This window comes from Watersipora subatra, chromosome 5 (genome assembly GCF_963576615.1).
Source record: "Watersipora subatra chromosome 5, tzWatSuba1.1, whole genome shotgun sequence".
Lineage (NCBI taxonomy): Eukaryota > Metazoa > Bryozoa > Gymnolaemata > Cheilostomatida > Watersiporidae > Watersipora > Watersipora subatra.
Window position 1 is genome coordinate 52,454,993 of NC_088712.1, and position 72,089 is coordinate 52,527,081.

Below are 72,089 nucleotides of genomic sequence, written 5' to 3' on the forward strand. Positions count from 1 at the left end.
TATCCATCTAGAAACATAAGAGCTATAGTTGTGTAACACTGCCTTAGTCTCTCCAATATCATACTGTGCATATATTTTATGCTCATAAAGCAAATCATGTTTTGAAATCTGCATTCCAGCAACAATGGATGCCATGCATAATGTACTTGTTGGTGAAATGCAAGTTCAATTGTTGCATGGTGTACACATGTGTGGACATCCACTGAAGTGGCCTAACTGATTTAGCCACATAATTTACTTCAATTTCTGCTTTTCCATTGCATGCTTGTCACTTTTATACACAAGAAAACAAAATTCAGAAGGCTCTACAGATGCACAGCAACCCAATAGCACAACAAAACATGTCAGTATATTTCAGTACTAACCTTTGATGAGCAATCCAAACTAAGTTTCCCTCCAAAACATTGACCTTGACCTCATGACAAAATTCCACTCACATGGTGAGAAGCCAACTCCAGAGTCTAACTAATGCTTCAATTGAAGTTGCTGTATATGCTCAAAACAACATTTTGTAGCTGCTATAAAATGGTGTACACATGTGTGGACGTTGCGCATGAAAGGGTTAATGAAGTTTGTCAAAGCATGCAAAAAAACAGTCTACAAGCATCTTCAGAATGTTTTGTAAAGATACTTTGATTGGTCAAGTAAATAATACCAATATTAATTTTTACCAATGTTATTTTACAAATTTCAATTTTTATGGAACATAATTAATTGGCAACAGCAAACTTAGCAATAAAATTATTGACAAAGATCTCGGTGAGAAATTCGTATTGAATGTTTATAGGCACCCATCGTATAGGTACCACACATATGTTCAGACATTAAAATTGTGCCTGCAGTCTAAGTGTATTTCTAAGTTCATTCACACTACTGATCGCCATTATACGTAAGATTATTGCTTTGCTACAGACCTGTTTATCCAGTGCATCAACTATTTACCTCTCTTAAAACTTGTTATTTTTTAAGAACAATATATTTTGTTTTCGGTTTTGGCTCTAGTTACCTGGATGAACAGTTGTAAGTCAACTACATGCTTAGAAATATCTGTAAATAGTGTAGAAAACTGCAAATTTTGGTTGGTTTATTCCGGTATTGACACAGAATAGAATAAAAATGATGACTTTGATGACTCTAGTTTCTTTTTTTACAACTTTACTATTACATTCATTTCATTGAAAATACATGTTTGTACTCTTTGCTTTAGATACTTAAAGAAATAACCATTAGTCACCTTTGCGATTAGCAATCCGAGCAAGGGTAGTAAGAAAGTTTATTTTTAAATGGATTCTGTGTAGAGTACACAAGACAAACTTAATGATTCTAGATCCTTAGTAATTTCTTTATCCACAACTTTGCAATTAAGACTTTTCAGATTACAAACGTTGCTACCTATGGTAAATAATTAAAAAAAGTTAATTAGCAAAGATGTGCTTTCCACAAATATCTTCTCATGTTTAACTCGAAGTTAAATTGATGCCCTATGTTTAAACGTGTATAGTAGCAGTTACAGTATTAGTGTGTCTTTCACGGCACACTAGCTAATGCATCTTTTCAGGCTCAAAGATATTAGCATAAGAGAGTAGACTTTTTAGTGTATCTATATATGTATTTTGCCAAGATATGTCGATGAATTTGTTTTACGTCTGTTTGCATTTCGGCTATAGGCTATTAAAATTCTATGTTTTGACAGATTTGAGCTCACTATGAGTGCATCAACAAGTTTTTTATCCAGACGTTCTACCACTGAGCTAGGACGTCATATTGATCATATATGTTTTCATATAGCAGATACTCATGCTAGTTATTTTAGCATTGTGCCCACGTGTCACGACGCCTTTGTTACACGGCTCTGTTGAAAGTATTTTGGGACCTAAGTTTATTTGACATGACGCTTCTTCATTTCATTCGTTGTTTTTTCTCATTTATTCCACCTCATGATATCAAACATAATTCACCTAAAACTTAAAATTTGGAGATTTGTGCGCTGATTATGTAGTTGCTCACCATGGCGAGTTTAGCATTCTCTGCTATCATATATGGTGAATTGTATGTGCACGCTAAATGACATGTTATTCAAAGCCTTATGAATCTATTAGCTATATGAAACACAATGTTGTTTTTTTTTTAACTTCCAATTTTAGGTTTTCGTAAGGTTCAATTACTATAATTGTGGTTCAAGCCAATTATTTTCATGCAGACAATTATATTATCTCCTTGGGAAGAGCTTTGCCATTTTCTCTCCATTTGGTCAGACAAAAACTGTACGATATCTCATTTTCACATTTCTACAAGTATCAAAAGGTACCAGTATCGTTGTATTCAGAGTTTTGCTGAATAGATTCTGCTGTAACAGTTAAACTTTTTATACACACGTTTCTATGCAAGCATTGTTACTATAAATTTAACATATTCAATACTTTTATTATGTTTTCTTGCGACTAGTTTTCTTTCTTTTATTAATAGTATCGGCACCGAATCATCTTTTCACTGTAATCGTAGCAAAAACGACTCAAGTTAGCCATTGCTTGCTAATTATTTCACATTCACATCTAAACCCTTGAATAGTGGCTTTATTTTTGTTAATTTATTTGACCCGCACCAAAGATTTCTCTCATGATATGAAGTTGGAAAATTACAATAGTTTGACAAAGTTGGCAAACCTTTACAGTGGTTTTTATTTTATCTTAAATTGTTTCAACTACATAAAACACTGATTTTTTTCATGCTTTGTAGTTTAAAAATTAGAATGGCAAATTATTTTGAATATGTTGTTGCATTTGTTAAATACAAGTCAATTTTTGGTCCAAATAATTTGTTATTATCCGGGCAACGCAGGATAGTACAGCTAGTTTATACATATATAAATCTCTGTGTTTGTCAATCTCTGTCTGTCATTTGTCTGATCATACTGAGTTTCAACTCTGGCATTTAAATCGCAAGTCAGCACACCAGATCACGTACTTACAAAGCTAATTGGTTCTTATCACACCTATCACTCTTATCATCTACTGTATATCTTTTCACAATTACACACAATAAATGTGCACTTTTTACTATTAATTAATACAGTGCTAGGTTATGGTTATAGTGCCCTCAGATTACGATGCCCTGTTATATGATTTTTGGCCATACAAGGTAAAACACAATGTTCTCTCGCTCCTCACCATACCAGGATGAGAGTTTTTAGTGTTTTTTTCTGATTTACAATTGTAACATAAATTTTTCTGGAAATAAAATTTGGCAGCCGGTGTGCTGCATAAGGCAAAATAACAAAGATGTGGATACGATATTTGCCAAAGTCACTCTCACAACGCCTGAAAGAGATATGAGGCTCTCTCTCTTTATCATTTTGTAGTAAAAATGAAACCAAAAACAGCTCGGTAGTAAAATTTTAGCCTATGACCAATGGAAGTTTAGTTTGGTGAAATAGATAGTGAAACTTAGCTGTAAATATATGTTTAGTAAACTACCATAAATTCATTTAAGTTAAGTTTAATGTTTATGTTATACATGCACGTCTGTCTTAAAGGTAAAAACTCCCTACAGTGCGTATTGCACATAATACATCAAATGCTACATTTGATTGCATATCATCACCACTAAATAGACTAGAGTTATTAAAAGTAATTACAGTTACTAATTTTAATATATTATTTTGTTACTAATTTTTAGCCTGTAGGCTAGAGTAAGTATATAAAAAATTGAGGATTTTAACCAAGGGGTGTTTGCTTTAGATAATTATTACGGATTTTTTCCGATAACAATCTATACCACATTCGCATTAAGATGCAAACACTGAAACAAATTAAAACTGTATGGTAAGAGTCTATTGTACTACCTTTTTTGTATACTATTTAACTCTTTGGGGACGAATCACGTGAAAGCCCGTCAAACGGGCAATGTCTCAGAGGCCGAATCACGTGAAAGCCCGTTAGAAATCAGTCTACGATAGACCTTTTTTAAAATATTTTATTTTTTAAGAAAATAGCGTTTAAAAATAAAATTAATTATTTCATCAATTTTAGTAGGTTTTGTAGTAATGTTTTGAGACTGAAAAGTAATCCCTAATACGCATGTGCAAGAAGAACACGTTGCAAAAAATTGCTCTTCCTTTTTGGAAAGCTAGTCAAAATGGACGGACGTGATTGCTCCAGCTCAGCGAAAAAAGTACGTTTAGATGAAGACATCAACTGGTTCGACAGTGAGGAAGAGGATATCAGGTCAGAAGAAAGTGGGGAAGACGATGCATGTGAAATAGAAAATCAACAGAGTGAATCTGATAGCGAAAATGAGAGTGAAACGGACGGCGATGAAACAGGGAGTATTTACGGCTTTCAAAGAGGAGCCGACTTAAAACCCAAAGATTTGCATTTTGATGAAAGCTTGGCAGGAGTAAAATGTCGAATTCCTGGACAGATAAGTATTCTTGATTATTTAAAACTTTTTATCACATCGGCCATCATGAATGTAATAGTGAACGAAACAAATAGATATGGCCTTCAAAAACATCGCGATGCCTGGGAGCCTGTCGATGACAAAGATATTTGGCGAGTTTTTGGTTTAGTTGTGCTCATGGGTATTGTCAAAAAGCCTACTCTAAAATCTTACTGGTCTACCCGTCCCCATTTATCTACGTCAATATTTGGGAAAATAATTTCAAGAGACAGGTTTTTAACGATTTTAAACTGTTTACATTTCACTGACAACTCGGAAAACCCTGCTGGCAATAAATTGTTCAAGCTAGGCAATGTGTTATCCATGATATGTGAGCGGTTATCTTCTGTTTTACTGCCAGGTAAATTTATATCTTTAGATGAAAGCTTGCTGGCTTGGAAAGGACGGCTTAGCTTCAAACAGTATATTCCATCTAAAAGATCCAGATTTGGAATTAAGATATTTGCTCTCTGCGATGCTGTCTCTGGCTACGTGCACAAGCTGTCTGTGTACATAGGTAATGAGCGAGAGCAAGCTGAAGGTACCGGCAGAGGAGTCACCCACAATATAGTAATGAAATTAATGAATGGTTTGCTGAATACAGGTCGTTGCTTATATATGGACAATTATTATAATTCGCCAGAGTTAGCTGCTGAACTTATAAAAAATAACACTCATGTTTGCGGAACTTTGCGTCCAAACAGAAAAAGTGTTCCTAAAGATTTAAAATTATGTAATGGAAAAACTATTAAAAAAGGTGAAACAACGAGTTTTTCTAATGGTGATTGTATGGTTGGCTGTTGGAGAGATAAAAAATGTATTTGTCTAATTTCAACTATGCATAAAAACATGGAAGTCGTAGATACAGGCAAAGTAAATTATAAAGGGGGTAAAATTTGCAAACCAGCTGCTATTTTGGATTACAACAAATACATGGGGGGAGTTGACAAATCAGATCAAAACTTGCATTATTATAACGCTGCGCGTAAAACCATGAAATGGTACAAAAAATTATTTTTTCACTTATTAGATATTTGTGTGTATAATGCAGTCATAGTTTATAGAGTACATAGCGGCTGTAAAATAACTGACCTAGAGTTTCGAAATAAATTAATTGAACAGATATTTGAATACACTGGATCTTGCCGCAAATACACTAGTTCCTGCGCTTCAACTTCTTCCCCTCATCGACTAGTGCTAAATAGTCCAGGAAAAAATAGAAAACCAAAATATAGAGTTTGTAAGTGCTGCTCAAGGCGAAATGATGACGGCACCCGTAAACGAAGCGAAACTAAATTTAGATGCCTAGCATGTGGAGTATCTTTGTGCGAGTCATGTTTTATTCCTTACCATGCTAGATAAATTTCTTTACAAATTGTAATTTATTTAGTTTTGGCAACTGTTTCATTGCTTTGTATTTTTAACTTTTGTACATACATTTGCTGAAATGTCATCTAGTCTATTGTATTTGTTCTGCATTGCATTGATATGTTGTATTTGTTCTGCATTGCATTGATATGTTGTATTTGTTGTCCATTGCCCTTTTCAGGGCAGCCAACTAATCAAAAGAGTTCAGTTCACATATTCTGCAATGTAGCAGATTGATTTCTCCATGATTTGCTGTGTCTGTTCATAATAAATGTTGCTTCTTGTCTGTTGCTGCTTCACCAAATGTGTGAATACATGCCCATCACTCCATTCTTCTTGTACACAAACAGTTAATCTTTGCTGCAGCGCATATGAGTCTGTGCAATGAGTTGATATGCAAAATTGATACATATATAGCTTCAAGAAATAAATAATAATAATTTGAATGCAAAAAAATCATAACTGCAAACATATAGATCTGAAGATGCTAAGTTTTCACAAGCTGTCTGGAGGAAACAATCTCAGTCTGTAGAAAAATATCTCAGCTTTCAGATGCATATTCATTTGCAGCTTTATGCCAAATTGCACAAGAGTTATAGCAAGGTTGGAGCTGCCTTGTCGGGCGACTGTTGCAGGGTTATCGACATGGCGTCATGAGCATTTTGAAGGTCTTCACCCGCAATGCACCGAAGCTCCTAATTCTACTTTTAATGCACTTAAACAATTTTTTTTTTTTGCAAACTCTTGCAAGCATATGACACTGTGCAGATGCTTATTATAAATAATTTTCACAGAGTTATTGCTTTTAAAAATGTATTTGTTATCGATATTTTATGGAAAAAGAAGTGAAAACTTGGACAAATTAATAATTTTTCAAAAATAATCACAGACTATTTCCAGGAAATTATTGGCTGCCTGTTGAGTAATTTCTAAGCTGTCCAATGCATATTAATTTATAGCTCCATGTCAATTTGCATGCAAGTTATTGCGATTTTTAGGGGGCCATGTCAGGCCTTCAATTTTTGCTTGTCTTATAGGTCGCGCACTGAGAATTTCGAGGGGCGCTCCCGTAATGTATCGGAGCTCATAACTTTACTTTCAAAGCCCTTAGACGACCAATTTTTTTTGCAAACTGTTGTGAACCTATGAATCCTTGCAAGTAGTATTTGTACAACATTCTCGATTATTCGTATCAATTTGGAAAATGCAATGGAAGTTGGCACATGAAAATAAAAAAATCATCTCTTCAACAAATTGACACGTTTGCTGGAAAGCATTTGCAAGCTAATTGCATGCAAAAACAATGAGCTTGTAGAACAATTTCTCAGCTTTCTCATGCATGTTGATTTATGCCACTACCGCAGTTGTGATGTAAGTTACTGCAGTTTTTATGCAGTCATGTCGAAGGGTCAAATCGCCCTAGTAATTGCCCCCGTCCGCTGGTACTTTCCAAGCCGTAAGCCGACCGTCGCTAAAGGGTTAAAAAAAAATAAAGAAGTTTATTTTGTGAACATAACCTACTTTTATTTACTTCATAATTTTCCACTGTGCCGTTACCCTCCTATTTGAGTTTTTCTTCCAGAGTTCGATTGCTAAATCTCTGCAGGTTGAACAACTTTTTATATGAACAATTGTATTTTCTCTAGTATAACTGCCTCTAGATTCTCTCTTCATTCTGTCCAACAAAGTAACAGACAAGGACAGTCCGATATTTTAATGTCACACTTGCACCAGTATCTCCCATCACAACTCTAATCACAACGAGCTTCTCCTGCAACATTAATGTTTTTTATACACACACTTTTATGAACTCAATGTTTTATCATCTCAAAGACACTTTTCTCATGTTATGAAGTTTAAAGGTTGGAATTATAAATGTTGCGTATGTTAAAAAAATGATTTTCTGTCCAAAGACTATTGTATTACTCCGAGGTAATGCCGGGCATTCATTTACATGTCATGTAGTATTTTCTAAATTTTAATTTAATAGTTTCTATATTAGATGTGTTTTTATTCAGTCCTGTTGCCAAATGATCGGCCTGTAAGTTGTTGTGTTATCAAGTCTTACCAATTATACCACTACACTAATAAAAACTATGCATAACTCTGTTAATATAACATAATATTTTAGTTGGTTTTGCTAAATGTGTAAATGTAATACATTTGTTCAGGATGGATGTGATTCTTTTTCATAGTCTCAATTATGCTCACACGATATTCAATCTGCAAATATATTAATTCCAAAGGGTTTAAGACAGTAAGAACTGCCGTTTGAGAGCAGATTTTTTAAAGATCTGCGGCGAGAAAGTTTTAACGCTTTTAATAAACTTAGGCTGAAACAGAGGTACTTACATTTTCATAATTAGGTTAACTTTCAGGCTATAAACTATTATGATAAGTTACAAAAGTCAATTAATTAACCCTGGAGAACTAAGAATAAGCTTCATCAAGAATTGCTACTGATGAAAACAATATTCTAACGGTGATAAAAGAGATAATGTTTCTTCTATTAAAAACCGAGTGAATAAAAGCCTTAGTAAAATCCAACAGTTGCAAAAAGAATGACTATTTACTAGTAACTACTAACTAATATATAGATCTTCCTCGTAAGCGCTCATCTATCAATTACCATGTACCATGTGGGTGGAGTTGTCAGTGTATACAAAACCAACAGGTTATATATCTGTACAATAATTTGTGTCTTTTTGACCAATTACACATGAAAAAAGGATTATTTTTAAACCTTTTTAGAATGGGTAAAATATAAACCTTATTTACTAATTTTAAAAGCTTTGAAAAAAGGCTTTTCTACAGACCCTGTAAAATCGTTCTAAAAACTGGTGGGTTTTTCATCACAACCTTTTAAACAATAGTGGTGAAAAAGGCGTTTATTTTACATAATAGAGTTATTTTTAAATTATATGCCATATACAGTAGCTGCTTAGTCATGTTTTAGGTAACAATACAACATTTGTAACAATTGATAAATTAAATTTACAACTTTGTATAAATTTGCTAAGCCAATATAATATCAAACCAACTGACTCCACTTTTAAGGAATATATCAAATGACTCCGCCTTTAAAGGAATCAATATTTCTAATAGACTTCGGACAATGTACAGATTTAACAGCTACAGACCTTCCTTCTTCCTATCCCACAATCCTCTGCCTCCTACCCATGCACCATATTAGTTTCTTTTCAATGAAGCATACAAAACAGAGGAAAGTTAGTAAATATGATTTTTGTAAAATGTTTGTAATTGCAATCTTAGCGTGACATAAAGGGAAAATTCTGTCTTTCGTTAACTATTTTGTAGTTAGCAAATAGGTTTTAAAATTATAAAAAGCAAGTTACATGTTGTGTATGTTGTTTTCTCTCTATCAAAACACAATAACTTGTTAAAATGGTTTTTACAATTTAATTTCTTACAATTATTTTTTAATAAAAATAGGTTATGACAAACTTTAGCTACCCATAGTAAAAGTAATTGGATGGAAGTGAATGCTCTTGTCTGTCTGTTCATCTAATTTCTCTATTCAGTTTCCTATTAGCTTTGATAGTCTTTACTCTAAGTTTTATGATAATAAAAACTAAACCTGTTTGTTTCAAAGCCACAGTTAAGGGCCAAAAATGTATCACCCTTTAGGATTCGAATTCACAACATTAGGCTTTGTAGCCCACTACTTTATCACCTTCATTGATGAATCATGCGCTGGCATATTCACATAGTTATGTACACGGTTACACTCTGTGCTTTATTGGGATTTCTGAGGGTGACTCACAGCGAACTGAACTGACAGGAAATTCATAGTTAGTAAAATGAATAGTGGAATAAATAGAATAGACATAAAGTTTTCCCATTTTATCAGTTTAATGTATTTATCGGTTCAAGTTTGAAGTGAATAGTTTACATTGACTTGTGACGTAGGAATATGCTACTGGAGATGAGAGGACTACTACGCATGTTTTAATACTTCAGTCAAACGCTCTTCTAATGATGCAAAACTAAAGCTAGATTTTCGTTTTATACTCAAATAGACTTTCTATTAATTGCTCTACACTTATATTAAAACATCAGAGTTTCGGTAATATTAACATTTGTATTCAGTTCCTCACAGTTGGGTTTGAGAGCCAGGCAATGCTTTTAACATTAAATAAGCTGCAGTTAAAACACGGAACTCTTTCAGACCAATCTAGCAACTCTTTCTACATGTGAGACTATTTTAACCCCATTACACTGTCATTTTACAGTAGTAAAGATTACTCAGTACATCCAGAGATTGAACTAGTACACAGAGTAAAGTACTAGACGACCAAGTTAAGTGCCATGAGATTGAGTCTCCCACACATCATTCCTTTATAAAATCCTTCAACTACAACTGATATCATCTTATCTGTGCAATAATTTTAAGCAGAATTACAAAATGAACAGTGTTTTATTATTAGATAAATTTAAAAATCAATATTTTGAAAGACCAAGTTTATTTGCTTCATTTCTGTATAAAATAAAAGCTCAAAACGCCTGAACACAGTTAATTCATTTGGCAAAACACAGGAAGACTATTTTTCAAAGTTCAGTGTGGTTATGCACAATTTTCTGCACTAAAAATAAGCAATATTTATGGAGATTTTAATTCGCTAGACATTTGACATGCATCACGAATAGCAAATTAAGCATGAGCAATGAATTCAATGAAATGCAGAGGTGATGGTGATTTATAGCTGATCAATCTTACTGAAATGACAAGTACTTGGTCTAGATTCAGTCTCACATGTCTGTTGCCCTGCTGTCGTAAAGTTTTATTCATAAAAAATGAGCTAAGATATTAAATATGGACTATTGTTATTCCAGGCTTAGAGTTGTGACACTTGGTATGTTTTGCAAGTACATATAGTGCAGAATAACACAACTCGTATGTGTTTTTATCTATTCAAGAACTTTGCTGTGTCATTCAATGTTATCAGATAGACTGCCAATCAAAAAGAAGTTGCATGAATTGCCACTGTCAATGAAATTGCATGAATATATAAGAGGGACTGCGTGTACATAAAAGTATTTGAATTATAAAATATCGAGAGGTTTTAACTCGCTATGTTAGGTTAGGCTCCTAGATTGTTATTAATCAGCTAAAAGATTTTCATGGATTGAGAGAATAGTTGATCACTTTATTGAATAAAGAAAACAAAAAGAAAAACAAGTTTTGCTTAGATCCCTGTTGGTTGAGATGACAAACAAACGAGAAGAAATATCACTTCAATTCAAAGTAACTTCTTGAGTTTTTATTACCGCTTCCTTAAATAATCGCTTCATCATTTTTAGTCTAAAAATAACAAGGAGAAAGTAGAAAATTTTTGGTAAACAAAGCTAAATAATTAATAGTTTCGTGAAATTATGGTCTTTATATCTGTTACCAGATTTCTCCAACATGACAAAAAGTTTTTAAACCTATTTCAACACCTAATAATTTTTATTTGAGAATCTACCACATATTTGCAGTATGCGGTACACAGCTTCACTACACTACTATATCTACTACTACTATTATACTACAACTACTATAGAAGTAGAAGATATTAAATAAAAACAACAACTAAACCTCTCAAAAATTCATCAAAAACTATGCTTCATCAAACATTTTATAGTCAGCAGTGCTTGAGGTAAAGAAGCAAAAGGGTATCCAGCGGTAAATAACGGCTCATGTATAAACAGTCTGTGCCTGTGTTTGAGTTATGAAACAAATTTGACAAACTGTTAACTTTAAGGCCATTAGGTGTTACACAAAGTAAGTCTTCAAAAAGTGTACTCTCAAATTTCTTTTTCATGAAGTGAAAGATACCTTAAAAAGAGTTGGCAAGTTTAGTAAAAATTGAATGAACTTACTTTTTATCCAAATAATCTGTTTTACAATGAAACTAATTAGCTGTTGGCGTTGTATGAGGTTCTGAAGCTCTGCAACAAACAACACAGACCTTACAGAATCTACCGTGATAGTATAAAACACAAAGAAATATATCGCCTTGACAGTGCAAATTTTGTTTTAAATAATTACGTGCTAAAAAATTAAAGTATTTACAAGATTTATTAAAAATGATAACTTTTCTTAAAGTGGGACAAAAAGCTGAGTCATGCTGTGCATATTGTTGCTGACCTGAACAGTTCGATACAACAGAGAGACCTATTATCAAGCTTAAATAAAGGCAAAATGACTACAATACTGATAATATTAACCTCTGAACCCAAACCATGCGAGACTTTTCTTCTTAAAACTACCTAATGTAAACCAGAGCCTGAACCTAGAAGTTGCTGATTCCTATAAAATGTCTTTTTATAAACCAACTGTGGATTGTTGAATCATGTAGTCAAATTTGAGCTTTAGAACAGAGAGTCTTTGTGTTACCACAGTCTAACCTTTCAATATTTTAAGGTTACAAACCCGCCCCATGAAAATAACTAAAATAATATTTAACATAGTTTCTAATGAACACCACAGATCATCACAAACTAGTTTCATCTAGCGAATTGAATAATATTTGATGTGTTTGCTCGGAGAGGAAAACAACATTAGCGAGTCATTCAGTTTTGGTGATACAACATTTTCATTACTTATTGTGCTCTTTCTCTCACCTTTTTGATAATTAGTTTTTATTTACTGTGGGTAAAACTATGATAACTTTATGGTAAACGATGCATAAAACAGATTATTTTAATGTTACGGCTTCACAGAAGGCCAACTTGGTAGGGGCGAAAATAAATTTGGTCAAGTGAACTAAAACGGTGAAACAGAATATATTTGCCGGAGACTTAGTCTTATTTGTTCAACCATGGCTACCATTCTTGAAAATAAAATGCTTACAGTAATCTTTATTACAGTACATGCAGAGTAATTTGCTCAGGATGTTTCGACTTAAACTGAAACAGAGTTACCCAGCATCTTATGAAGGGATCAGAGTCACAAATTGACAACATCCTGTAATTTTAATCAATGATATCACTTAAGAAGGCTCAACAATGTTATTACAAATCTATATGATTAAATATCAATGTAGGTCCAGCTGTCGTTGTCTGTTTGGATGCCTGCCTGCTTGGCCATAGCTATTAAAATCTTGATATTGCAACAACAGGTTGGCAACCCAAATGTCTAACCAGGATTCTATGAACACTCCTACGATTCAAAGCGCTTAATATGTACTTTATACGCACATTTCCTAATTTCCCATGCTAAATGATGTATTAATCGAAACTCTATGAACACTGTTAACTCTATTTCTGTCCCTCCCATATTAGGGCTAGATCATTTTTCACAAAATGATATCAACAATAATTTGGGCAATTGTGTCTCACTTCAGCGTCATATGTAAAATGAGTTTGGAAACAGACAAGTCATAAGTTTGGTAAAAGTCTCAAAACTAGGGACTAAGCAACAAATTCATAATAATGAAGAACTAAAATGATTGTGTGAAACATTCAATAAATTGTTACTGTTGACTTATTATTAACCTTAGTAACCTGGCATTTTTGGTGGGCTAGAAATCATTAGGCATGCTGGTTAAGGGGGAATAATAACTATTTGCACAATTATATCGCATCACCAGAGAGCAGTTGACTGGTGAAGCTGTTGGGAAGTTAATTTAGCAAACATAATATTGGGAGTTTGAATCCCATAAAATGCAACATTTTGCATAACCTTTAACTAGTGTATCAGACAGGCGGACATGACAATCTTATAATAGTAAAGTTCGTTTATGATACTTTCAAAACATAGTTGCCCCTTTTTCAGTGTTGGACTCGAAAACCGTGCCGATAAGGGTGTTAAATATCTGAATCAGCATTTTCCAACCATTTTTAAAAAAAATCTGAAACTTCAGATACTTTCACAGATCAGCCAATTAGTAGAAAACCGTATTTCAGCCTGCTAGACTAATAAAAATTATCAGCTGCAAGTTCCTCACTCTTATCCAATGAGTTTGGGCCTGTCACACTATTTATTTCATGTCTATAATAGATTGACCAACATGAACGCAGCTGAGAAACCTCTATGCTTTAGTCAGAAAATGATCGTGTAGTATTTCTCAATTACAGTGATAATATTTTTGCAGCCAATCACGAACAACAAACAAAATAGAAACAAGAATGCAGTGTAATACTTTTAATTACTAGCATTATTAAAGTAATTTGAGCAGACACTGCATAAAGGTATCCATCGTTTGCCCAAATTTGATCCTGGCGTTCACAGTTTGTTTGGCATTAGAAGAAAGACTTCATTATTACAGAAAGTATGGTAAATGAGAAACGTGTGTATAAATTATATATTAAAGGCTTTGAATCGTAAGAGTGTTCATATATATTTTTGTTCTATTAATGAATACAAACAGAAATATGCATTATTATTTATATTTTCTACAATAAAATTAACAATTTTCTATTTAACACAAAATATCGCATCGGAATATTTTTCTATAAAAATCGGTATATCGGATCGGCATCAGAGTCGGCTAATGAACTTATAATCAGGGCATCTCTACTTTCTAGTGACATAATTTATGATCCACATATGCTGATCAAGGTCTATCAATTTATTAGCTGGTGAGTTAGCATTTTGCAATTAGTACTTCCCACCTTGTATATAAGGCAAACAAGAGAAGTAACAGTCACTGATATTAAAAAGATGGATTGAATACAAACCACTGTGCATTTCTTCCAGCAACTCTAGCTCCAGCAATATGACTCTCCATTGTTCCTATCATGAACATAATTCAATATCATCAACATGAATAGACTGTAAAGCAGCTAAAGAAAATACTAGTTTCTAAGGAAATTAAAAAAAAAACATTTAAAAGAAATATCACTTTTTTAAAAGTATTTTTCGTGGATGTTTTCATATCTTTTTTCATAACTCCGTTGTTAATGTTCTTGGTGTATACCCAACTGTAAAAAGCTTTTAAAACTAAAAGCTAAAATAAAATGTCAGTTTACCTGTCACACCCAGAGGATAAAGTGCAACTCCTTGAGACCAAATAATGCTTTATATCTTCATAAATCTCTTTTAGTTTTTTCGTGAAAAATGAAATATTTCGCACTGTTGCATTTGTAGTGAGTTTCTATGGTTGATTAGTTATAACTACAGTCAGTCAGCAATAAAACAAGTTCTATTATTTTTTCATAAAAAGGTCAGTTTAGTAACAACGTATTAAAAGGAAACCAGCTCTACCAACTCATTACTTACTATTTCCTTACTATACATGTTTCTGTGTAAGAACATGAGTAATACATATATTACTGTACGTAAATACTAATGCTAAATAATTTATCTTCACTGAATAGCTGTACTTAAAATGTACTGTTGAAACATTGTCAAGCAAAACAGTATATTAACACCTTGTGGTTGAGCAATGTAAGTTGTTGAGCAATGTAACATTATATAAAAACAAACAATTTCTGGTTCTTTGAGGCATTAATGTGAATGTAACTGGTAAATATGAGCACACAATGGATACATAAAATCAAGCCTGTTTTAGGAGAACTGAAGTTTAGATGACCAATTCTTTCATTTCTAGTAAAAGGCTTATTTTTGAATAAATTCTTAATTTGATATATTTTAACATATAATATGTTATAATATATTATAGCAAAATAACAAATTATTTCTCAGAAACATGACTCAGCCAATCCTGTAAAGTTGTAGTAGTTGAATAGAAGTCAAACTTTGGTCCTGAAAGGAAAAAAAATTGTACTATTTCTGTCATAGAAAAACCTTAAATATACTTTAATTTAATTGAAATAAAATAATAAAACTGGTAGTGTAAGCTACATTAATTTACTATGGTAAACAAATTACACATTTCCTACCAGTTTAGAAATGTGCGCTGTTATAAAACTCACATTTTTTCTAGATTGTCTGGCTTTCTGAATAAATTCATCTCACCCCAATAGTATGTGCCCAGCAAATACAAAATGAATAGTATATAAAACTATTAATAAATCTTTTGCTCCTACCTGTTCGTTTTTCTATTGCAAATCCTGCTAGAGCAACCATTCCGATAACCAATACACCCGCACCGAATGAACCTCCGATGGTAGCTCCGAGACTTGAATCTTTTTTATCCGCTCCTGATGGATTGGTAGGGGTAGCACTATTTGTTCGCCAGTTGATAATGAAATTGTATTTCTTAGGTTTCTATCCTGTTATAAACACAAGCATAGGTAAAAACTCCCTGAAGGTAGAGATCATAAAAGAAGAAGGGGTAAAATTGGAACTTGTAAATGCAAACTTACATGTAATCATTGAATAGACTTAATGAGTTAATCTGTATGCAAAAAATCAAAGTTAGTTAAAATTTGAACGTATGTATTTCTACTTTGTGTAGTTTAATAATTGTCTAGCGAGAGGTGAGAGGGTCTGAAACTGCGCAGCTCATTCTACTTTTAGCAAAAGAATTTTAATGTGAAATTTGCGAAGTGTGTTGCGCAATGCTTGGCTATTTTGTGAAATGCTGTATCAATTCGCATAACTATGAAACAAAAGTTAAAAAGCTGATTAGATTGATGTGAAAATCTCCATTCGTGCATGATTTGAATCCTAACCATCAAATTTCTCAAATTAGACTACATTGCAATGCTCCATTTTAATGTATTTCATTGTAAAAAATTGTTAAGCAGACATCATACTGTATAATTGATACTTCTGTCTCACTCTCTCTCTCTCTCTCTCTCTCTCTCTCTCTCTCTCTCTCTCACCCTCTCTCTCTCTCCCACTTTCACTGTCACATTCTCCCATTCCATCACTCCATCACTCTCTTACTCTCTCACTCTCTCACTCTTTCCCTCTCTCTCTCTTCTTTCACTCCTCTCTCTCACACTCTATCTCTCTCCCTCTCTCACTCTCTCACTCTTTCACTCTCACACTCTCTCCTTCTCTCCCTTTATCCCTCTCTCCCTCTCTCCCTCTCTCACTCTCTCTCACTCTCTCTCTCACTCTCTCTCTCACTCTCACACTTTTTCCCTCTCTCACTCTTTAACTCTCTTTCTCACTATCTCCTCTTTCAATCTCTCTCTCACTCTCTCAATTTCTCGCTCTCTCATTCTCTCTCACTCTCTTTCTCACTTTCTAACTCTCTCTCTAACTCTCCTCTCTCACTCTTTCTCTCTCATTCTCTCTCACTCTCTCTCACTCACTCTCACACTCGCTCCCTTTGTCACTCAATCTCTCACTCGCTCACTCTCACTCGCTCACTCTCACTCGCTCATTCTCTCTCTCTCACTCACTCACTCCCTCACTCCCTCACTCACTCACTCTCTCACTCTCTCACTCTCTCACGCTCTCACGCTCTCACGCTCTCACGCTCTCACTCTCTCACTCTCTCACTCTCTCACTTTCTCACTCTCTCACTCTCTCACTCTCTCACTCTCTCACTCTCTCACTCTCTCACTCTCTCACTCTCTCACTCTCTCACTCTCTCACTCTCTCACTCTCTCACTCTCTCACTCTCTCACTCTCTCACTCTCTCACTCTCTCACACTCTCTCACTCTCTCACTCACTCTCTCACACTCTCACTCACTCTCACTCACTCTCACACTCTCACTCACTCTCACTCACTCTCACTCACTCTCACTCACTCTCACACTCTCAATCACTCTCACTCACTCTCACTCACTCTCACTCACTCTCACTCACTCTCACTCACTCTCACTCACTCACTCTCACTCACTCTCACTCACTTTCACTCACTCTCACTCACTCTCACTCACTCTCACTCACTCTCACTCACTCTCACGTTTTTAAAACAAAAATCTTTTTCATTGTTTGCTTGGAGAGCTGTGTTTTGGTTGTTGCTTTCGATGAAACAAACATATTCTAGTTGTCCAATACCTTCTACAATGTTCTCTAACGCCAAATATTATTTTGCATTGCATAACTATTTGATATTAACATACAAACAATTTTTTGCAAATCAAAACTTGAGCGTTGCATGTAGCATAAATTCAACACATAAAAGTTTTGCTTGCTAAACGTAAAAGTTTGTCTACAACCAATATAATAGTTTACATGTACTACTCATAGGTGTAAATGTAAGCCGCTCTTTATTTTTCCAAAGTATCAAGACCACATAATATAAAGAACTAATATTAGCTTGTGATTGCTATCAACTATTTCTATGATGTTGCTTTCAGTTCGAACGAACAAAATCAAAAAGATTTGGAGTTGGACAGTGAGAGAATCAATTGCTTTTGATGCAAATGATTCATTGTTAATTTGATTTGATGGACATTTTTCTATTGATTGCTGGATAATATAAAGTCATAAAAATAAAATAATGTCAAAATGGTGGTCAAATTGAGGTGGCGTTCAAACAAAGGGTGGTGCTCTATTGTTTAACACTTCTCTCATAATGTAGGCCAAATTAAGGTGGCGTTCAATTAGAAGTTTTACATTATTTTACTTCAGCACTTGATTATCAAACCAAGAATACTAATCCTTATGTAAAGAACTGGTTAAAGTCCCTGCTGATTTCACACTTTTAAACAAACTGTTATGGTAACTCTATGGTATATGGATATCTACCTGTTGAATACATCATGTAATAAGAGATAATATACCTGTTCCTTCAACAGTTCCAGCGCAAGACATTTCTTCTTGATCTTCATCACTTGCTGAATCAGCAGGAATAACAGTTTCTTTGCCACTCCTTGATGTATAGACCTCATTACACTCCCACCTAATAGTAACACCAGTTCCAGTGATACTGCATTCAAGTGGCTGATCAAAGTCGGGGTTGAGGGTCAGAGATTGTTCTCCAGAATGTCCTTCTTCAAAGTCAATATCTTTAAAATAAACCCTGATCGTGTTATGTTAATACACTAATTACCAATAATATTAAACAACTGTCGCTTTTGCTGAGTCTTTGACCATAAATTAAGAGTATTTTTTTCCAATTTATTATTGTACTAAAAATCCCCGTCATACCGCCCATGACCTGATAATGGAATAAGTGAAAATGAAAAAAATGGAAAGGGTAGTGCTGGTTGTTGAAAAAGTAGTTGTCACAAGAATTGACAGAAACTACTATCTCAAACGTACGTTTTTCAACAATAAAATATATATTAGTTAAAAGTGTAGACCTAACCTACAGTAATGCATGTAATTTAACAACTGTAAAAAGGAAATATGTTTATTATATCTCTGAAATGCAATAATAGAAGTAAAATGGCAAGCTGTTGTGTGTAATATACACAGTTTGAAAGTTGGTTGCGTTGAAGGTAGAATGGTTTTGATAGCGATCTTTAACAGAAAGCAAGTGTGAGCGTTCATGCTTGTAGAAGTTTTCTGCAAACTAGAGCAAAATACAAAAAATAAAGTTCTCATCATAAAGGGGCATTGTAGTTTGGCACTAGCCTGTACAAAAGATGAAAAGAATTTTGGCTAACATTTTAAACTTTAGGTAATTGGACAAAAAAAACATAGGCTGATAAACTGTGTACCACAATTTCATACCTGTATATTGGTCTACGCCTCAAACAGTCTACGTTTATTACAGAAACCTTTGGATAAATAATTTTGAAATATTATTCTCATAATTAAATCTTATAATAATTTTATAAAATCAAATAATTATTCTTATAATTAAATATTTTTGCAGAATGTTAAAAACGGAAAATATTAGAAACTTTCGGCAATTAAACGATCTCATTGACTGGTAAAATGAGCACGGTTTTCTCGTGAAATGCGCACTGCTAAATAGTTCTACTATCTGTCACATGGCTTTATTGGCGTATCGTTGGTCGGTCTTAATTATGATTAAAAAAGCTTTTCAAGAGTTTTATTGCGATTTTAGGTCAAATTAATCTGTCTATTTGTGTATGATCCGATCAGATGGGTAAGGTTTAGGATATTGTCTACAAATAATAAAGACTTGGTAATATATTTAAATAGGTTTAAATGTGTTCTGTATTGTTATTATACTTAAATGACTCCATTGAAAAATGGTTAAAGTTGTTGATGAGATATTGGTACAAGCGTTTGCGACGGTGTTGATGAATAATTTTGTGAGTTGTGTGCACATATGCATTCATCATAAATCTCCCAAACAATCGCTTTGCTCGTGTTTGGCCTTGGGACAAACAAACTAACTTAATGATGTAGCTAACTACAAAGCAACCTAATAGTCTGATCATTTAATTATACAATTTTTTCGGTGTGCCTCGAACCTATCATGTTTATTGAAACTATGGCCGTACGTTAGTTTTGATTTACTAAACAGAACAGTTAAACTACATAATACATCATATGACAATTCAAACATGATATGCAGTTTATGTAAAGCTAAAAACCACCAGGTCTAAATTTGTTATCCTCTCATTTTATAAACACGTAGTATTCTTGTTATGCACTAAAACACTTGTAGACCTACAGCGTGGATCCGGTGTAATTTCTTGTTTGACAATATCAGGGTAGACTTTCTCAAAGTTTGAATGAGATGTATTCCTGCATATCAAAGTAAGGCCTTCTCTATCATCTCTTGTTAGGGTGTAAATGTTGGTATTCGCTAACACCGTGTTTCCTCGGAGTACCACTGTAAACCAGAAAACACCAACTGATTAATGCAGACCAATATGCAAGGTACATGTGGAAGATTGTGTGTATCCTATAGTGTGCTCTATTTCACTGGAGTCTCATGAAAAAAAGAATAAGGTGAAAATTTACATATGTAAATATGTAAGCTTTTTATTACAGTGCTTGTTGACTCCATACAACTGTGAGGCATAGCCAAATTATGAAAGTTGCAATTAACCATTTTAGAGAGGTTTGAAAAATTTTCATAAAGACCATGAAACAAATTTTTATAACTGCAGAAAAATGACCTACAAAAATATAGCAGTCACAAGTTACTCTGTAGTTATAGATTAACTTATATATTTAGTATATATTTATTGCATTTAAATGCAGAATCAGAGTGCGGTGATATTAAATGGTATCATTTCTGTTTAGTTGCATAATTGATTTGAAAATGAAACTTTATCACTTTGCCTTTCAAGCACTATACAATGTACATGTGATGATAGTAAACCAAATATAACAAATGACAGTTACAAAATGTATGACATGCTTGTATACATGAAAGGTTTCTATATCACATACATGAAATGTTCCAATATCAAGTAAATGAGACTTTCCAATATTAGGTAATGTATATAAGATGATTATGTACTAAGTATATGATACGCTCCTACCCTAAGTATATAAGATGCTTCAGTATTAAGTATATGAAATGCTCATACAGTATTCCAAGTGTATGATATGCTCTGGCATTGAGTATATAAGATGCTCCAATACTAAGGATATGATATGATGATATAAATAGCATATGAAATGCTCCTATACCAAGTAAAGTCAAACTCGACTTACGAGCTTAATGCATTCCGGAACTAAGCTTGTATGTCAATTTTCTGGCATGCTGATGCAACTTATTTATATATAGAACAAGTAATTATATATTTATTGGTTGTCATACTTCGAAAAACAAACAAAAACCCTTAAGATAAAATATTGCAACAGAAAAAACATGTTGGTAATCTTCCTAACTTGCCACCTGCTTCCAAAAAGCAACAAAAACAAATAATCTAAATAAACATGAGTAATTAAAAAGTAAAACTGAATACACACAATAAATATACCTGAGTTATCCTATATATATATATATATACATAGGTTATCCTATTTATATATATACTTATATATATATATATATATACTTATATATATATATATAGATAAATATATATATATATATATATTGTATATTGATATACATTGTATATACCTAAGTTATCCTACGACCGAACGAGCGGATGCGAAGTTAGGGAGTTTTTATGATAAATTCATGTGCACACAACTTACGGAAATTATTCATCAACAATGAGACAAACCCTTGTATGAAAATTTCATCAACAAATTTCACCATCGTTTTGCAGATTAGTTAAAGTATAATAACGATACAAAACACATATAGGCCTATTTAAATATGTTCCCAAGTATTTGTAAATTCTCGAAATCATCTTAAAGCTTACCCATCTGATCGGATTATACACAAATAGACAGACTTATTAGGTCGGAAATCGTCACAAAACGCTTGAAAAGCTAGGTTTAATAAAAGTTAAGACCGGAAATTGAAACGGCGGTCGACGGAGAATAGAACGATGAAGTCGTGCGCATTTCGCAAAAAAATAACGTGCATATTTTACTAGTCTATGGCGTTGTCGAATTGCCGAAGGTTTTGTCAACTAACATAGGAGTACAGAAATCGTTTCATTTTTGCCGATTTCAATTTTTTCGTTTTCTCATGAGGTTATTACAATAATTAATTATAGGTTTGGATGACTACAGAACAATGAATATGTAGTACAGATTTTTTAAAAATCCATATAACCATCACAACTTCATGATATTGATAGGTGTTACGTTTTGAAAAGTAAACAAAACTGTGCATTGGTTTTATATTATTATTATAATAATATTATTGGTTATTCTAATAATATCAGTGCATTTTACTTCTAATATTGGCCAACTTTGCAGTTCTCCTATTGCAGGGGGAGATATACAAACATATAATCTTTTCCTTTCATTATTGCTGTTTGTTGTATATAATAACACCCTCACCCAGTACATTACAGCTACCATTGCAGTTATCCTATTGCACTGCAGTGCCATTTGACTGCTAATATTGCATTTCTCAACCATCAGTACCCTTTCTTTTTTCCAATATCACTTTGGTCGTGGGCTGTATGACAGTGGAATTTCTAGTCCTATATATATATATATATATATATATATAGGACTAGCATATTATATATATAATATATATATATTATATATATATATATAATATATATAATATATATATATACTCCTATACACTCCTATACATATATATATATATATCTATATATATCTATATATATATATATATATATATATATATATATATATATATATATATATGTCTATATATATATATATATATATATCTATATAGTCAAATTAGATTGAATAGGAGGCCACTTTGAAAAATATATCCACGATATAGGGCTTTCGGATAATAGGAGGCTTCTGATAGGAGGCTTCGCTAGAAACATGCTTAAACAACTCTACTCGTCATGCTGATCGCATACGTATCTATTTTGCATTTTGCATAAATTTTGCCGGAGAGTTCAACATTTTGGAAAATTTTGCAGGTTAGGAGGCTCTGTAGTTTGAAATGGAGGACCTCCCATTAGCGTAAAATTTGAAAATTTTTATACAAAATTCTGAGTTGTCTTCTCTTTTGCAAGAGAAGTTATCTTCTCATTAAATTCAGGGCCTCCTATTATGTTTTTATATCTTGAATTAGATAGTCCTAGTTCCTAGCTCTACTTCTTCTTTTTATATAAATTTAGCTAACTATGATATTTAGTTTGGTTCTTTTTACTTGTAATGAACCTTTATTGCATCATTTAATTTTCTATCAATTGGTTAAAAAGGCAAACTAATCCCTGAAACCCCATTTCAGGGATTTTGCCAACAGAACCTAAGAAAACCGATTTGCAGGCACATCTGTGTGTGCTTTGATCTAAAGTTTATCATACGTATTATTCATAAAATTGAAAACTTATGCTTTCACTTAATACCTTGTTAGTGGGCATGCATGGCAAAAACAAGCACTTTGTCCATTTAAAAAAAGTTGTAATAAGTTGCAATAAACGCTAGGATGGTATTGACATCAAGTAATTGGTATTGAAACCATCCTAGTTGTCAAATAGAAAACTTTTAAAACGTATATTAATTAAAACAGTGCATATATTCATGCTGCCAAATATGCCTGGTAGAGTCAGAGACACCCAATTTTTAAAACATAAATGTCAAACATGGGAGATTTGCATACCTGTGGCCACATTTATTACTTATAAAATTTGATTTAGTCAATTCATTGCTACTGAGGCAAAACTGGGAAATATAGCATATGTGGGGCCCTTTGGATTATAAAAGGTTTCAGATAAGAGCTTTCGATGAAACCATGCAGTAACATTGAACACACTGTGCAGATTGCATGCATGTATATCTAACTCGCATTTATCAACATTGGTCAGCATATTTCTTTAAAAAAGCCCAAACTTACTCAAAAGGAAAAAAATTGACTCTTTAAGCAACCCCGTCAAGGAGTTGAGTTTACAGAAAAGGAAAGCTCAATATAAGTACGTCAAACAAATTGCTCAAGTGAGTGCAACGGTGACAAATAAAATATTCTTAAAACACAATGAGTTTGTATAAATCTAAAAGTCTTTAGTGCAAATGGAGCAACCTATCAAAAGCAGGCCAAACAGCTGTTACATTACCAAAAGATTAAAAATCAAAGCATTCACAAGAATACCATAAAACATTTATCAACAAAAGTGGACTATTTTATTTCTGTCAAATAAAGCTGTAGAGCTTCAAAACACTGAGCTCTATAATTGTCTTGCAAATTGTGCGACCATCTCCTGGCACCTCGAGTATAATGTGTGAAGTTGTGGTAGCTGTAACTAATGGCTCTGCACAACGTTTAAAATATGATTTTAGCTAGAGATCTTAGAAGCGATTCGCAAGAGAACTTTGTTGATTGTAGACACGCCCAGCTACAGAAAGAACTTTAAGGTTGGATGTCATTCCAGTCATTTGATGCCTTTTTGGAAATTGAACATCAACTTGTTGTTTGAAGGTTAGGTAATCTAGACCACTTTGCCTCCACTGGTAAATATGCTGCTCTACCTGCAAAGAAACCAGTTATTAACCTGTTAGTATAGTTAAAAATTAGGAGAATGTTGAACACTACTCATTTTACAGACTTTCCCAAGATATCAAACCAGCTTTAAAACAATACTGACTAAAAAGTGTGCTCCATCATGTTGTTTTAGAACGCTTAGGAGATTGGCCAGAAACTTGAAGAGTAGGCTTTTGCAGCTAGCTATATTGGTGGCTGTACTAAATGTAGGTCACACAGAAGATGCTTTCCTACTGAAACTCTGCATAATTATGTTTGCCCTAAAGAGATTGCAGTTCTCACTATGTTGATGTTATGCCTAAAACAAAAAAAAACCTAGTAAGCCTTAAAAAATTCTTGTTTCGATGTTGTTAACACAAGTTAACTCAATAAAAGTAAAAAACAACAAACATTATCATTAATGCTTTCTTTTAAGCTAAAACTTTTTTGTCAAACTATTAGGTAAGAATGGTATCTTTTAAATATAAAATGTAATGAATAGTTGGGTTAAGAAAAGCTTTATTTTACAAACTAATAATTACAGCGTTACCATTCCTCTTATTTTTAAGCAAAATGCACCAAAATCTACAAAATTTTACACATTCAGCCTGTACTGTGATGAGAACCGTGTCTGTCCATATAAAGCCACCGTTGGATAATGGAAAAATATTGCATCCCGCTGGATTTGAACTTGCAACATTTACCTTGCTAGACTGACACTACAAAAACTATGCTAATTAACCTTGTAATAATTTGCAATATTTGAATGCATAATTATTGCAACTGATAATCTTTTACAGCACTCTACACTGCCAGGGTATTTGTTGGTACAAGCCAAGTTGATTCAAAATCTTGAGCTGAGTAAAATTCCTAACTGTCTACACGGTCAATTTTTTCCATGCACAGATTGACTATGAATTGTATAAAAGTCCCTTTTCATTCAGTTGGCCTTTAACACTGTAAGGTTGGTGTGTATGAATATGCCTTTCACTGCAATGCATACATGTACAAATTAAGCATAGGGTTACTGCCAGGTTACTCTGCAAAGCAGAGTTGTCCTCTCGTGCACTCCAAACAAATCCTAAATATTTAGGATTATACATTAATCATTAATTATATAGACATTATTGAAATTCTTTAAATAGTTTAGAAGTTTCTATTAAAACAGATTTTCAGCTTTTGTTTACACCATTTAGTCTCTGCTTATATGATAAAGCTACTCTTTGCCATTAGCATGTCTGTGCAAATGCACTCGTTTATAACAGTTCATCTTCGTAGACTATTTGAGATGACCAAAATAAATTCTAAGTCAGCAAAAAATTTAACTCTGATGCTCATATCAACTGATTTGACAATTAAAAAACATTCAGTTTTGAAGGTAGTAAACATGAATTTGGAGATCAAACAGAAGGTGAGGTGAATAAAAGCCACAAAAGACAGGCTGATACTTGTTGCGGCTAGCTAACAAAGTAAAATCTGTGTCTGTATGACTTATCATTTATCCATCGTCGGGAAGAGCTTAGGAGCAAGATAGATTTTGATGAGACTAGATATCATGACATTCAGCTTGGTATACAGACGGTCTCCAACCTACGAACGAGTTACGTTCCAAACAATTGTTTGTACAGTGAATTTGGTCGTAAGTTGCTTCAGTGCTATATTTTGTATTATACCTTATGCTTAAGGCCTACATGTATATAAGTATATTGAAGGTTTATATTAGTATGTTTAAGGCTTGTATAAGTAACCTGTAAATTGGTTTGTACTGAAAAAACTTTTTAATAAAATGGAGAGAATACTGTGGTGGACGCCGGGCCATGACACAGCATTTCTTATTGATCGTATGTGTTGTCCTTTTTTATTATATCGTTGTTTTAATCGTTATGCTAGAACTTATCTTTGTTGTCCTTTTTTATGTGTCGTTCTTTTATTATACCGTTGTTTCACTCGTTATGCTATTGTTATATCTGATATCATGTTATAACACTATCATTTATCGTCACTTTTATTGTTGTCATACCAACTCGCTAGCGATCCTATTTATTCACCTTGTTAGCCGGTGTTCTCACCATTTGCCGTTAGGACGGAACAGTTGATATTACTGAATATAACGGAGCGCTCTCATTTATTTGAGCAGAGCAGATAGATGTACGCTCCTCGAATAGTGAAATTTCCTTCGCTAATAAAAAAGCTGAATGAAACTACACACACTCTCTTCTTTTTATTTATTAGTCTAGATCGTGCCAAGTAAAGGTCGGCAAACTCCTTTACAATACATACAGGAAAAATAAAAAAGTTCTTTACGCACTGGAGATACGTTCACACACTAATGCCCTGCAACGAACTGGGCAGAGGAAGGTGGATGCTAGGTGATGCTTCTATGTAGCGCCTCTTTCTGCCGCTAATAAGTCGGTAATACCGTCGGTATTATCGATGAATATACGCGCAGACCTGTTCGTATGTACCGTTGTGTGTAACTCGAATGTTCGTAAGTAGGAAACCGTCTGTAATAACACTCCAAAGCTTTCACTGATAGATCCCCTTCAAATATTTCTGATTTCTTGCGAGGCGAATCATTTTACATATTTTTGACAAAAATGACAATCTCTAATGACAAACTAGTTTAACAATGTATTGGTATCTATAATAGCGAACCCTATGCATCTCATCATTGCTCAAGTTTGGCAAGAATGTAAGCGATATTTTTAAGGACAACTATGAAAATTTTGTTAATAATTTTGGGAACTTTCACCAACTTGACACTTTACCCTATATGGCATTACTTATGTTGGTCAAACAAAAGCTTTACATAAATTATTTACATTGAGAGGAATTTGCGTTATAATAGGTATACATGTACATTATAGCAAAATTTGCTGTACAGCTATTCCAACCAGATAAAAATCTGACCTATGCCCATACTACAAAAAATTCATAATTTGAGTTAAAATACTTGGATTTAAGTTAGAATATGACCTAAAAGTCAATGAAAGGAACTTAAGTTTACTTTTCACATAGGAAACAAATACATTATGCTTATGAAACAATGCAAGTGTTTTGGCCTTAAAGTTTGGCTTATTAATGTATATACTTAAAAACATTACTTTTTATTTTGTGGGTTTTCACTGTCCACAAAAGACCCTGGTCCCCGTTAATCCCGAAAATTGAATGGTGACTGCAAAAAACAGCTATGACAGACCGAACAGGATTTGGAACAAAAGGTACATTTCTCACAAACAGAGATTGTAAATGGTACAAAAATGCAAGTTAAGCAATACGAGTGTCATTCAGAGTTAAAAAAAGCTATAGCTTGTTGCATACTATTAGATACATCGTCCAAATACATATTATTGAAATTTTCGGACTAGCACAAAATTTTTCATTTCAATATTTGTAAAATACATCTAAAAAAATATTGTTTTTCACCAAGGTTCATTCTATGTCACTCAATATTTTGGTGTTTTGACACTCTAATTTACCTTCACTAAGTTCCTTTGTCCGCTCTCCTCTGACCAGAAACCTCCCCAAATATGTAAGCTTTTGTAACCTTGAATCGCCAATTCTTTAGATAACTTGTCTAGCACCAGAGTGGGTGCAGAACATGTTATAGCAACACCCTGCAATTAGTAATAACAAAATAGAAATATCACATTTTTTGAATGAATGATTTTCCGATTTAAATTAAACTCTTTTCATAGCTAATCAATTGAAAGCTCATTGCTTGCTGCAAAAAAAGGAAAAAACTGAGCAAGCAGAAGTGCATCTGATATTTTAGCTTATGACTCTCAATCCCAGCTTTGATATTTGTCACCATTGTGATTTGTAGGCAATAGAAGAACGCGAGTTAAGCAATGTAAAAACTTATTCATATTCTATTAAAAAAAAGGACTTCAAATATTGAAGTGGTATTTCAAAAGCAATTACTCATTCGTAAAATTGATAGTCAGTAGTCTGACCCTGATCTGGACTTGGCTTTTAGATATTATTGCAAAGTAAAGTTTAGAGCTGGTCACCATAGGTTTTAACTGTGAGTTTCAGTTCCTATCCCAGACACTATGCTTACATATAGTCTGTACAAGTGCTATCATCAGTGGACAGGCAACCAGAATGCAAGAACATGACAACTATAAACATGCAATAATACTTAGTCAATACTAAGAATGATTATGAAGTTTAAGAATATTAATCAAAATTACGTACAGTGGCACTCGCATACCGTTGTTGCTTGAAAGGTATGTTTCCAAAAGAAAATCTTGTCATTTTTCTAAAAGATTACTAATGCTTAAAGGTTGACTTGCAACAAAATTCACGCTACAGTTATTTGGTATCAAAAGATTCACCATGTCTTACTCTGTTGTGTTGCATGTGCAATATATGTAGAAATGTGATAACATGCTCTTAAAAGCTCAAAAGCGAAAAGTTAATCGCCGCCATCACGAAATTGCCGAAGATTAGAATCCCGTTCCAAACATGGGTCAAATGGAACGTAGCTCAACAAGATGGCTTCTGTTTACACTTTCATGCACCTCATTTATTCAAATATTTTCACAATTGCACTTCACGCATTCAATGAAACGATGTCTATTGTCCTCAAGCATCTGTTTCCTCATCACTGTATTGATGTCACTTTGAGCACTGATATCTCAAAACCTACCGTAAAAAATGGTTTAATTTTTAACCTTAGCTCGAAGGAATGCATATCATCATCTGATAAGCATGACAAGCCTGTTGGTCACCTGTGATAGTCAAAAAATGCTGCGGAAATTATGCGCGCTGTTTGGCAGGAAGCATGGGTCACATGATCAGATTGCGACTAGACGATTAGATCAACCCAAAACAAAATTGTGAACTAGCGAGCATCTATATTTGGTAAGAGCTCTTTGGCGAAACCCAAAGTTTATGTCATAAATTAGTGCTACAAGAAGTTTTATATTGAGCCTTTTACGGAACTTACAATTCATGTGAGAAGATCACGTGTCAAAACAATAACCAAATCATTTTACTATGTCAGAGAAATGAATTGATTCCAATCTACGGCGGTTTCGGGATCGCGGAGATTAACTGTTTCTTTTTTAGCTTTTAAGAGCTTGTAATCACAGTTCTCCATATTTTGCACACACAACACATCAGAGTAAGCCATGGTGAATCTTTTGATACCAAATAACCGTAATGAAATTTTGTTGCAAGTCAACCTTCAACAAGCAAAATGATAACAAGCTCCAGTACCATGCATTGACAACTTGGGCAGCTAAGTCGTACATGCAAATCAGATGAGTATTTTACGGTATTTTGGAAAGGCCAATAATTAACCAATATTTGAGTTTTCATCAAATTAAAGTACATTTAATGGGCCATTTTAGCAGCGCAAAGAAAGCACATTTCTGATGACCATTTGCACCAATTTAGGGCAGGTAGTAGGAGTGAAACAAATTGGTTCGACTTATTTTAGTCAAAAATGGATACAAGTATTAGCCAAATGAAAGTTTGTTACGGAAAGTTCTATCATAAGAACATAATTTGAAATAAATTCTATAATAAACCTCTTGCAGTTGCTTCATTTTGTCCTGCAAACACATTAAAATCTGTAATAGAAAACAAGACACCTATACAAAATCAAAACTGGTAGTTAATTTCTGTTAGTGATGACATATTTTTTATTGTAGTTCTACAATAGCACTATAAGTTCCAAACAGTGCATTAACTATTAATATGTGTCATGATCACAGAATTCATGGTAAGTCGGGATTACAAGATTTAGCAAACACAATTTTGATTCTAGCCTAATTGCAGCAGATTATATGGTCAAAAAACTGAAGCACGTTTACCATTAGTGCAAAAACATAGTTCCAAGAAAACTGGTATTAAAGTTTGAGAAACGAAAACCAATGTAAAGTTTTGTTTACATTTCAAAACGACATAGCAACCAATATCAAGATATTGTGATATTTATCTAGATTTCTGTACTTGGATCCAAAAAACTATGCTGAATTTAAAAATCTAAACAGATTTTAGCTGGTTGTCAAAGAAATAGCTGGATATTTATAAGCAAGTGTATTACTTATTTTTGCAGATATTAAAAACAGCTTGATTGTATCGCGATATTGGGCACACCCAAATCATCAACCAAATCTTTAGAAAATTAACAACAGTAACATATTGCACACCATCGGTCACTATATACTTCGACCTTGCAAACTCGAATAATTATTCTCATAACTAAATCTGATTATAATTTTATAAAAATTGAATAATTATTCTTATTATTAAATATTGTAGTAATCTTGTAAGAATCGTTAGGAAAATATCACCACAACTCCCTTTACTTTCACTGCTTTTGACATCAGTTAGAATACCAAAGTACTCATTACAAGCATCCAAAATGTCAAAGTTACCTTTAAAATCGGCAAAAAAGAAACAATTATTTTTAGCGGACACCATTTTTCAGTACTTCTTGTTTAGCATAGCAACGGTTTTAAGTTTTTTTTCGATGGTAAAATACTTTTATTGGCTAAACTGACTTCAGATTCAGAAAGATCATTATTTGATTGGTCCAGACCTACAGGTTACAAAATTTGTTACCAATATTATAAGTTCAGTTGGTGCAACTTCAAAGTCGAATAACTCAACTTCGTGATTTGCGACTTAACCATGTTTTCTGTGACCGCAACCCATATGATCTACCTGCTGATAACTTCAACTCCTTTACTACCAAATGGATCTCTCTACCGCGACATAAGTGTTTCGTGAAACTTAATTTCTAAGAGTGTATAAATGGTTATAACTTTACACCCCAATTGTTTATTAACAATATTTTTATAGCAAGTTTGTCAGCATAAGTTTTTATGTTAGTTCATGCCCCCAAAAATATTACAAACGAGTTGTCGAGTGAGAGGGACCACTTTTCGTCCATTTTGAAATTACTGTGAGGTAAGCACAAAACTCTAGTCGGATGATTTATGAATATTATTAGTTTACATGTTAACTAATCTGATGAACATAATTACTCTCATTAGTACTATTGCTCAATAAAGTTGCTCAGTCTATAGATCTGAAATTAGTAACCATTTATGGCTGTATTGCTTTTGAAATTACTGGTCATCAGTAAGGAGATTTCATAAAACAAGTTTTTGCAAAGCAAAACTATGCTCAGGTTGTAAACGCATTCTTATTTGCTCAACATATGCAAATAATAGCTTTTTTCAATCAGGTATAGATGTAATAAGATAATTTACTAATTAATCAGTAATCGGAAACAATTTGTACAAAAGCTTGCTAAAGCCGCATCATGCAGCACTTGGCCATACAGAAACACATTGCCAAACGAGCTGTACTATTGGTAGTTTAAGAGTTCACACTGAAACAGCTTCAACATAAAAATAAGACATAAGAAATCAGTGCAAAAACTGCTTCGTATTACATTTACTTCATGCCTTGTTGTAATTGAGCATCATACTGTGTGCACAATTAGGAAAAATGGCTGCAAGATCAAAATTTACCAAGTCTTTAATTTGTTAATGAAGCCGTGATAAAAAACAATTTAGACAATTTATGCAGAACTTAAATGCAACTGCATTTCATCAGCATTTTTATAAGCAGGCTTAGTGTAAAAAAAACAGAGTAAGAGCCATACTACAAGTTCATGAAGTTTTGAACAAATTGTTACTTTACCCTCCAATATGTTGTAAAATGCTAAGACAAGGTTAAAAAATTATGGACGCTGTTGGAAGAGAGAACGTTTCAAATACCTCTAGATTTCATAAAAAAACAGCTAAAAATGATGGCCAGGGTTCTTGAGGACACTTTTATTTGTATGAAAGATTGGTAGATAGAACATTATTACACAAACAGACAATTCCAGAATTAAAGCGCAAACATTGTGGCCATAAAGGGTAAATAAAAATTGTTTCAAAGTAAAAGCTAAAAGGCTATTGTGCCTGGTAGTAGTAGCAGCATTACCATATCATTTTTCTATTGAATAACGTAATACACTTTTTATTAGAATAGAACAGACTTTGGTACATTAATTTGTCCTACATGTGATGGCTCTTATTAAAGACCTAATTTTCACCAATGAAGTGTGCCCTCAGATTAAGATGACCCTATTTATGAACCACACCGCCTATCAGAGTTTTTTAACATACACATTAATCAGCAGAAGGTTTTACGCCTAATGTTACCGACAAAACATCTAAAAAGTGTGTTGCAGTATGAGCTTGTCAGGTTCTCATCCTCTTTTGCTGATACAATAGGTAGCAATCAGTAGTCCATTTTCCAAAGGTTTATTTATTGCCCATTTCTAAAACCTTGGTAGCTGTAAAGGTCTAACACAGCTGTTTATTGCAATAATAAACTGTAAAAACAAAAATAATGATTCTCAAAAAACTTTGGTCGCTGTTGGCTGTTAACATGTTTTCTATTAGTTAGATGCAGGATGGCGATTGGTTTTTTCCTATTAGGTACACATATGACCGGCTAACTAATTGCCTACTCACTAATAAGAAATGTTTTGTACAAATATTTTTTAGCGCATTGCTCTTGGTTATAAGCGTACATTGTGCTGAGCTGCACTGCGCAGCCTGTTGTACGCACTCAGTTAAGGGACTAGACCAAAATCTGATTGTGTTTTATACTTTTTCCATTCGGAAAACCCAGGCTACACTCATTAAGAAATACATTCAATCTTTAAAAAATGGTTAATATTTTAATACTTTGATATTGTATTTGTACAATTTAAATATCAATTGTACATGCCACTCCATACATGGTTATTTTGCTTCATAACTATTGTTTTACTGTTTTTGCGGATTGTCAGTGCTATAGTATTTTAGTGTAGCCAACTACCCAATGTAATGACTGCAGTCTCCAGAGCTCACTTTAGTCATCAAAGCCCAATTTAATTATCAGAAGATTAGGACTACAAAAAGTAGAGGACTCATCAACTTACCCTTCAGTTTTTCAAAACACTTGTAGGCCAATATGATTAGTTCTGTGAGAACATGATTAAAGAACAATAGTTCTGCGTGGTGAGCTCATCTTCGTTCTCCAGATTAAACAACTTCTACAAAAGAACAAAGATTTTAACATTATATAAAAAAATAAGTTGATGAGGACTTTATGCACAGAGTCTATGACCACCTTCAATTTGGTATTGGAAAAAATGTTGAAAGTGAGCTACCGTTAAACCTATATTTGAATGCACCTTGATTTGATTGGCACCGCTATTTGGGACCACATCAGGAGATTGCTTTGAAAATCGAGCGCCATCTTTTTAATGAACGCCAACTCTATTTGAGGAAGTAAGTTACCTTATCAGTATATGTATAGGTTTAGGTATATTCGCTTTTTGTGAAAATATAGCAAGGAGCTTTTAAGGTCCAAACACACTAGGCGATTTTATTGCAAGCGTCATGAGGGCGAAGATATCGCTGGTGCGTGCATAAACACACTCGAGCGATTTACTAGCAAAATGATATAATGGGCACGCTCACAAACTGCCAATAAAAATCCGTATCATTAGTTTTTTCGGAGTTGTTGATAAATTTAGGCCAGTCAAAATGTCGTCGTCTAGGCTACAACATAAACAACCTCCACATTTGTTATTAAACCTATCTCCCTTTCAAAGAGTGTACACTGCCTACACTACAAGAAGACAAAAGAAAAACGATTCTTGTATTTTTAGCTGTATTGTTTTTACAATTTTTTATACATATTTTATTTTGTAGTGGTTTTTCATATTTAATATATTAAATATTTACCATTCTCAAGATGGTCAACCGGCGCAACGATTGACTCCGGATGTTGGTTTTCAACTCGTTTTTTTTTTAATTTTGTTATGATGGACAGAACTGGGAGTGCTATTATTAAATTCATGAACAATTGAGTGTTCGTTCTGAAGATGTTTCGTAACAAAATAGAAAATTGGAGCTGATGTACGTTGTTGAACATCGGTAAGAAATTATTACCCGCCGTAAAATTACATTCTGGTAAGAACTAACCAATCGAAATGCATCTCGTTAGCAATAAAGTTGTGTAGAGAAATTCTAGCTTTATCGCTCTGCATGAACACGCTGAGTGAATTTTAACGCAGATTAGCTCTAACGCAATATCGCTCTAATTATCGCCTAATTTGTTTTCACCTTAAGAGAATGCTTCAGCGATAACACTTGTTCTATTGAGTCAAATATGCTACAAAGCAAAAAATTACTCTGAATTTGTTGTCGTGGTTTTATAAAAACACCATTATCAGCTTTTCAAATGTCTTAACCGCCAGTACATCAGCAGCCATAATTAAACATTGTCCCAAAAACAAGCGGCCTCAAACTGCCTAAAATATCGTACTAATCAAACATTCCATGTTAAGTGGAAAGAAAATGGGATAAACTACAGCATTGAAATTAAAGCACTCTCACACTCACTTCATGAACAGTTCTGTCAAAATCTTTACTGATAACTCAGCTTGCACTTTTATTCCATAAGTGCCAGAGTCACATCTAGGAGCAATAGGTCGGCTTTGCGCTAGAGGACAAGCAAGGCTAAAAGTGATAAAAATTAGATAATACACAATAAACTTTCAAGTTCAATTAATGATGAGGGAGCAAAAGTATCCTACATGGGAGCTATTGCACACTTTAAACATGATATTTGTACCTCACAAACTCACATGGTCTTTTAGAGTAAAGTAGATGCTCCTATAACGTATACCTCCTATAGCATAAATTCTAGAAAAAGTCGGGCAATTTTGTGAAGTTTTTGCTTCGTACCGCGTAAAAAACTCCATATAACTTAAAGTGTATCATCGGGCGAGTTCTAAAGTTTGATTTGAGTATTAGTCTGTCTTGCCACACCTGCGAGAAAAGAAAGCGACATACAGCGGTGTCAAAAAGTATTTGTCCACCTCAAACCTCACTGCCCATTTTAGGTAAATTTGTTGTAGTAGTCATGTAGAGGGATTAAACCCTGACAAACCATGCATCATTTAAAAGTAAATTAACATTAGATCTTGTTGACACCATCAGTAATAAAATTACGGTTAATCAGGGATCAATAATCATTTATAGGCCAATCAATGTGAATCAGTGCTTATTAACTCATTTTCAAACGCAATATGACATTATTAATTTTCAAGTGGAATATTATCACAACAATAAAGATCCTGTTGGACAGCATGTGCAGCAAAGGTTTACAGTTTTGCTTGTTAAAAGAGGAACAGCTAGAGATCCCAGAATTCATACCAGCGTCAACATCAACCATGGATAAGAAATGTGTCAACGACCTCATCATTCGCCTGCATACGATGGGCAATCTGCGCAATAGAAAAATAGTGAAGAAGCTTAGAGTATTTCAATCTAAAGAAAATTAAGTGGTAAAGAAATGAATGCAGCATCAAACCACCAAAGATCTACCACGATCAAGGCGTTTGAAAAAACCAGCTGTCCAACATGATTGCTGGTTTCAGATTATGAACACTCAAGCGCTCGTGAGGCTTGTTCACAGCATGCCTAAGGCTGCAGAATGGTTATAGTCTGCAAAGGCTACCAGATAAAATATTAAAATGCAAAACAACCCCAATGCCTTTTTTCTGGGCCCATAACAGTACAAGACTGTTATTTTCAATTTAGAAAATAATTAAAGAAGAGATAATAACGAAATTTGCGATGACATATTTTCTGGTATGCAGTGTGAATTAGTAGGCAGCGGTTGATACAATAGAAGATATTTGGCAATTTTAAAATCTAGTTATTTCTATTTTTCAGCTCATTAGGATTGTTTTGATACAGGGTTTTATGTATGCGGTGCAAAATATTTCAAATTATGATGAATTTATTGCAGTGCTACACTTACTTAAACAGGCAGACAAAGATTTTTTCCCAACACTGTACATAAAGCATTATACATAAAATACATACAATTTCCATGACATTCTGACTCTTGTGATAATTTGTCTGAAGTGACAACGGAACAGAGAATAGGTACATATAGCAGTGCAATTGTTGATAAATACTTTAAGGCTATTGGTCGGTGCATCTGAATGTCACGAGTTGGAGTTGCAATCTTGAGCTCTTAAGAACGAATAGATGACGAAAAGGTACTATCGCTTTTTTATAGTGAAACTATTTTTTCTTAGTCAATTGTTGTAAGTCGCTGTCGCGTCAAACTATGCGCTCTTCATCAAATTATTGTTAAATTACCACAATCATGGTCTATTAAACCAATGAGGTTAATCATGAAAAGTTGTCGATGAAAACCAATAATACAGTTAAGGCACCGCCAATACATTCAAAAGAATTTAAGTCGGATTCTCACATGAGCGAGTTTGGAAAGGTCCTGAAATGGTTTAGACAATTTACATGTATGTTAACATTCTTATAATGAAAAATCCTTATCATGTAAACGTTCCTAGAACTGATCATCTCATTTTAGCAGCGCCTACTGTACAGTCATGTCTGATATGAGAGCAAAATGCATTCTGGGACAAAAGCTCGCAAGTTAATTTTCTTAAAGTCCTATCTCAAAAATGTTTTTTATATAAATTCACTAAAGATAAATTATTGTGTTGCCATCCTGTAAAAAACTACCAATAAGAGATATTACAATGAAAAAATACATGATTTTATCTATTCATGCTCTATACCCATGCCCCCAAGGCTACAAATACCTATGTAAAGGTTATGGTCTGCATTAAAATGTAGCAGTATTATGTACAACATAATTTTGAGTAGTGGCAGTATGCAGCAGTCCATACAGTAGCATACCGTATGGAGTTCTTACCTTTCAGAGAATCATAGCACTAATGATTGTGAGAGAGAGAGACCTGATGCAACACGCTTGGTACGCTACACTTTTGTGGCATCGCATAAACAAACTTAAAGTATAAATTTAATATAACTGAATTCAGCTTAATAAAACATTCTTGAAAAAAACGTTCTGATCTTATATTAGAGCTAATTCTATTTTTTCTTCATTTTAATTTTTAAATCATCTCTTCCTGGCTGGAAACTTCTCGATTTGCTTATACTCTCATTTTCAGCCAACCTTTTTAAAACAAATCTGAAGCAGACCTGACGGGAAAACCGAGTGATGTAGTTTCCGTAACTGGCCTTTCGCATCTTTGGGCATTTAGTGATACATCAAAAACCACCTTGCAAGCTCGCATCTCTAATTTTCTAGAATTTCAAGGCGAAAGTGGGTAGTGAGATAGTGAATGGTACAGAATTTGTGTAAACATAAATTGCTTGAATTCTTAAATCTATTTATTGGTTATTGTTATATATATATATATATATCAATATATTTATTTTGAAGGTTTGGGGTAGACTGACGCAATCTTCTGAAGAATCAATTGATTTCCTATAGCCGGTTTGTGTATTGACTCGTGTTCGCTTCAAATTCTGTATCATTTACAATTTTGCTACCCATGAAAGTTTATTATAAGTTATGACTAATGTGTTGAAAGTATATGGGAGGTCATTAAGTACAAAGCCCATCAAGTCAAGTAGTCAATGATGACTTACCAGCTGTTCAAAATTAGGTTGGGTACGTGTCTAATGACAGGGAAGAAGCGTTCAACTGACATTTATGATCTACTCATCGCCAAAATCTTCCGGAAGACAATGCAAGGAAGAGGACCTTGATGACCGCCCAGGCCTATATAGATGAAAGAACCGTGAGTCACCACCAGTTTGTATGTCAATGAATTTGATATAGAAATACATAAAGTGCTGGTCAAATGAAAAGCAATACACGAGATGTTATGGATGAATAGCTATGCAAATGGCTTTGTGCTAACCCTTGGTATGAAATATTACCCAAGCCTGTGTCATTAGACAGCAACCACATTTGCTAGTTAAAGCTCTAATTTTCAAATAAATTAGACAATGCTATGAAAATACATGTAAGATAATATCATAGTTGTTAAATATAAATACAAACTTGTAAAAATCCATGATACGAAACCGAGTTTTAACCCGTTGATCCTTGCTCGATCTAATCAATGCGTGTCAGTAAACCTAGACAATATGTCCAGCAATCCGAAGTTATTAATTTTTTACCAAATATAGCTAAACGTGCTAACAATGCAATGATATTTGGTGAAACAGCAGTACAAAACGTCGGACAACCTACAGCAGATGTCATCAAACAGAAAAAAACAGTATGTCACCATTATTCGGGCTAAAACTATAAAAGTTCGCATGATTTTAAACACTCATTAAACATTTACAGATAATATTCATCCATAGCACACTCATCATCCTTTCATGACTCAAAATATACTGGAAATTTATATTTATTATCATAAAATTCCACATTTGTATCACAGTCATTTATGACCTACCAACGAATAAGTCATATTGATTGTTTCGCGATATCATTCTAATAAAATGTGTTATTATAATGAAAGAAGTAGATAAAGATAAGTGAAAAATGTTACAAATGGAAGTGAAATTCAGAATCTAACATCCTGTGAAAAAATTAATTTTATTAGTTTTTGCTGTTGCTTAAAAACATATTTTGTAAACAGAACCATATGGAAGCCTGTATTCCGCCATTAAGGTTTCTGCCACAGCCTACGCAATTCCGTAATACCAGCTGTGAGGGTTCAGAGGGCTAACATTGATGAGATACTGCATTATTTACTGTTTTGGTTAGTATTGTTCCTTATACCTAAATTGTAAAAACAAATGAAAAATAATTTTCTTTTGTTTTGCAGGTACAACTACAAAAACATTGACAACAAGCGTGATAATCTCAAATCAGAAGATTGGAGACTAAAATTATAAAAACACTACACCATTCTATGTCATTTTAATTGAACAAGTTGAACTGACTGAAACATGCTACATCTCCGGTGTTTTTTTGTGTAAAACCTAACTTAATACATGACACCAGCATAGTCAGCGTGATATTTAAATGCAACTATAATTATTTCCCGAGTTGCATTAGTCCATAGCAAGCATCGTTGCTGAATATTGCACATCTTTCAAGTGGAGTAAACCCAGCACTTATACATTCTGCTCAAAGAGTTCTTGTGCCAAATCTCAAACTCAGCAGTCAAAATTCTAGCCAACAAGATAAAAATACTCAAACTTTTAAATATCAAGATTTGAGAGAAGATAATTCCCGAATTTCCAGTGAGTATAATACTACTTTTTACTAACAAAAGTCAACCAAAATACCATGAGAACAGTAATACACAGCGTGGGTAAGGTTAGTCGGCTAGGCTATTAAAAACTAGATGAAATCATAATTGTTATATACAGGGTTTAGCTTTATAAGAGGGTCAGTATGGTGTAATCTCAAGAGTTCAAAACTTTCAAGTTGGAAACATTTGAAAACATTGAAATCAATATTCAGAGGCTAAGCATGACACTAAACCACAAAAATTTTCGTTTTAATGTCATGACCAGAGCTATATTGATTGCTAATTATGATTTTTGTTATGTGGGTCTACAGAAAAAGCTATCTTAAATAGTACTCCACCCTTTCCTATTATAATTAGTTAAAACAATATGATTTTTAAATTTCTTGTTGGCATGAGTAACAGTAACAAAATAACAAGAAAAGAGGGCGTTCAGCTAAAGACTAAGACACAGTTGTTATCAAAATTATAGACCATATAATTAAACCCTGAAAATAAAATTGAAAAAGGAGTCACACTGTTTTATCTTGTCAGTACATACCTGCAACCAAAAGCAAGTCAGGCATCATAGCATCATTACGAAACACGATTGCAGAATCTACAGAAAAAAAAGACAATTGATGGTGAGCATGCATTCATGTTGACCAAAATAAGTTAGTCAGTACATCACAAGTTAGACAAAGACACACGAGTAACGCATGTAAACAAGTGCCAGCGAGGTGTTGACAGTGGCTGATGGGATTAGCCATTTCTCTGAACTAAACAATCACCAGCCACGCTATTACATAATGCCATACACTCAGCTATACACAAATGGATGTTTAAATAATGCTAGCTACTAGATTATGACCTTCAGTTCTTGAACTGGGTAATGTCTGGCTCTGAAAGCTAAAGCTTGCAAGATACAAAAGGTGTCCCACAGCACATTGGAGAACTATCAAGCAAATTTAGTCATTGATTTTGCTAATGCTGCACACAAATTTGTTGCTAACTAGCATATTAATGTGTATACAGAGAGCTTAATTATTTTGCATGTATCTGTATCATGGTTCAAAAGCTAAGCTTGCTGAAAAATTATTTAGTAATTCATATCTACCAAAGCATTATGAATTATAGCAACTCTCGACTACTGCCAATCGCTTGACATTTCTACAGTTTCTTCGGCTTTTATGACTACAGAGGTTTTCTTGGTTTGCGATTAGGTTATCTGGAGTGTTCTTGTCCCTGCATGCACATATATCTTTTTTGATCACTCAAACCTTATCTCTATCTCTTCTTGGAGTACATAGAACAGCTTAAGTATTGTTCAATATATATACTTCAATTGTAATTTTACAGGTGAAAATAACTTTTTATCATTTTGCAGGTAGAACTACAAAAAACATTGGCGACAAGCGTCAGAATCTCAAATAAGAAGAATGGAGACTAAAATTATAAAAACACTACACGACTCCATGTCATATTTAATTGTACTAGTAGAACTGACTGAAACATGCTATATCTATGGTGTTTTATGTGTACAACCTAAATTATTACAAGACACCAGCTTAGTCATCATGATATTGAAATGCAATTATAATTATTTTCATAGTTGCATTAGTTCGTAGCAAGCCTGGTTGTTGAATATCACACATCTTTCAGTCCCAGTAAACCCAACATTAATCCATTCTGTTCAAATAATTCAAGCACCAAATCTCACACGCAGCAGTCTAAATTCTAGCCAACAAGATAAAAATACTCAAACTTTCTAATTACAAGATTTGAGAGAAGATAACCCCATGAATTTTCAGTGAGTTTCACTGCTAGTGCCAAACCCTAATTTGTACTAACAAAAATCAGCCACAATACAATCAGGACAGTACTACACAGTGTGGGTAAGGTTATTCGGCTAGGCTATTAAGAACTAGATGAAATCATATTTGTTATAGACAGGGTTAAGCTTTATAAGAGGGTCAGTATGGTGTAATCTCAAGAGTTCAAAACTTTCAAGTTAGAAACATTGGAAAACATTGAAATCAATTTTCAGAGGCTAAGCATGACACTAAACCACAAAAATGTTAATTTTAATGTCATGACCAGAGCTATATTGATTGCTAATTATGATTTTTGTAATGTGGGTCTACAGAAAAACGCTATCTTAAATAGTACTCCACCCTTTCCTATTATAATTAGTTAAAACAATATGATTTTTAAATTTCTTGTTGGCATGAGTAACAGTAACAAAATAACAAGAAAAGAGGGCGTTCAGCTAAAGACTAAGTCACAGTTGTTATCAAAATTATAGACCATATAATTAAACCCTGAAAATAAAATTGAAAAAAGAGTCTCACTGTTTTATCTTGTCAGTACATACCTGCAACCAAAAGCAAGTCAGGCATCATAGCATCATTACGAAACACGATTGCAGAATCTACAGAAAAAAAGACAATTGATGGTGAGCATGCATTCATGTTGACCAAGACCAGTTAGACAGTACATCACAAGTTATGGTGTGTTTACACTGGCCAGGACCGATTCCGATTAGGTGCCAATACTCTGACTCAGACCGGTACCTCAGACATTTCACGTATGGGTGCCGACACCGACTCCCCTTTACATTGCAACGATCAAACCATTTTTTTCGGTACCAACAGCCAATCACAGCGCTTCGCCGTTCTGACCTTCACCCAACCACGCAAAGACGAGTACACATAAAAATCAACGCGTTTGATGTGGAAAATTATATACTAGTACTACACTATTACTACTGCTCCTACTACTATCGCTAGAAGCAACTACTGAATGCCGAATGGAATCTTCCGATGACGATTAGATTTTGTTGATGGCAGGATCAGCTGCGGGAGCTCTGACAGTCTGTATTATATGTAATTATATGTTTGTATATATTTTATGTCTATAAATATTTTATTATATTTGTTTTCCTTTTTATTATAGCCTTGTTACTCGTTAGGCTATCAATTGTCGTCGTTTATGTTGTCATATCAACGCACTAGCGGGCCTAATTATTGGCCATTTAAACATTGTTACCTGGTGTTCCTACTCGGTTCCGTTAGCCGGAACGGGCAATTTTATTGTATATAAGGGCGCAACGCTCACTTAGTAGACAGAGCGAATGGCCGTACGCTCCTCGGCTAGTAAATTTCCTTCGCTAATAAAACCTTGAATAAAATCACACTCAATTTATTTCTGTATGAAATAATTTAGATCGTGCCAAGTAAGGGCCGGCAAATTCATTTAAAGTAGTACATGTAGTTGAACTAGTAGTAGTACTAGTAGTAGTCATACAACTGGCTATTCACTTTTAATTAATTTAAATAAAAGCTCACTATCAGAAAGAGCACTAGGGAAAGTTTAATGACAGTCTCCTAGCCTCTCATTAAACCTAGCCCTTTCGTTTCATAAACTTAGAACTGCCATTAAAGCTTAGGCTCATTTAATCAGAGGCTCTTAGCTTATGATTGGCTGATGAGCTGCTGGGATTCACCGGACACCGACTTTCAAATCAGCGCCAACACCGATCTCTCTGCTCACACCTACCGATGCCGACACCGACTCATCAAATTGGTCTGTGCTTGACAAAATGGGTGACAAAATCGGCCAGTGTACACGCACCATTAGACAAAGAAGCATGAGTAATGCTGTAACAAGTGCCAGCGAGGTGTTGACAGTGGCCGATGGGATTAGCCTGAACTAAACAACCCCCAGCCATGCTATTACATAATGCCATACCCTCAGCTATATACAAATGGATGGTTAAATAATGCTAGCTACTAGATTATGACCTTCAGTTCTTGAACTGGGTAATGTCTGGCTCTGAAAGCTAAAGCTCACAAGAGACAAAAAGGGTCCTGCAGCACACTGGAAAACTATAAAGCAAATTTTAGTCATTGATTTTGCTAATGCTACACACAAATTTGTTGCTAACTAGCATATTAATGTGTATACAGAGAGCTTAATTATTTTGCATGTATCTGTATCAAGGTTGATTAGCCAATCAAAAAAATGTTCAAAAGCTAAGCTTATGGCAAAATAGTCATTTTCTCTTAAGTAATATCTGCAACTGGGAATATTAATAATATCATTCAATAATATAAACATCCATGGTAAAAGATTTTTCTCATGTCATGCGTATCTAATATCCTTCACAAAGCCTTGTTAGCAAAGCTGATGCTACATGTAGTTCTAGCATTATACAATGTTACTCATTTTACATCCATTTTTCGTACTAAATTTCTATACTGAAAAATGAACTACTGCTAACTTTTGCCTTGCAATGGAAGCTTTGATAAGCATATGGTACGGAAATAATTTTTGTATGAATATTACAATATAAATTACAGTCAAACATGGATAACTCGGCCACGGATAGCTCGAAAACATGGTTAATTCGAACAGTTTCTTTGGTCCGTTCCCACGTAATGATAAATTGCTATAGATAACTCGAACTCAACACTGTTAATTCGAACTGTTTTTTTGCCCAACAGCTACCGAAACGGCCTATTCAAAGCCATAGAGGTAAACTTCATCTTTTCGTAATTCATAAGCGTCGTTATTACCACCATCGGCAAAATATTTTTGTCAACGACTTTTCTAAAAGTTTGGTGAAATTTGATTTATACTGCGATACGATGAATAGCACGGGCTAGCCGGGTTACGCGCGCAAGAATTTTCGCCACGCACATACAAAACAAAAATCGCATGTTGTTTTGTATGTGCGTGGCGAAAATCCTTGAGTGCGTGACTCGGCTAGCCCGTGATGAATAGTTTTCCGACGTTGATTCCCTGTTGAATCAACGTCGGAATGTTGAATGTTTAAAACGTCTTAAAAAATGTTGTAATTAAACGTATACGTTGTCTGAGCTACAAAAAACTATTCATCGTTTGACCTAAACACAGAATACGTGTGTACATTCAATAAGTATCTATTAAAAAAGCGTGAGTGATATGGAATGTACCGTAAAACCTCGTAAAACTTCTAATTGAACTGCCTCGGAGTGTTGCTCTTAACGAATCCCAGGTAAAGTAAGGTAATCTGCATAAACTTCAAGAAGAAACGGCAAAATTGATCGTGGGTAAAACCCCAAAAGAAAAAAATGTCTTTTCTTTTGAGCATTTCAACAACGATCAAGTTTTGCCAATGTCAATCTGAAAAACGTCCTGGCAATAACATCACCTCAAACAACAAACCAATCTCAAGTGATAGAAAAATCTCTATACTTTTTCATGAAAACGTTTTAAACTTTACATTAGAAGCATTTAATTTGAAACAAACCATTTGTGCTTTTGATTTATATTATAGTTTGTATATGTACATGTATCTACTAATAAATAAGTAAATATATGGACTTGTGACAGTGCTCTGATAACTTGAATGCTCTGATAATTCGAACACTTTTGCTCGGTCCCTTGAAGTTCGAGTTATCCATGTTTGGCTGTATATACCATTTCACTATTCAGTTCTTAAACATCCTTCTGTAAACCATATTATTGAAACAGTTGCTGTACATTTTTGAATCCCTTGAAATCTTTAAAAAGTTGAAAAACTTATCATTCGCGACCTTGAAGCTTTAATGTAAAGCATGCATCTAGCAACCAGTTAGCAAGACAACATTTTTCTGTAATCCATATCTACGGAAACATTACCAAGGATAGCGACTCTCAATTCTTGCAAATCACTTGACATTTCTACAGTTATCTTCAGCTTTTAAAACTACATATGTTGTCTTGGCCTGCGCGGTCAGGTGAGTTTTTGTACCTGCATATTTTTTGCTCCCTATAACTTTATATCTAAGCATTCATAACAGCCTTTCTCTTCTTTGATTTTCTGCTTTTCAGTTGTTATACGACTAACACATATATAAAGTCAGAATGACTGCGTTAAAAACATGAACATGAAATAAATGTTAGGCTACAATCATTCAGGCTTCTAATAAAAGTCCTAATTTTTTGTTACTTTGGATGAGTGACAACCACAAATTCTTTAGTTCAATGTAATCCCCAAGGTACATGGTAAGCCAGAGCTAAAGCATAAGCACACATACCTGCTACCTCCACTATCTGTCCTATTTCTTAAATAGAGTTTTAGCCTATCCTTGTTTGTCTAAATCAGAAACTAAAGCTAAAAGCCTGACTGTAACGAGATGGAATGAGGTAGATTTACAGCCTTACTTAGGCCTGGTTCAAACCAATATGGCATCTAAGACACGCGTGACAGAGTACCTGCTATGCAAGCGATCGCTCATGGACTACAAGCTCAGAGTGCGCGACTATTATGTCCTACAGAAAGAAATGTCGTCATTTGCGCAATTAAATTAATTTTATGCCCATACGCAGCTACACAATTTGTTTGCTTTCCAGCTGTTGGATACATAATGAGTCGAGATTGCGCAGCTGTCCCCAGGTCTGAACCCGGCCTCACCTTAGCATGCGCAGACAAAGGAGTGCCACACTGATAATTTCAAGATAAGATAAACTTCACTACAGGATTTGTAAATTTTTGATGGTTTTAATTTATACGCTACCACGCGCACAATAATATATATATATGCAATATACCATTATATTTTTAAAACAACAACTGCAAGAGACTTGCCAAATCATTAGTTCAAAAGGCAATGATGAAAGCGGGGATGAATTTGAGCACAAATTTAAAAAACAATATATGCATAGTGCATAAAATGCTTTAGAAAAAAATATATTTGAAGCATATAGGTGTCTTTTAATGCTTTTTAAATGCTTTCTGGAAGGCTCACCTATCTGGTATGTCTATGAAATTTATTTTAAGACTGCAGGGCTTTCTGCAATGCTTTAAAACAGTATACAGTTCACAAGCTATCGGCATGCTTAATCCATCATGGCTAACTGATTGTCAATGACAGTAGTTTAAAAACACTGCTACATTAGGCAGCAGTAAAAACTTTCGTTAAATCTTTTCTTTTTCAGTTTAATATATATGATATCTGAGTAAATACAACATCTTTAAAATTTATTGAAAGCCTTTTACTAAAAGCATTGGAGTAAGTAAGAACGTCAAAGTTCAGAGTGACAGTGAAATGGCTTTGCCTTAATTAGTGTGTCTCTATCAAAGCCGGGCACTGCTACACTTTTGCTGCGTCATTTGCTGTTAATTTCTCTCATCCTTTGTCCAGCTGGAGACACTCCATAGGTATTACGTAATTACTCTTGCATTGAGGGTCTGCTGCGCCAAATTGGACATTCACTGATCCCCATAGCTCGTTGCTCTGGAGTGATTATTTCTAATCACAATCATTCTAAACATAGATGTTTGGATTCATCAAATTGAAAAACATTTAAAATCCCTAATTGGAAATTATGCAACTCCTATTAAAACATACATGATAATAATTGAAAACTACCGTATGATAGGACAATCTTGTGCCAACACAATCTGTTTGAACTATTATAGCAATAACAAGTAACAGTTATTAGCGGAGAACATTGGCTAACAGAACATTTCAGGGGTTGATGTAGATCTGGCCATCCATAGGAGCTTATTTGAGAATTGAACAATGAACCACAGTTTGAATGCCAGGAGTTCTAATTGAACAGGCAACGGCTGTCTAAAAAGATAATGAAACTTATGAAAGGTTCGGCAGTTAAAAAGGAGCCTAGCTTAATCATTCTCCAAGTTTGTGATGACAGCTCACACCTAAAAAACAGAAGAACATTGTTTGGTTTAATCCAAACTTGTAAATACTAATGATTGGATCCGATAAGCGCCCCTAGCCCATATAGGTTGCTGTTTTTTTAGGTTTGGCTAACAGCTGAAGCCAAATAAGTAACTAATGTATTATTATTATTGTACCAGAAAATGTGGCCAATATCTTATTATTGGGTTATATAACATCTATAATAGATGTTATATAACTCAATTATAAGATATTGGCCAAATTTTATGGCAAAAATTTCATTAAGAGTTGAAAAACATGTTTTCTTGAGTTGTTTGTGATAGATAGCCAAGCTACTTAATTGCAACGCAAATAAATGGCATTTTGTGCATTTCAAAAGCAAAGTAGCCAGAGCTAATGCTTTCACTTCTACATATACAGTTAGGTAGTTGGTATAATGAATCAATTTGGGAGTGGCTACCGGTTTCTGTCTAGATTGCGTAATAGCAAATGTGCTGAGGTTCTACCGTTCTGCTATGTCATACTCTGAACGTTTGCTGAGCCCTAGGTTTGTTGTTGATCTGTATTTCATTTTCATAACAATAATTTTATGAGCCTATAAATCTGGAATATTTGATATAAAAAAATTTCATAAAAGGCTTTTATAAATAGACTTGGAAACAATATTTCAGTTTGTTTTTATAACTTTTTTGTGCATTGATAAAGCGATGTAAAGTACAATCACTACAAAGCTAAAACAATCCTCCTCAATATTTCTTACTCTTACAAAAATATTACTTTCGCTACCATCAGAGTCAGTGCTGCTATTTTTTGTCGGTTTAATGAAAAAAAAAGTAAATCTGAATTAGCTATAATATCATCAACATAAGTAATTATCTGTTGTCTAATGTAAGTTATGTATCTTGGTCTACTAAAATTCACTAAATGCCTCTCATCTTCAGCTCTGTTGTGATACTCTCCTTTACTGTTAAAGCATACGTAGCTCACTGACTCCAGCAAAACAATGCTACTAGCATAACTCATCAACGACAAAAACAGATACAAAAACCACAGCATAATTGCTTTATAATAGCATACCATAACATACCTTAGGCAAGACTAACTAATGACGAAAAACATCATGAATACTTTAACAGATGATTGAATGTGAGCCAGTGCTAAAACTAATATTAATGACATATTTAATGACAGACTTAATCCTACTCTGCTTATGATAGGTAATCCAATTCACATGTATCTCGGAAGGTTCTTACATAAAACTTACACAATAATGTTGGTTTTTTCGGTTGGAAATTTCCAAACAAAAATTTAAAATTATCTTGTGATTCAATGGTAATTTTATACCACAAATTTTGGACAACATTGTCAATACCATAAAAGTCCTAAATATCACTGGTTATGTTGTCAATGGATAATAAAATCAGGCTACTACGCAATTACTGGGAAGTTCGCGAAAATGCGCAGTCGACCATATATTTCACATAACTGAGCATACGGCAGTGAAAGCGTATACGACACTGTATATTGTTAGTCATATGTATATTTAGTGATCGAATCTTAGGAAAACCAGAAACATGAGTGTACCAGGACCTTTGAAATTGAAATTGAAAATTGAAAATTGAAATCCATTGAAAACTACCAACTAAAAATGTATAATGGTAAAAATTAGATTAAAAAAAAACAAAACACCAAAGGTAATATCAATTAGCTACCTATAGGAAGTGCAACTTTGGCTTTTCCAATCGTTGAAAGAATATACAGTAGGCCTACATTACGAGCTCCTGCAGCATAAATAATATTTTCCAGTGAAGTTTACAATATATTGATTGTACAGTATAAGAACAGTAAAATACATGTGAATTGCACAACCCATTCAAAGACCTTTCCAAACTGACCTTTCGGGCATACAAAGAGGAAAAACTTGACGTAATTTTTTTTAAATATGTGGGGTGTACTGTAACTGCAGTAATATTAGGGTGCATTGACAACTTTTCTCTGTTTTTGATCAACCTCATTTGTTTTTTACCATTTTTCAGTACTTCCACAATAACTTGGGGAGCGTACATCTTTGACATTCATTTACAACGATTTACTAATTTTTCTAAACAGCAATGTATAATCTGCAAAGGAAAACTAATAACAAATATTTTATGTCTACAAGGAAACAAAACAACAAAATATTTTACAAAAGCTGTTCTGCCTGCTCATCACCTATCTGTATTCAGAGGTCAAGGTTAGGAAAAAATAGAACTAGTGATGATACTCCCACTCGTTGCATTCACATTGGTGGACTTACGCTGTAACACCTGCGCCAATCAATCGCCTTTATATTTATGAACATTGCACAATTACCCTATTCTCTGTTTTGTCGGTACATCTGGCAATCTGTCACAACCAACTAGATTGCTACGAAAATTATATACATAATATGTATAATGCTATATTCACATAGTCTTCTCTCTTACATGTAAAGCAATCAATATAAACTAACGTTTAAATCAAAGTTGAGAACTCACTCGACTTAGCATGTAATATGGAATTTTTTTGGTAGTCGGAAGCAAAAACTTTACAGAAATGTATGTCGTCTAGACTTTAGTTCTAAGAGGTATAGGCCTACGTTATAGGAGCGTTTACTGTATATGGTAAGAGTGATGGGAGTGATAAGAATGGCTTAGCCTTGTGGTTAGTCACTCTTGTTAGTAGACTTGCGGTCTGAATGTCATGAGTCCAATATACTGCAAGGCGATTTTCTCATTGCTAAGGCTTTATCGCTATAATTTGGTGAATGAATGACAGACAGACAAACATTGAGATTCGTTTATATATATATATATATATATATATATATATCTGGATTTAACCCTGCATTTATTTATTCTAGCTTGTTCAAACTGCCATTGTGTTATCTTAAAAATTCTAGCAGCAAGGCCAAACGGCTAAATAATATACAAGCTAGGGCCCAGACAGTTCTATTTTCCAAACAGCTTTCTGTAAACTGCATCATCTGATTTGCTCTAAGGTCAGCATATAGCATGCATGCATATACCGTAACAAAAATAGGTATTTTTAATGTTTTATGTTTGAATGTACATGTTGGTTCTAGTAAGTGTTACAGAGCAGGCTTTATTATTCACATGTGTGTTCTACCACTCTTTAACTAGCTCTGCCTTACAAACCTGGCCCTTCAGGCTGAGAGCCACATAATGCGTATATAACGAGTATGTGATAATATTGCAAAATACTAGATAAGCAGCTGTAATAACATTGGCCTTGCTTTGACTGCAGCAGCCGTAAATAACATCTCTGTCACATCTAGAAATACTGTGGCGATTAGTGTTAGTCTTGCTTCATAAATAGGTGTATTTATAGGCCCACAGGATAAACCTGGCAATCAGCTGAAACTTGACCACTCCGACCCATATTTCTCAGTCCATTGGTCACCTGCACCTAAATTAGGCAGGGCTAAAAATAAAGGGAGTAACAGACAGAAATTTGTGCCTGTCCCAGCAACTATAGGCAATGAATTGGTACACCACAATTAGCTCTAAAGGTTAGCTCTGAGGTTGATTAGGTAACATTGTTTTATGGACTGGCTTGATGATCTGGCCAAATACAGAGCTGAATGCAAGCTGATTATACTAATTAATCTTGGCTTCACTCACATTTCCATTGCTACATCATCCAATACGACTAATGTTGAAGTATAATCAAAATAACTATATTATAGCATTTGTAGACTCCTCCCCTCCTGATACATGGAGTTTTTAAAGAAGGTGCAAACCAACGGTGAAGGCCTCAACATCGCTTCAAAATCTTATAAATCGCACCGTCAAATACTTCAAAACCACTCCTGTCTCTTAAATAACCCATCTAAGAACTGTGGTAACTGAAGGCCAAAACTTCATGCTGGTTGCTTTCATGACACCAAGGCCAACCTTGCGGGTTTTCAAAAAGGGCACCTGGCTACATAGATGTTAATTAATATTGAGGTCAAGCCTTTTTACTTGTGGCTGTTACATGCCAACATACAGCGTGTGTAATAAGAAAATTGTGATAATAATTGAATTTTCGCATCTGGTTGCATTTTTTCAACAATTCATCTTAACAACTATTAGACATGGTCATGATAAAAACACTCTAAAATAATTTGAGTTATGACATACTAAACTTTGAAGTATAAAGAATTTATTGTATTATAAACATTTCCAAGTTTTCCTAATATTTTTCAGATATATGGTAAAAGTGAGAATCTTTTTGTCCCCTTGTTAATAGATGTTTGGGTGAATCCCTGTTGCTATCTTCGTTCAAATTTCATTCATGGACAAATTAAAAGTATGTTGGAAACTCATTAAATAAAAATGAGACTGTAAAAATCAACCATTTCAGTTAAGCACACATGTTTTGGCTTTATTTTAAAAATTGTAGTTTTGCAAAAATATATTTGGCATATAATTTACCAAGTTTAACTAAAAAAACCTCATAGTCTCAGATTTTGACGATTTTTTTAATATGTTGTTGCCCATATTGAAAAGCGCTTATATCCCAAATTTTGATATTCTAGGGTCATTGGTTCAGGTGCTAAGAAGATTTCAACATTGACCATTTGTAGCCCGAGTTTGAGGGCATAGCACATCTACATGTAGCTGAATTTAGACTCATATGATCTGAAGAATATACAAGTTAAATATCTAGATTTTTGTGTCTACACAAAGTTTCTATATTTACACAAACAAATAGGTTTGAAATTTTTTGGATAAATAATGGGAGAGATAACTTAAACCAAAAAGGAACGAAAATGCTATTTTAGCGACTATTCAAAAACAATTATCCCTCCTATCATATAATTTGCCTTTGTTTCTGTTATTATTTCTGAATTTCTCCATGCCTCAGCTATCCAAAACTAGTCTCATCTTCTCTGTAGATGTATCAGGTCAGCGTCTGGAAGCCATACAAGAATAAGGTCTTTGTCGAATTACTGCAAAAGGAGAGGTCAAGGTCAACCTGCGGTTTCAACAGTCGCACATTTTTCTCATGTTTTACACCAATTAGCATATGCAGATTTCATTAAAACTATCACAAGTTTGTGTTTCAGCCTGTAAAATGCTGAAAATTGAGTTACAAATGCCCTCCAAACTCCTTTAAAACTTGCCTCAATCAAATGAGGTTATCCCCCCTTGTCAAGCTTTAACTTGGCTGATTATTAGAATATTATCCTATCAAGTTCAAATATGCCGTGTAATTTTGATTTGTGATTGTGATAGTAATGAGCCTAAAATATTTTCTTAACTTACATTCCTCAATGTTATCAGTTGTTGTAGCTTCAAATGCATATGCTTTGCCTGAGTTGGTGGTAGATGGCGGCGCCACAGCTAATAGAACATGCTCTTGTGGTACCCAGCAGATGTCATCTTGCTGTGGCCATGTGAAATTGTTTGTTGAGCCTTTGCACATGAATCTCACATTAACACAAACGTTCTCTCGATCATAGCCAATTGCCATCCTCATATACCGTTGACCATCATATATACAGGCCAGATATTGTCCAGGTTGAGGTGTTAAGGTATTGCTGGTAACATGTGAGTCATCAGTCTTCCCAACTTTGTATTCTTGTAGCATACATTTTTCATCAACCAGTGGTGAAAGTTTGCAAACTTCAATGGCTGTTCTACTGAGCGGCTTGAAACAGTGCAAGTTCTGAAAACCAATGACTCGTTGTGCTGCCTTGAACCTTGGTTTTTAATTCGCTGCTTGTTCTGCGACTTCTTCAGTGAGTACATAAAACACCTCCACCCCAGCAATGTTTTCTCTAGCATACTTGCACAGTGGTTTAGCACTGAGCAGTCTTTCTTTTCCTGACTTAACTAACTGCTTGGAGTGACGGGTGGCCAGTCTCTTGACCACCTCGCGAATCCCATCTCACGGACCTTTTTCATGTGAGATGGCAAAGAAGCTCCAAGATGCTGTAAGATTGAAATCAAGCTCATGGTAACATAAGTTGGCAAAGTTCTTGTAATTCTTGTATTGGGCGCCAGATCCATCACTGAAATAATTCACATGAGTCACTTGAGGTAGGTTTTTTTAATGAATCTGATGAGCGTTCTCCGGAATGTATGTATACAATCTAAAATGCGTTATCCGGATTTTACGCTTTGGATTGTAACCGAAAAGTGCTGCAGAAATTGTTTGCGATGTATTGGGTCACATAATCAGATTACGACTTGCCGATTAGACCAAACCAAAAGAAAACGGTAAAGTAGCAAGCATCTATATTTGATACGGTGTCTTCGGTAAAACCCGAAGTGTTTGTCATAAACCAGTTCTACGATAAGTTTTACATTGAGCTTTTTATTGGCATTTTAATTCACATGAGAACATCACGTGACAAGACAATAACCAAATATCATGTCTATGTCCAAGAAATAGAGAGATTCGAACCTACGGCAGCTTTTCGTTTTTGAGCTTTTAAGAGCTTGTAATTACATTTTCACACATTTGGCACCTACACCACAACAGAGTAAGACATGGTGAATCTTCTGATACCAAATAACTGTAATGTGAATTTTGTTGCAGGTTAACCTTTAAGTCAGGAAAAGAAAGACTGCTCAGTACTGAGCAACTGTACAAGTATGCTAGGGAAAACATTGCTGGGGTGGAGGTGTTTTATGTACCCACTGATGAAGCCGCAGATTAGGCAGCGATTTTGGAGCCAAGGCTCAAATCAACACAACGAGTCATTGGTTGTCGGGAACAGCACTGGTTCAAGCCACTCAGTAGGAAAGCCATTGAAGTTTGAAAACTTTGACCACTTGTTGAAAAAAATGTATGCTACAAAGATATAGTGTTGAGAAGACTGATGACTCACATGTTACCAGCAATACCTTAACGCCTCAACCTGGACAATATCTGGCCTGTATATATGATGGTCGATAGTATATGGGGATGGCAATTGGCTATGATCAAGAGAACAATGATGTTAATGTGAGATTCATGTGCAAAGGCTCAACAAACAATTTCACATGATCAAAGCGAGAAGACATCTGCTGGGTACCACAAGAGCGGTTTTTTATTAGCAGTGGTGCCACCACCTACGACCAACTCAGGCAAAACATATGCATTTGAAGCTACAACAATTGATAACATTTAGGAATATATGTTAATAAAATAATTCAAGCTTCATTACTATCACAATCACAAACCAAAAGAAAACAGAAAATTTGATAATGAACGGATAATAATCAGCCAAGTTAAAGCTTGACAAGCGGGATCATCTCATTTAATTAAGGCGATTTAAAAAGGTGTTTGGAGGCCATTTGAAACTCAATTTTAAGCGGTTTACAGTATGAAACACAAACTTTAGATGGTTTTAATAAAATCTGCATATGTGAATTGGTGTAAACATGAGAAAAATGTGTGACTTTGTTGAAACCACAAGTTGACCTGGACCTCTACTATTGCAGTATTTCGACTAAGACGTTAATCTTGCAGGCTTATGGCTTCTATACGCAGACCCGATGCATCTACAGAGAAGACGAGACTAGTGTTAGATAGCTGAGCTGATTATTGATTAGAAATAATAACAGAAACAAAGGCAAATTATATGTTAGGAGCATTAATTGTTTTTGAATAGTCGCTAAAAAAGCATTTTTGGTCATTTTCGGTCGGAGTTATCTCCCACATTATTCTTCTGAAATTTTTCATTCGTTTGCTTGTGTAAATATACAAATTGTGTGTAAACACAAAAGAATCTATACCTCTGACTGGTATATTCTTGAATTTATAAGAGTCTAAAGTCAGCTAAATATGCTATGCCCTCAAACTCAGGCGAAAAATGGTTCAAGTTCCCCAAGTTTCATGATCAGATAACGACTAGATGATTAGACCAAGCCGAAACAAAGCTGTAAAGTAGCGAGCATCTATATTTGATATGGGTTTCTCGATAAAACCCGAAGTGTTTGTCATAAACTAATGCTACGAGAACTTTTCTATTGAGCCTTGTATTGGCCTTCAATTTCACGTGAGAACATCAGTTGTCAAAACAATAACAAAAAATGCTGGACTAGCCTATGTCAGTAAAATAAATTGATTCCAACCGGCGGCGATTAACTGTTCGATTTAGAGCTTTTAAAAATTGCAATTACATTTACACATATTTTGCACCAACAACACAGCAGAGTAAGACATGGTCAATCTTTTGATACTATACACCTGTAATGTGAATTTATTTTGTGCAAGTCAACCTTTACAGCTTTTGATTAAAAGCTCTTAAATTAAAAATTAGATTAAAATTCTTGTTATATATGTTGGATGAAATGTGGTGTACTCTTGCATGTGTGACACAATAGTTATGATATAGTTAACTAAAAAATTCACACACGTCTAAAACCATCACTTTTTGTGAGATTTGCAATGTAGCTCTCTGTTTCAAAGTTCAATGTATTACACGAGCTAATTATATTTATCAAAGCGTTTTCATAAAAAGATTAAAATGTTGATATCATCGAAAATGTTGCAACTCTTACTCACTATTTATTGAGTAGGACGTACAATTAATATTGATGTCATTATTTGGCAAATACTTCCTATAAACCTTTTAAAACCAATATTTTGAAATTGTCCATTGCATAAAGTTTTAAAAATCGTTATATAATCGTTGTATTTTCCTTCTTTTGACTTTCTGCATGTTGTTTTATTTGATTTGGCTGCAGGGATGTTTCAAAATTAAAATTGAGAATTTTTGATTGCATTGATAAAGTTCAGAAGAAAATGTTTACTCCAAAAAGATGTCAATCGTTGCACTTCCTGTTCTTCATCCAGTGATGTCATCGGCTATTGCAGCCAAGTTGCGGTATTATGCATATTTATTGACGTACATATTATTTGTGTTTGCTTATGAGTGTTTAGATGCAAATTAGAATGTAAGCCTATCCTTAGATACACCGCTATAGCCAGTTTCAAATATTATAAAGATAGTTTGATTAGAATTAGTCCCACTGGTTTGCTTTAAATACTGTATGAACACATGAGTATCCATTGATAACGTGACAGTATGTCTATTTTTATAAACAACTAGCATGACTATGGATGTAATTTTTGGAGAGGTCTGAGCACTTTTTTTGTGTGAGCATTGTAACTGGAATTGAGTTTTGCTAATTTTAATCTTAAAACATCCTGTCTGTCAGAACACCAAAAACAACCAACAAAATTTCAAATGATGGAAAAACTTCAATACTTTTTGACCAACTATTTTTGAATTTGACAGGAAAAGAGGCCGTTAAGACATTGAAGCAAATGAACTATGTATTAAAATTGAGACTAAAATGTCACAAGCATCTTAATTACTGTTTAAACCGTATAATAATTGCTGACATTTCCAGAAGCACAGCAAGCGTTATATTAAAGTGTAACAGACAGCAAGGAGAACCACACGTTTTTAAAAAGCTTGTGAAAAATCATGGCAGCTTTGACTATCCATCATCAGTGGCCTCTAAGCACAAGTTGTCTTATCCTGCATATATGCACAGCTACAAGCAAGGTGCCTGGATGATTGTATTGGTAGTTCATTAGTACAGCCTTTTCATTAGCCTGTTCTCCATCAAATACAAACTCCAAGCAGTTCTACTTGTAAATGTATGAGAGTGTAAACTGATCAGTTCTTTAAAATATTTTTTACAAATGTTTGTTTGCATCTCCTTGCTGATTTTCTACCCATAGTACAAGGTTGCTGGGACTGTTCTTGATCAGTGTGAAAACCTAATTTTCTCAGCTGTCGCTATCCTTGTGCTTTTCCTCTAGCTCTCTCTGGCAGTGATGTTTCATGAACGAGCTGAATTCTAAAAACTTTACCTCGGGAAATTATCAAAGCAGCAATTTATTTGTAAAAAATAATTTTTTCGTTGCAACTTTTCAATATTTACCCAGTATGAAACCTTACCTATTACGCAACGTTTTTCCCAAACCTCCAACCATGGCTTAGAGCAGAAGGAGGCCCAGAATTCTTATTACAGAAAAACTGGTACCCTGTCAGTCTGGCAAGCTGAATTTGTAAAATTATTACACATAGGCTATGGGCCGAGCAGGCAAAACAGTTCTAGAAATGATGTTCCTTTGGCACCCCATTTTGGTGGCATTTTCTGCAGTGATTTAGACTAATTTTGGTATGGAGAGCTCAAAACTGAAGAGTTGCCACAGCTGCCATTCCCACTTCTATGATAAATTTGATAAAAAGAATATATTAGGATTTATCTCCCCTGTAAATTAAATTATTTCCATAGAAGCGTCAGATTTGCAACTTTTTATCATAATTATTTTGCTGTAATTTAGGATGTCATTGGTGAAGTCGAAATTTATCTTCTATCTATTTTCGAACATTCCATATCGTACTATTGTTACACCCACATGTAAACTATATACATGTATAAATGAATATGTACATACATGTATGTAAATAATTGTATGGTTTAATAGCTTTATTTTACAAAAACTATTCAAAACACTATAATTATGTTTTATAACCTGACACAGATTAGTTATGTTTTATTACCTGACACAGATGAATAATAGAAAATAATAAGATACAAGATAAGTGCATTCACTGTTTGAGCTTTGACATGATTTGTGTAGCTCACATACATGACTCTCAAAAAATTAACTTAATAAACATTGACTAGTCACTGTCTAGAAAGCTGGAAAACACTTTTAAAGAGCCTGAATGGTCTGTTTCAAATAGTGTACGCTTCAAGTTGTCTGCAATCGCTACTAGATTCACAGAACATATGCCATCAGAGACAAATAACAGCAAAATTGAGCTTGTTATGAGAAAACACTGTGAGGTGAGTGAGTATTTCAGAAGTCGACCTTCAGCAGGTAATGAAAGGACTCTGGGAATCATTTAAGTTTCAAAGCGACTTTATTCTCTCTGTGAAACCTACACACGCAGTCTCTATGGCCAAGGAGATAGCACCCAGGAAAATGGTACAGACTTCAACTGACTAACAGACCGGCTGTTTGTGTCTAGGTCTAAACCAGTCAGTCCCTCCCTTCAATCGCTGAAAACCATGTGCATTGTGTCAATTATGTAGCAGCTATACATACATGTATATGGAAAGGGTCAACAACACAACTTGCCAAAGCACAATTTCCTTCTTTACATTGGTGGATACTGGGTAAGGAAAATGATGAGTATGCAGTAAAGTGTCATACCAGAATTATCGCCCCACCTGAAATTCTACAAGCTGTTCTATGGGAGTGTCAAAATTCAGGTCCCGAGGGAACTGATGTGCCAGTATCATGGCAGAGCTGCCTTACACAGAGCTTTACACATGCATGCACTGAAACAAAACTGTAGCAGGAGTCTGCTGAGGCCACTTGATCAAGTCAGAGATTGTATTCAGTTTGTGCAATCTTTGAGCACTTGTTTACAATATGGCTGTTTCACCCTTTGTCTTACACAACCTGCACTTAGTTACCATTCCTGGAATTGGTTTGCAGTGCTTAGTCTTGCGCTGCTGTTATTAGACACCCTGCCTCTTTCTTAAGGCCTCTTTTTGTCATCCACTTATGTGTCCCCTACTGTCTGATTGCTTGTTTTCATTTGTTATAGTTCATTCATTAGTCTTGGTGTTCATTATCTAGCATAGCACCTTCTAGTTTTTTTTTCTAAAATCTATCTTACATGTCTTATTCATTGTTAGTTATCAGTTTATTTAAAATATGTATATGTATGTAATATGTATTTTTTCAGACTGCGGCTTTCATACTTTACAATTATCATTGTATTGTTATTACTAATACCCATGGCAGTCCGCTGTACTTTGAGGGATGGTCATGCGTGTTGATAAAGTGCAGAGAATAATTACATCCACAATTATTCTACCCTTAAAGAAGACAGCTCATTATTGCATGTGTTAGGGTAGTCGACTCTTAAGCTGTATGCCACCAGTAGCCAAACCAATAAAAATAGTTTTTTTAATCTCTGCCCCTAGCTTCAGAGGCACAGACAAAAATGTTGCGTACTATAGAAATTATTGACTACTGTCTGCTCTGTTTGATGTTTGCCTATTAAAACCGGTAAAAAAGGAAAGCCTGAACCTGTTCTTCATTAGATGAAGTAATTCGCTTAACCACTCTCCGCTTGGTGAGGTAGCATTTTATTGACAAACATCAACGTTTTATTTAATACAAATATTCAAATATAAAGTGCTAGTAGAAGCAAAAAAATGTTCTTTGTAACTATTGATGCATTGTTGTAATGATAGCCAATGAACTAAGATAAAATAACTGAATTTTTGTGCCTTCATCAGAAAACTAGCTGCAAGCGATTCTTACAGTATGTTTGTAATAATGTAGCCAGAACAGTGTAAGATTTTTAATTAGTGGCTTGCCTAATGGCCTGTTCATGGTTTTCCAAACACTTGTTATGAAGTCAATTAACACTTTGATGCCGTATAGGCCGTGGGCCAAGACAGTTTATCTTGCGTTTCCATTGGCACCGTTTTTCAGTGGAAATTTCTGCAGTGATTTAGACTAATTATTGTATGGATAATTCAAAGCTGAAAAAGTGCCGTAGCTGTCATTTCCACTTCTATGAGAGATCTGGCGAAAATGACATTTTAGGATTTATCTCCCCTGTAAATACGATTTCTTCCATAGAAGCATCAAATTTGCTATTTTTATCTAAATTATCTTGCAGTGATTTAGAATACCAGGGGAGAAGTCAAAATTAACATTCTATCTATTTTTGAACATTCCATATCCTACGATTGTTACATGCGCACTAAAACTATATACATGTACATATGTATATGTACATAGATATATAACTGTATAGTTTAATAGCGTCATTTTACAATACGAAATAAAACATAATAATATTTTGTTTTATAAACTGACACTGATGAATCATAACAAATAATAAAAACACATTGTGAATACTTTGTATGTGTTTGAATAATAATGTCTCTACTTTTGTAGAATATATCTTTTAAATTTATTTGGTATTATATCGTTTTTGTAATTAAGTATCAATATGTTGTTGATTTCTTAACATTAATATCAAGAGATGATTTTTTAGCGTAGTTCTGCATGATCATACTATGTTTGCATAAATGTGTTGCTGTTTGCTATTTATTTTTAGCACTGTTGTGAAGTAATAAAATACAAACTATTTTAATTGGTTTTAATGCATTTACAACTTTTTGGATAAAAATGTTAGGTAAAACAGCTGTTTTAGTACCTACCATTCAGTCCCTTCTTGCCATGACAATAACCAGTCAGCCAACATCCACATTTGCAAACTATATTTGTTGTACAATAAATAAAATGCTATGAGTTTTTTATATTGAGGAAAAGTAGCCAATTTACACATAAGTTCAAAAGATAGACCACAATCATCGAAATCAAACCATCAGTTTTAAAGGTTTATATTCAAAAAATAACTTCTTGCTAATTCAATTCATAATTGGTTTGTTTATTATTCACATCACATAACACTTTGATTTCATGCCTGATAAAAACCTGCCTATAAAAGCTCAGCTGGCAGCCATCAGTTGTGCATTTTATTGCAAAATTTGGGGTAAGGAGACTTAACTCTTAAGTGTGTAAAAATTTTACCTATGAATTCATTAATTTTGGACACATATCCTTGAGGAGACAACTCCAAGTTCAAAACTACCTCTAACGAATTTAAAAATATATCCTCGATAAGAGGCAAAAATGTTCCGCCTCCTATTATCAATTTGCTATACACATTTTAGATAATTTATATATATACGAAGGCCTCTTATTAGGGGGCCTCCCATCCTACATATTTTGAGTATATATATATATATATATATATATATATATATATATATATATATATATATATATATATATATATATAGACACACCTATATATATATAGTAAACATATTGGTATACTATACTCGGTATATATATATATATATATATATAGATATATATATATATATAGGCAGTGAACTTATTACTACAGGTTCTTTTTTTTGGAGGCATTAGACAAAGTGTAATCTCTGAGAATGCATGTATTTAAAACAATAATGGAAAAAAATGACAGAAAGTGGTAGTATTTTGTATTTGAACTTTTTTTAAACCATGTCAGCCAAATGTTGTGAAATAAAAATTTAATGTAAATGATGAAGATTGGAAACTAACTAATAAAAACAGTTTTGGAAAATGAATAATGTTTAAATTTCAAACACAATACTCGAAATAGGTCTAAAAAGTTCAAGTTGAAATATTAACAATAATGAAAAAACATAAAATTTTGTTATTAACTTCAAAAGTTATGAGAAGTTTATGAACGTAATAAGATAATGTAAATCAAGATTTGCCTTTTTCAAAGTATGTAAATCTGTGTAAATATTAGAGAGCGGGAAATAACTGGTACTCGTAATTTTACAAAATAGATCTTACAGTAAATCTTACAGATAATCTTACAGATAATATTTTTTTATAACTGTAATTTTTTTTCCATTAAAAAGACTTTGTGACACTTTAAATGTTGGTTAAACATATCAATAGTATGTGTCATGTGCTAATCAATGCACTGCCAGTTTATCGTATCTAAGCCAACGTTTTGGTCCACGTTTGGTAGAGCAGGAACTGATGCATCTGTGATTGGTTTAAACAATAGATTCCAACGAATATAACGAATATCCCTGTTCCAATTTATTCATATCAAATTCAAATTTAAGATGATTGACAATACTTCAAAAAATAAATATTTATGCATAAAATAGAAATTCTCACTTGCAAAGTAAATGTGAAAAGAGGGCTGGAGTCTATCGAGGTCACTAGACATTCTTTCATGCAATTCTTTAGTCGATTAGATCTTTGAAACCTAAAGCTTTTTTTGAGAGTTAAATTTTTGTTTACAATCCTAATTTTTTTGTACTTGACTGATTTTTAGTATTCATGTAAAGTGCTCTTTTTTATCAAACCAAATTTAGCAGTACAAATTATTGATTTGTAAAAGGAATAAATGTTGTGAGGGATGATTCAATATTAATATTGGAAAATCCATTCAGAACTCCAGACCTTCAGACAACTGACAATGATTCTCATTGGTCGATGCATTTGCCAACTGCAACAGATATCCCTACTATATTTTCTCAGATTTTTAGCTAGGCATATATATCTACTTTAGGGGGTCCTACCACACAAAGTCATCGTCAAAATAGTCCCTTTTAAAATCACTGTCGTCACTTTTAAAATCACTGTCCCTTTTTTCAAGTCGGTAACCAAAACAACCTCTTTCTTCATATTCGTTATTTTAATACAAATATCTATTCTGGTGGCACTGGGTTGCGTTAAAAACCTGAAACTTGCTCAGTTTGAACTTCTGCTAACCAGTAGCATGGCTCAACCAGTGACCTTCACAAACTTATTTGTGATGTTTGGGAGCGTTGCTGATTACTCCGCAAAAAGTGACAGCCGTCTTAGGGTTTAAGGGCTACATTTCGTGTTCTGAAAATAGACCGCGATTTTCTTTAATAATCACTGTCAGTCACAGACTTGGAAATGGATTTGCTGTCAATGTCGTGGCATTACATTGCCGTTTACTTTTATTATTTGGCAGTCTATAACTGCTGATCGAGCCCGTTTGTTCAAACCAAAACTAGTGAAGTTTCGGTTGAATGTGTTGATTTATGCTACACGTAAAAGAATTTTCGTTGGCTTTAACCGAAATCACGGACTGATTAAAACACACAGAATTATTCTTCGCTGCTAGAATCGTGCTAGCGAGCATGATTCCAGCAGCTTTTGCAATTAGTATAGTCTAAGAGACGTATAATTACACACAATAAAAGTATAAATGCAATTCAACATAGTACACACGATGCAACTGCTTAGATTGCATTATTGTATGTACTTTTTGATTGGACGCTATAGCTACAAATTGTTTATTTTGTAATTATATTTCCTTTTTAGCAGCAATATTTTTGTGCTAGAACATGTTGCCATTTTTAGCGCAATCAATTCGGTTGAATCGCATTTACAATGGTGAATTTTCTTAATATTTTTCTTGCGTGTTGCAATATTTTCTCGGACTACATATATCTTAAAAATTACTGGAGTTATGCTCGTTAACCAACAATAGCGCAACTTAAACATTTACATCGTGTGTTCTATGTTGAATTGCTTTATTGTGTGTCGGGATACATGTCTTGGACTATACTAATTGCTAAAGCTGCTAGAATGGTAACTGGACTTTTGGGCGACAGTCACTAGGGCGACAGACACTTAGGCGACACTTTCGGTTCGAAAGGCGACAACTTCAGACGGAAAGGCGACACGGCAGACAAACCGGCGACAAATTGGTTTGTTGTTTGGTTGAAGGCAAGGTAATTTACTGACAAACTATGAGGAGCTGTCGTCGTGTGTAATGCTTACGTATATTTTTGAAATGTAACCTTGACAGTGTTATTGTTTTTTTACAAACGTTTTTATAAATCGAAATAGCAACATGTATTTTTAAACGCCATTGGTGGGACTTCTCTGATTATGCTACCCCAGACAATCAACAGAATATTAAAGTTTTTCTAAAAGGGCATCTAGTTAAGCCACCAAAAATTGTTTTTGTATCAGCATGTTTGGTCACAACTGTTCGAAAAGTTACGTTCTCGGCTGAAATGTCGACAATCTTGTCGCTGATTGTTAAAACTTTAGAGTTATCTTACCTCGAGAAGAAATAGTTTATGGTTTCGATCGTCGAAATTCACAGTAGCTGGGAGAAGAGTTTGCTCTTTGTGGGAGATGAAAAGACAATTCCCTATTATTGTGATTTCTCATTTACTTGTGGAAATAATGATTTCCTTCTCCTTGTTTCTTTACAATTATGATAATAATTCAATGTCATTATAATACAGACTTAATAGGCGGTTCACACTGATCTATGTTTGTCGAGATTTTATTTGAGTATGAAGAATGAAGGCTTTTTCTGACATAGGTGTCTAAGATATATCCACATTTTTTTACTAACTTCTGCAGCTTGTTGCAAGAAGACTAAACAGTATCACAGAAAGCTTATGGAGAATTGATCCATTCCAAAGCATAGAAATCAACCGGTCCTGATGCCATGTTACCTTTAGAGTCACTCGAGATATTTGACTAAATTACCCTTGTCACAGATCCCGATGGCACACACAACCTGTAGTTTGAGACAATGAGGAGTGATCAACACTTCAAAGACCTTTGTGATATATACTCAGTTGCAGGTTAATGCTGCCACGTGCCACATCATATACAATATTTTGCATTTTAACACGCACTGCGAATCTTTTTTATACACGACTATTTTAACAAAGGACAGACTTCAGAAAAGATGGGAAGATATTACATAGACAGCCATCGGCTTGAACTTTAATGACAACTTTATTAAATAGTGGTGTAGCGAATTTCCTGCAATTATTTTTGTGTATGATTGGAAGTGCAAGTGCATTCAAGTACCTGCAAGTCACTTTGTATAATTATACTCCTGTGATTCAAATTATCTTTTCATTTAAGTTTTAAAATTAGCAGAAAGTAATATTCAGTTGCCAATTTATAACCGTGAACCTGATCTCGTTATTCTAGATAGGAAAGAAAAGTTCTATTGCTAGATGGGTTTATCTACATAGGATCAATCAGAATAAAGTCATTGTAAAAAAAATAATGCTGCAAATTATTGATATACGTATTTTTGAAAGTTATATATGATAAAAATCAGCTTTACTATTTGTATAAATATACCAAAAAGCAAATTTATTAAAATGTATCAAGCTAAACTCATATGTATGTATTTATTTTTATACTGCAATCAGAATAAGAATATACATTAATTTGAGAGCTACTACTGAGGGTCCTAATACATGATACATGAGCCAAAGATAGTATAATGACTAATAAACAGTGGTGAATGCATCGCTTCAAAGGAATTAAAAAAGTTGGTACCTCTATGATGTCATAAATTAGGCGGTAAGGAATCTCAGACTCTTGCCACACTGATAAGCAACTAGCCAGTTTTTCCAAGCATTCAAGGAAGGAAGTGAAAAAGAAAATAGTGACTGGCTAAATGACTTCTGAGTGTGTAGAGTTGACAGATTCTAGAGTTAAATTTGTGGAAAAGGATGAACAGAAGAATAGTTGGGCGATTAAAAACAGATTAATCTCAGTAGTTTTTTTAATAATAACCATCTCAATTAAATAAATATTGGGTACATTCATTAATACAATATGAAATTCTACTGTGTGTAAAAGAATAATGTAATCAGATTAATGAGGATATAAGCAGGTAATAGATGCCAAGGAAATAAGGTGGAGCAATGTGTGAAAAATATACTAATGCAAGATTTCCGATCTGGGCATCAATAAAGTTGGCGTCCTGTTAGTGTTCACTACTAATTCACAACGACATAACAAGCCATAACAGGACTTAACGTTTTGAATTAATCCTGTCCTCAGAGTTGTCGCCTCAATGTCCAGAATTGTCGCCTGTTTGTCCGCTGTGTCGCGCTTCTGTCTGAAGTTGTCGCCTTTCGAGCCGAAAGTGTCGCCTAAGTGTCTGTCGCCCTATTGACTGTCGCCCAACCGTCCATAATTCGCTAGAATCGTGCTCGCTAATAATTTGTTTAATCTGTTAAAAGCGCTTCGTCGACGAACTCGGTGGGAATGCACAGCTCAAATAATACTGTGAATTTCGTCCGATTAATTTTGCGTTTTTTTTATTTCGGCCAGAACTCAGAACCAACGAAAAAGTTGTTGCGTGTAGCCGTACCTTTAGTAATCCTACTTACACAATCATCGTCACCTACATTGATAAATGGTCGCCTCGTCTGTCACTTTTTGTCCTCGACGTATTAGCGCTAAATTGTTTTCGGCAAAACAATATCGACCATAGACTCTCTTGATATTGGAATTTGGCGGTCAAGTTTTATTAACTCTATGAAAGACGATGCCGTTTTTGTGAACCTCTATTTTTGGCTCTTTCTTAATTGCTAAATTGCTGCTTTGCTAAAGTCACTACATTTCACGTAGACAATTGTATTATCTCGAGCTGAAATAGCATCTAGATTCTCTCACGTCCGACCAGACAAAGACACTACAACATTTTATTTTTACATAACATATCGTCATAGCGGTATCGTCGTATTCAGAGTTTTGATGAATAGCTGTTGGTGAAACAGTAACTTTTTATACACACACTTCTTTGCAAGAATTGTTATTATTAATTCAACATATTCACAAACTTTATTTTGTTTCCTCAGTTTGTATTAATTGTATCATTACCAAATCATCTCATATTGTAATCGTAGCAAAACAGACTCAATTTAGCTATTACTTGCTAATTATTTCACTGTTAAATTTAAACCTTTTTATAGTCGTTTTATTTTCAAATTTTATTTGACCTGCACAAAACATTTTTCCCATGATATGAAGTTTGAAAGTTACCGTTTTTTGACAAAGTTTGATAAAATTTACAGTTGTTTTTATGTAGTCTTTATTTCAACTACACAAAAGACTTTTCTCATGATACGTTACCTACCATGCTTTCTCATTTTACCTATGTAGTTTGAATGTTGGAATGGCAAATGTTGTTATATATGTTAAGTGCAAATAGATTATCTGTGCAAAAACTCTTTTATTACCCAGTTACAAGTACAGCTTATGGTGTAAAATGTTGAAAAGACATTTTACCGTTGCGAGTGCAAGGTGGAATATATATATATATATATATTCATACATATATATATGTATATATATTCATATATAAATTTATATATATTTAAATATATATAAAAATTTATATATATACATTTATATATATGTATATATATATATATATATACAATAAAGTATAGGCTAAAAGTCAGCATAAAGTGCTCGATACTGAAGTAGAGCTTACTATAAATTTGGTAAGAAATTTACTAAAATTTGACTAAGCAAAAAATTACTAAAGGTTTCGCATTACACAAAAAATGTGTAACACTCATCAGATAAAATGCTTAGTGAGGACTATACACAAGATTCTGCATTAGCTGGTAAGCTGAAATAAAAGCTCAGGTATTAAAAGCTAGATGGATAAGATCTATTATGTAATGCTATTTCGTAAAAGGTGTTTCTTAGCATGTCTACATGTAGATATTAGTTCACTAAGTTTGTTAAGAGTTGCCTTCTCAGGTCTGTAAATGATGAAATATTTTTCTAATGTACATAATCTACAATTTCCGCTGCTTTTAGAGTATGGCTTGGCGTGTGATAAAATCTTCCAGGCTATGTTGTAGTCAGTGCCGCTTTCTTTGAGTTTCCATATGTGGCTGCTTAGCTCGGTAGAGTAGCGTTTAGAAGAGTCCTCGAATGTGGATTTGTGAAGGTTATATCTAGTTTTGAAGCTGTTTTCGATTAGCCCTATATATGTGGCTGCAGGTTTATTGTTATCAGTGGTTGTTACGCTTGCCTGGTATATCACTAATTTTGCTAGGCAATTGTCTGGTAACGGGCAGGTGCGCTATCTGTGCGACCTGTGCGACCAAAGAGACCTGTGCGCTATCTATGGCTCACATGATCTAAGAATATTAATAGAAGCCAACAGGAAAATAGTAAATTTTTTAGACGTAACCCTAAACCTAGAAAACGGGAAGTATGAGCCCTACACTAAGCCAAACACCACCATTATCTATGTTCACAAAGATTCAAACCACCCGCCTAACATCATTAAAAATATACCACTGGCAATCAACAAAAGACTCTCAGAAATTTCATCAGATGGAAATGCCTTCAGCAAAGCTGCCCCTATTTATCAGGAAGCCTTAGAAAAAAGCGGATACCAACACAAGCTAGAATTCTCTTCACCTAAAGCTACACCACTAAAGGCAAGACATAGACAAAGAAAAAGAAACATAATCTGGTATAACCCCCCTTACACCCACCGTACACACCAACATCGGGAAAACTTTCTTTAAATTAATTGATGAAGAGTTTTCTACTGACCACAAGCTACACAAAATCTTTAACAGACATATTATAAAATTAAGCTATAGCTGCATGAACAATGTGAAACAGGCTATCAACTCTCACAATCAGAAGCTACTATCACTGAACCATCAAGAACCAACTAATCCTGGCTGCAATTGCAGGAATAAGAACACCTGCCCGTTACCAGACAATTGCCTAGCAAAATCAGTGATATACCAGGCAAGCGTAACAACCACCGATAACAATAAACCTGCAGCCACATATATAGGGCTAACCGAAAACAGCTTCAAAACTAGATATAATCTTCACAAATCCACATTCGAGGACTCTTCTAAACGCTACTCTACCGAGCTAAGCAGCCACATATGGAAACTCAAAGAAAGCGGCACTGACTACAACATAGCCTGGAAGATTTTATCACACGCCAAGCCATACTCTAAAAGCAGCGGAAATTGTAGATTATGTACATTAGAAAAATATTTCATCATTTACAGACCTGAGAAGGCAACTCTTAACAAACGTAGTGAACTAATATCTACATGTAGACATGCTAAGAAACACCTTTTACGAAATAGCATTACATAATAGATCTTATCCATTTAGCTTTTAATTCCTGAGCTTTTATTTCAGCTTACCAGCTAATGCAGAATCTTGTGTATAGTCTTCACTAAGCATTTTATCTGATGAGTGTTACACACTTTTTGTGTAATACGAAACTTTTAGTAATTTTTTCCTTAGTCAAATTTTAATAAATTTCTTACCAAATTTATATATATATATATATATATATATATATATACTCATGCTACAGACAGTACTGTTTCGGCTATTGAAGCCTCATCAGTGCAGCTCAGAGCTTTGGCAAGGGACACAAGTCCCATTACCAATGAGAGTTGATTTCCTGCCATGAAACAACTTGTTTGCCTCACAGACTTTAAGAAAGTCAATGTGCTGACACCAGAGTGCTCAAATCACAAAAGTGATGAGCTTTGCTCATAGCTTTTGTGATTTGAGCACTCAAATCACAAAAGATCGAGCACCCATTCGGGGTATCTCGGTATGTGATTTGAGCACCCATACGGGGTATCCGGGGTGAGGAAACATTTTATATATATATATAAAATTGTTTCCTCACCCTGGATACCCCGTGTGGGTGGTAAGTTCTGCTCTAACTCGGGTCTCCTACCAGAGACCTGGGAGTTTGAGCACTCGCCTCAAGATCTTAGCTGTTCCCAATAGCGCACTTTTCTGCAACTCACCTGAGTTGATTGTTGTTGGTATTTGGGTAAGCCACATTTTATGCGCCGGTGTTATTGCGCCCAGTGCCCCAATGACTACTGGGATTACAGCTGTTCTTACATTCCAGCATTTTTCAATTTCTTCTCCAAGAGGGAGATATTTCTCTACCTTTTCTTTTTCTTTGCTGGCTATATTGTAGTCATTGGGTACTGCTATATCTATTATAGTAGCCCTCTTGTTCTCTTGGTCTACCACCACTATATCTGGTTGGTTTGCTAGGACATGCTTGTCAGTTTGGACGTAGAAGTCCCAGAGGATCTTAGCGCGGTCATTTTCATTGACTTTACCAGGAGCTTCCCACCAGTGTTGTGGTTTACTAAGGCCATACTCATCATATAGACTTCTATACACAATACCTGCAACATGATTATGCCACTCAGTGTATGTGTTCCCTGCTAGCTGCTTGCATCCACTGATGATGTGTAGGATGGTATCAGGTGCATCTTTGCACAGTCTGCATCTAGGATCGTCTCTAGTGTGATAGATTTTCGTTTGGAGTTGCCTTGTTGGGAGCACTTGCTCCTGGGCTGCCATGATTAGCGACTCTGTATTGGCCGTTAGGTTTCCTTTGTTCAGCCACATGTATGTCTGGTGAAGATCGCCAACCTTAGATATTTGTTGGTGGTAAGCACCATGAAGAGGTTTTGTGTGCCAGTCAATTTCCTCATCATCAGGGCGTAGGTCCGTTGTAAGAGCAGCCGATTGAAATTCAGCTAGCAACTTATCTGAGATGGCCATGGATGCTGCATATGCTTTGATGCTTTGCTCCTCCTCTTTCACTGTCTGCTGTACACTTTCAAGTCCCCTATCGCCATCTTTCCTATCAAGATACAATCTAGTAGTATCAAATTTTGGGTGGAGTGCTCCATGCATGGTCAGCAGTTTACAAGTTGCTATATCTGTTTCTTTGATGGTTTCCTCAGTCCACTTTATTATGCCTGCTTGATATCTTATTACTGGCAGTGCGTAGGTATTTATTGCCATGATTTAGTTCTTGGCATTGAGCTGGCTCCGTAAGACCTGCCAAAGGCGTTTCTTGTATTCGGTAATGGCTTTGTGACGTACCTCGGCTTTGTGACGTACCTCGGCTTTGTGGTTGATGTTGCTTTGCATAATCCCCAAGTACTTTTACCCTTCTTCTATATCTTTGTTGGTACCATTTGGCATTCTTAGGCCATTTGTGAGCATAGAATGGCCTTTCTTAAGAATTAGCCTTCCACATTTGTCAATACCGATGGTCATTCCAATGTCCTTGCTGTATACCTGAGTGAGGTGTATTAGCGAATCAATGTCCCTTTTTTGTTAGCGTACAGCTTGATGTCATCCATGTAGAAGATGTGGTTTATCTTGGTGCCACTCTTAAACTGGTACCCATATTGAGTCTCCTCCAGCATATTGCTTAGAGGGTTTAGGCATATGCAGAAGAGCAGCGGTGATAAGGAGTCACCTTGATAGATGCCTCGCTTAACTTGTACACTCGCCAGCTTTTTGCCATTAGCCTCTAGTTCCGTCTTCCATTTGGTCATTGACATCTTGATGAATGCCACAAGAGCAGGGTGAACATTGTACATACTGAGGCACTCAAGTATCCAACTATGGGGAATTGAGTCATAGGCCATTTTGTAGTCAATCTAAGCCATGGCAAGATTGGTTTGCCTTCTCCTGCTGTCTTAACAGACCGTCCGATCTACCAGTAACTGATGTTTAACTCCTCGGGTGTTGCGCCCAATTCTTTTCTGAGCACTGGTCATATAGTGACTCATGTGCTCTTCCAGTTTGTCTGCAACTATTCCTGAAAGCAGTTTCTAAGTGGTAGGCAAGCACGTTATTGGTCGATAGTTTTTGGGAATCGGCCCCTGCTTTGGATCTTTTATCAGAAGTACAGTTCGTCCTTTGGTCAGCCATTCTGGATGGTCACCTTATTCTATTAGGCATTCCATCTGCTTAGCCATTCTAGTGTGAAGTGATGTCAATTTCTTAAACCAGAAGGCTTGAATCATGTCATGGCCAGGTGCTGCCCAGTTCTTCATACGCTGCACTCTGCACTTTATGTCCTCTTTGCTGATGGTGAGTCCTTGCTGAGCCACAGCGCATTGATGGTTCTCTTTAAACCTCTTCAGCCAATTTGCAGTGGTGTTATGAGTAGTCTCTTTCTCCCAGATGTCCTTCCAGAACTTTGAAGTGCTAGGTCGAGGAGGCTCAGACATTGGCCTGTGCAGTTCACCTTTGAACTGGGAATACACTCTAGATGGATTATTGATGAAAAGTTTGTTCATTCTCTTGTTATCCCACTCTTTGGTGTACCGCTTCAGTCGTGTCAAGAGTGCTACTAGCTGCTGTTTGGCAGATTCTAGAGCTTCTATTGTGGCTTCCCTTTTTGGACGCTCCAAATTGTGGTTAGATCTCTCATTGAGCCTACTAACTTTCTTGCGCAAGTCCTTGATCTTATTTTGTAGCCT

The 72,089-nt window shown here is 34.5% G+C and overlaps 1 long non-coding RNA gene across 2 annotated transcripts; it reads right to left on the bottom strand.

The window, feature by feature from the left end:
* Nucleotides 1–23,614: 23,614 nt before the first annotated feature.
* On the bottom strand, nucleotides 23,615–45,891 carry LOC137396431 (uncharacterized). 2 transcript variants are annotated; one of them, XR_010978550.1, is made up of 8 exons: nucleotides 45,754–45,891; nucleotides 42,066–42,122; nucleotides 40,254–40,310; nucleotides 38,088–38,220; nucleotides 34,992–35,108; nucleotides 33,521–33,634; nucleotides 28,056–28,193; nucleotides 23,615–24,584 (listed from the first exon to the last, which is right to left on the bottom strand). It is a non-coding gene; the product is annotated as an uncharacterized lncRNA (long non-coding RNA). The 2 variants fall into 2 exon arrangements; XR_010978551.1 differs by lacking the exons at nucleotides 40,254–40,310; nucleotides 42,066–42,122 and having other exon boundaries at nucleotides 45,754–45,798.
* Between the last annotated feature and the right edge of the window lie 26,198 nt (nucleotides 45,892–72,089).